This window comes from Melanostigma gelatinosum, assembly GCF_949748355.1.
Source record: "Melanostigma gelatinosum genome assembly, chromosome: 21".
Taxonomy (NCBI): domain Eukaryota; kingdom Metazoa; phylum Chordata; class Actinopteri; order Perciformes; family Zoarcidae; genus Melanostigma; species Melanostigma gelatinosum.
This window is the reverse complement of record NC_136654.1, coordinates 5,777,026-5,847,310: the sequence shown is the minus strand read 5'-3', so window position 1 is coordinate 5,847,310 and position 70,285 is coordinate 5,777,026. Positions and strand designations below refer to the sequence as shown.

The 70,285-nt window shown below is 44.3% G+C and overlaps 5 protein-coding genes across 7 annotated transcripts; 3 read left to right on the top strand and 2 right to left on the bottom strand.

Annotated features, from left to right (window-relative positions):
• Positions 1–25,135: 25,135 nt before the first annotated feature.
• Positions 25,136–26,108, top strand: LOC306795473 (uncharacterized protein; the record flags this gene model as incomplete). Its single annotated transcript, XM_079293997.1, has 5 exons — positions 25,136–25,237; positions 25,350–25,446; positions 25,581–25,610; positions 25,794–25,847; positions 26,012–26,108. The coding sequence occupies 5 exons, from the start codon at positions 25,136–25,138 to the stop codon at positions 26,101–26,103; spliced, it is 375 nt and encodes a 124-aa protein (XP_079150123.1). The 3' UTR covers positions 26,104–26,108.
• Positions 25,879–32,058, bottom strand: kat7b (K(lysine) acetyltransferase 7b). The gene is made up of 14 exons (XM_079293713.1): positions 31,896–32,058; positions 30,731–30,881; positions 30,386–30,634; positions 30,171–30,253; positions 29,755–29,832; positions 29,501–29,599; positions 29,277–29,387; positions 28,720–28,911; positions 28,389–28,478; positions 28,113–28,253; positions 27,893–27,986; positions 27,464–27,610; positions 27,189–27,295; positions 25,879–26,920 (listed from the first exon to the last, which is right to left on the bottom strand). Exons 1-14 carry the CDS (start codon positions 31,911–31,913, stop codon positions 26,819–26,821), a joined length of 1,662 nt encoding a protein of 553 aa, XP_079149839.1. The 5' UTR covers positions 31,914–32,058; the 3' UTR covers positions 25,879–26,818.
• A 556-nt stretch (positions 32,059–32,614) lies between these two features.
• Positions 32,615–40,226, top strand: ptges3l (prostaglandin E synthase 3 like). Its single transcript, XM_079293918.1, has 7 exons — positions 32,615–32,859; positions 32,964–33,077; positions 33,244–33,310; positions 33,442–33,540; positions 39,573–39,662; positions 39,816–39,875; positions 39,986–40,226. The coding sequence occupies exons 1-7, from the start codon at positions 32,825–32,827 to the stop codon at positions 39,992–39,994; spliced, it is 474 nt and encodes a 157-aa protein (XP_079150044.1). The 5' UTR covers positions 32,615–32,824; the 3' UTR covers positions 39,995–40,226.
• Positions 40,227–40,832: 606 nt separating this feature from the next.
• On the top strand, positions 40,833–43,834 carry aarsd1 (alanyl-tRNA synthetase domain containing 1). The gene is made up of 12 exons (XM_079293402.1): positions 40,833–40,952; positions 41,424–41,552; positions 41,719–41,878; positions 41,975–42,032; positions 42,121–42,277; positions 42,436–42,552; positions 42,643–42,773; positions 42,868–42,934; positions 43,047–43,138; positions 43,207–43,261; positions 43,342–43,436; positions 43,520–43,834. Exons 1-12 carry the CDS (start codon positions 40,914–40,916, stop codon positions 43,656–43,658), a joined length of 1,239 nt encoding a protein of 412 aa, XP_079149528.1. The 5' UTR covers positions 40,833–40,913; the 3' UTR covers positions 43,659–43,834.
• A 141-nt stretch (positions 43,835–43,975) lies between these two features.
• LOC306795072 (myoferlin-like) lies at positions 43,976–68,976 on the bottom strand. 3 transcript variants are annotated; one of them, XM_079293411.1, is made up of 54 exons: positions 68,829–68,976; positions 68,004–68,059; positions 67,547–67,638; positions 62,021–62,129; positions 61,835–61,916; positions 61,608–61,738; positions 61,141–61,269; positions 60,933–60,995; positions 60,797–60,847; positions 60,676–60,706; positions 59,761–59,864; positions 59,504–59,630; positions 59,225–59,328; positions 59,033–59,101; positions 58,877–58,920; positions 58,259–58,341; positions 58,034–58,072; positions 57,591–57,715; positions 57,356–57,469; positions 57,036–57,213; positions 56,796–56,920; positions 56,492–56,601; positions 56,086–56,278; positions 55,839–55,994; positions 55,537–55,668; positions 55,215–55,378; positions 54,643–54,757; positions 54,231–54,333; positions 53,928–54,070; positions 53,544–53,714; positions 53,206–53,290; positions 53,042–53,119; positions 52,689–52,870; positions 52,204–52,362; positions 51,938–52,039; positions 51,668–51,829; positions 51,253–51,418; positions 51,091–51,164; positions 50,892–50,948; positions 49,044–49,142; positions 48,787–48,915; positions 48,502–48,657; positions 48,308–48,399; positions 48,029–48,199; positions 47,788–47,936; positions 46,990–47,126; positions 46,811–46,899; positions 46,629–46,724; positions 46,313–46,454; positions 46,073–46,172; positions 45,774–45,967; positions 45,146–45,255; positions 44,831–44,978; positions 43,976–44,666 (listed from the first exon to the last, which is right to left on the bottom strand). In XM_079293411.1, the coding sequence occupies exons 1-54, from the start codon at positions 68,914–68,916 to the stop codon at positions 44,631–44,633; spliced, it is 6,144 nt and encodes a 2,047-aa protein (XP_079149537.1). In that variant the 5' UTR covers positions 68,917–68,976; the 3' UTR covers positions 43,976–44,630. The 3 variants fall into 3 exon arrangements, 2 of the variants coding, with proteins under 2 accessions (XP_079149537.1, XP_079149538.1); XM_079293412.1 differs by lacking the exon at positions 58,034–58,072; XR_013772963.1 differs by lacking the exons at positions 43,976–44,666; positions 44,831–44,978; positions 46,629–46,724; positions 46,811–46,899; positions 46,990–47,126.
• Positions 68,977–70,285: the final 1,309 nt, after the last annotated feature.

Genomic DNA, 70,285 nt, shown 5'->3' with positions numbered 1-70,285 from the left:
GCAAGCCTGAGTGGTGTGCCTGTGGGGGATACATGTGCGGCGGCCTCATGGGCATCGCCGAGCACATTCACCAAACACTACAGAGTTAACGTTGCCGGCCCTCACCCACTGGGGAGGGTTCTTGGCCAATTTTCTCTGCCGGAGCTATAAGGGGTAGTTACTGTGCTTCCTCGTGACTCTTTTGGTATAAGTCATCCAGTGTTAAGCACTGCCTCTGGCGGTCAGTAAGGATGAAATAGAACGAAAGTTACGGACGTAACTACGGTTCTATGAATCCTGGATGACCGCCAGAGTTCTTGGTCACTCGGAATCCCGTGAACTCGCGAGAAGATTCCATAGGACTGAGCTCAGGATGACACCGGAACTTATAGATGACGGTGGTCATCCGAGGTCACACGTGACTTTGTTGATATAAATATTCGACCTGCGCATGCGCGAGACGGGATACATCCAGTGTTAAGCACTGCCTCTGGCGGTCATCCAGGATTCATAGAACCGTAGTTACGTCCGTAACTTTCGATTTAAAAACAATTAAAGAAACAGTGTAAGAAATAAAATGATTTACAATATAATAACAATGCTATATTTAAAATAAAAGTGGGAATTCCCTGAATAATGCTCATTTGTATTCTATGTTAAATAATCCATTGCACCGGTTCCTAAACTATGGCACACGTACCACTGGTGGTATGCAAGCTCCCTCAGCTGGCAACGCTGCACCCCTCCCTGACCCGGGGAATTTTCTGAACTTACCAGCCTGTTCTAGCGGTTCCATTATTTGCTTTTACCCATCTAGTCATCATGTACACTTATGATTATTTATTAGCAATCTCATTGTGTAAATAGTTCGTGAAAAAAACAACAGTCAACCCTACGATAACGTCTCAATATCAATATCGAGGTATTTGGTCAAAAACATTGAGATTTTTGCCATTTCGACCAGCTCTCACTACTTTAACTGATGAAATGTAATTTCAAATACGCTTTGCCTTTCCCGTAGTATTTTTGTTTCGATATCAGCCAGTCACGTTGGCGAACGTAGCGCGTGCATACGTCCACGAGTAGCTACGAGCGAAACTGTGACGAAAAGATAGCGAGCAGAGGTTAAGTGAGGGGTTCAGAAACACTGAAACTGTGGCTTCTTACGGGAACTATTTGGGAAGAAAAGTGCAGACCAGGAGGAGAGTATTTAGAGCAACCCCGTTGAAACTGAAGGAGATGACGGTAAACCAAGTGCTAGTGGCTACTCGCAGCGCTAGTGAAGTCTCCACAGCGGCTGCTAGCATCAGAGGGGGAGCAGGACAGAGTACGTGAGGAATGGCTCTGACTGATAGTCAACAATAGATTATCTGAAAGGAAATAAACACCTGCGCGATCTGTCCGTAATTTAACGTCGGTGCTACTGATGGTACGTGAAGAATCCCTGATCTATTGTAATGGCTGCTTGGACAACAACATTGAAACAAAGTTACACTCTTGAAAGGGCGGAAACTGATCCAACAAACATATTTCCTCAAAATCATTCGCCAGACGTGCGGGTATGACTACAGTCGGCTCATATTACAGTTCGTGTTCACAGGCTCGGCCAGCGGCGTCTCACCTTATCCGCGACACCAAATTCTCCCATTTATTCTCAGTTATGCTTACCACATTGTGTACATCACAATGCCCCCTAAGACTACCAACCACATATGCAAACAAACCCACAATGCCTTCTACACACCTTAATGCACTGTTGTCTCCACTCACAAGCCATGTTATCCTTTAATCTGGGTGGAAAATGCAGGTTTTGTGATTGATATGATACATTTGATGCTCGTATTTGTTTTTGCCACCATGGTGACTAAATCCCCGGCGTAGGAGGAAACAAAAGCAAGTCTGGAAACAAGAACAAGGAGATTCAGGTGATCAGGTTGGCATTATTAAAAAAAAAAAAAAAAAAAAAAGGGGACGAGAGTGCTATCATCATGTAGCTGACACATATAGCACCCGCTGTGCCAAACTACTGAATGTATGCCAGCTCATTGAGAATACTGGCGGTATATCAATCAGCACCGGCTCCGCTTGTTTGTTTTCCATTTGCAGCAACCTCAACGCCTGTTGTTGAGAACGTCCACCCCCCTGGAGATGTGTTGCATTTCAAAGCCAGGCTTGACATGTTGACAGGCATGAGGAAGCCTGAAGCAACATCAAGTTCAGTGATCATGAAAATGAAACTAAAAGTCTATATCCTCATCAAGAGAACTGACCCCTTTGGTTTGCCGACTGAGTAAACTCTACCGTCTTGCGACAGCAGTCTTTCTGGTGTAGCTGCTGCATCGTGTGCTAATTGTAAACAAGGTCGTCCTGTATTTCCTGTTGCCTGCACGGCATGCCACCTTCCTCAAGCCACCGTGCCGCAAAGCTCGAGAGGAGAACAGAAGGGATGGAGCCTGTGAGGCTGATATGTGCTTCTTTGAAAATGTGCGCTCACACGTGCGCTCCGGGGAGTGGGCTGGATGTCGGCTTGTGGAGGGACGGTGGTTCAGCCACCGCCCTGACTGACTTCCAGGCTCCCTGGCAGAAACCGCAAACTCCCCCCCCCCCCTTCCGTCTCTGCTCACCCCTGCAGAGGCCGACGCCAGATTCAACACAGCAATCCACGAAACAAACACAAACTCCCACTGTCGTCCTCTACGTGGCTCGCAGCGGTTGTGCAAGACTCTTGGTAGAAAATCCTTGTTTATATCGCAACCATAATACAGTAGATCTACAAAGAAAAAGGCTCCGGCCCACGCCAGCACCACTCAAAACATTACTGGCCACCTTCTAAACACTGAAACTGAGCCTCATCGCAACGTAAAGGTTTGGGGCTGTGGAGGTTTTGGCTCAGCCTGGAATAATTCTGTTCATCCTTTTGAATGCATAAAATATATATTCACATCTTTACTGGCGACTGTGCACTTTTTTGTTTTTTGTCTTATGCGCTTGACTGTACGAGTATTTAGGCATGAGTCGTGTTGCTGTATGAATGTGTGGTATTCGAGTCCATACGTCAGATTGTAAGAGGCTCAGGAGGGCTGGTCCCCTCATGTCCCCCTCCATAAACCTCCAGCACGCCTCCCAGTCTAAGCACTGCCACTCTGTAATTGTGGAGAAACCACAGCACACAGCCCCATATATATAAATACGCTATTCTCCCAGCCTTGTCAAAATAAAGGTTGCGCGGGGAGAAAGAAAAAGGGCTTTTTTTGGTGGCCCTCTCCCCCACTTCGGAGCTATTTTTGTGCAAACTAGCTCTTTTACCTTTGGGTGAAGCTGCAGAGATTTGAGGATGATACATGAAGACCAATTTGAGGAGGTCCCTTCCTTTAAAAAGCAAAGTTGAACATCGAGGGAGCTAAAAAATAAGGCCCCTCTATTTTACAGTTGCGAAAGTTCCACAGCCGAACAAGAAAGGTTACTACATGACAATATGTTGACACTATCACTAACATATTGGACACGGCACGTTTATTGCAACACACAGGTGAGCTGACATGGGTCGGGTTGAAGAAGCCCTAAATCCTTTGAGGCGGGGGTGAAGGAAGAGACACAGGGATCTGTGAAGAATTGCCAGAGCTATGTACACACAGCAGTCTGTTGACACGCAGCATGCTTTGATCTGTTTCCAGTGCAAGGAGACTTCCTCATCGTTTCTGCAGCCCACTCACCTGTCTGTGTCTACAGCGGGCCTCATCTCCTCCGAACAAACACAAAAAAATGCTTTTAAAAATGCTTTAGTCGTCTGCTGAGAGTATAGCCTCTCGCCAGGCATAAGACTAAACCTCTTCACCGAACTCCCCCTGAGAATGATGCAACTCCTCATCTCAACAACAGGGAACATGACTCATAGATACGGAGATGCTTGTTTGTTCACTCGCAATGACTTCAGCTGTGAGTTATTCATTTATCAGGAAGTTTTCTCAAGACTGTTTCCTGGAGAGAGCCATGTGGGGTTTTCTTTTTGGTAGTTGAGGAAGTATTTGAAGGTCAGCTCAACGTGCAAACGTGTGGAATTTGCCTACAGGGCAACCCATAATTAACCAGCAAGCCGCACTGTAGCGCACAGTGATGTTTTGATGCTTTTAATGGTTTTATGTGAAGCACTTTGAATTACCTTGTTGTTGAAATGTGCTATACAAATAAACTTGCCTTGCCTTACAGGTCAGCATACAATTCGACACACAGTATATGAAGCATAAAGTTTTAAAAATAATTGGGTAATTCATGAATATTCATAGATTTTCTTTCAAGGACTGTCCTATTTTTTTTAAAGTAGTATCAATTTACATACTTCTTTTCAGGAAGCTTTCAATGAAATTTTACTGTAATTGCAATTCAATCAAAACATCTAATGTGTTAGTGTCACATCAGGGTTAAGCAGCAAATAGCATGTCAAGAGCTACTCATACAAGTGGGCCAAAGAAATCTGTCAATCCCTTGGCAGCAACATCATCAAGGACTTAGTTGTCCTCCTCGCTCTCGGCTCGGATATCCTGACTCTTGCGTCGAGATAGTTGATGCTGCCTTGTTTGAGCTCGGATGAACCATCCATGCAGCCCGGACGTAAAACGTACATGTTCTAATGAACGTGCACACAGATTGTATATCTTTCACACGTTTCCTTCCCTTGCTCTCAGTCTTGCACACATGAACACACACGGGCAGGCAGCCATGGGAGGAGGGAATGCGAGGAATGCTCCAAACCCCGGGCTGGTGTTCTGACTCGTCCCAGACTTCATGCCGTCACCGCCGGGGTCTGTGGCCAGACCTCCCTGTGCCAGACCCACTGGCTCCAACACCCGCCCAGGCCAGCCGAGCTGCAGCTCGCGACCCATAATTAACCAGCAAGCCGCACTGTAGCGCACATCCCCTCCCCCCCTCCACCCTCCACTGCAGGGGCCCCGAGGAAAGTCGAAGAAAGAATATTTAACTTATTACTGTGCAGCTTGTAGATGAGGATGCTCTGGAAGAGGAAGTATCGATGATGTATATAGTGTGTATTAACAGCATTATATGTCAACACTTTCAACCATTTGCGTTCAAGTGTCATGAATTCCCTGGGTGCAATTTAACATGTGATGTTTAGCACATAATTATAGCCAGCAAGTAACTCTTGGCAAAGATCAAAGTCGCAAAGCTAAATGGTTTCATGAAGAGTTTACGAACTTGAAGCATGAGAAAATAAGAACACAGTAGCTTTCGATGGAGACCCAAGTAAGTGTGTGTATCTTAGTGTGTATTAGAAGTAATGCCAGGGTGCCTGTAATTCGCCCAGACTGGCATAATTAAGGTTGAGACGTCTGGAGGTACACTTGAGGAGTAAAGCAGTGATCATCTTCATTCTTCTGAAGGCTGCTCTCTTGTTCAGGCAGGAAAGGCCTTTATTCAGGGAGAGGTTTCTTTAGAACAGCCAGAGGGTCTTATTCAGGAATCTTATACCAGCCTAGTTTGGTATGCATGAGCGTTGGCGCACAACAGTGACCCAAGGTGAATGATGTATTGCTTGAGCTTCTTTTGAATGCCCAGCCAAACTCAAAACAAGCTCCATCCAGTGCTTCTTCTTCCCTGTCAGAGGAGAGTCCTTCCCGCTGATGTGGGGTCATGGCTCGTAAATTGAACAGGGCTTCCTCGAGGAATACCTCATCCTTTGAAAGAGAAACAGGAAAATTACATGGTGGACAGCCCACTTGGTTTTTCATCCCCTTTCGTGCACTGTAATTTGCTTCTGGAGCGGGTCGGCCTAAAATAACCTTAACCTAATATTCACAACATAGGGAGACTTTGAGAAATGCTGGAGGTCTCCCCTTGGGTGGCAGTGGACCGTCCTCAGCCTGTAGGCGTTTAAGAGATTGTTCCCTTGCCTACCTTTCTTAGATACATCAAGAGAACGTAGGCGAGGTGCTCGTTAGAGCTCCTGTGGATGAAACGCACCCTATACCACAGCTTGTGATATGGCTATAAACATGTTCATCTGCTGATTTTTCTCAATTCTCAAACATTGAGTCACGTTTTTATTGACTATAGGCGTGATGTGGTTAATCACTGAAATACTGTGAATATACAAAAAGATCCTCGTGGCTTGGCGAATGGACCCGCAGCCCTGTTTCAGCAATATTCCACACGTCTAGAAGGCTCAGCCAGAAAACCACTAAACCCAATAGAAGGGGCATCAGAAGAGAAATGCCCATGATCTCACTTGAACCAAAGTTTCCTACAGACAGGTTTCTCATTAATCTGAGGCTCCGCTCTGCTCCGTGTCCTCGTCACATTGCCATGATCAGCAACCATGACGCCTCAGATGTTTGTATAGGCAAGGTTAGAAGAGGATCTGTAGATACAATATCCATAAATCTGCCAGTGATTTATGGAACATGCGTTGGCAGTGTTATGTTCCAATTGCGCGGTACAATATGAATGACTATTGTAATTGTTGAACCACCTGACAACTGAGTCAATGCAGGCGAGAGAAGTACCGTTTACTTTTGGTGCCAATTATTTTGTTGGCTGCGGCTCACAGTCAAAGTGGATGGTGTACGATAATAGGATGTAATGGCTTTTAATTAAGCACTAACATGCATTTGTATGCCAGAACACACAACACAATGCCTGCAGACATAAATATAAAGCCGGCATTGCCTCATAAATGCACTTGCATTCGCACACACACACACACACACAGAAACCTACTCCGCAGCCCTCATCCCCCAACACTCACACACACACACCACAGGCACCACACACACACACACACACTGGTTCTCATATGGAATATCGTGGGTGGCGCTGGACCGGTAGAGGGCTCTGTAAATAGCTCGGGAGCAACCCCTCCATTTGAGCGACCCAAATTTCCTTTTCTGAGGTCGGCTGCCTGGACTGGAAGTGCTGTGCAGCAAGCCTCCAGTCGCCACGGGACACCACAACGGCCACGCCGACAGCACTTCACAGGGACCATGGCATGGTAGGGGTGACCAGATGGCCCTCCACACACATCACGTTGGCACACCGAGCCCTCACACACACACACACACACACACACACACACGCACACACCTCGTGCATGCATATACCGCATGCAGCAGTGCATTTAGCCATGCATTCATGCACCTACATATTGTACACTCCTAATGTGTTCTTATGCTTACAAGGAGATAAATACAGATCACACGAGCCGTGCAGCTACATTCCGTCACAGACGGCGTGTAGCATGGAGACAGTGGGTGGGAAGACGGGAGGATGTGTGTGGCACGTTTGTGTATTTGGTTTGTATCTGTGTGTGTAGGAGGCGACCAGTTTGCTTTACTGTTTGACTTTAAGTATTTGAGACATTGGTTTGTATTATATATATATATATATATATAAATATGTGTGTTGGTGTGTTTGTCGGGGGGTAAAACTCCACGGCCGAGAGATGGAAAAACATGGAAATGGAAGAGGTCCTTACCGCCACAAATCAGTTCAATTCCACGGCGAGGCGTTTACACTGCAGGTATACGGTACGATAGTTAAGTCGCTACGAAGCCATTTACAGTTGCGGAACTGATTTCAGGGTTCGGATCACTGACACAAAAACTAAAGCTGCTTCCAACTGTTCCAAAATGTTTTGATTTTGACTAAGGATGCTCTTGATTGAGATTTTTGGGGCCAATCACAGACAGCCCAAGGCAGCATGGGGCGATCCGGTCAGTGGTCACAGGGTCTATTTGAAGCTAATTCTGAATTAACTTGCATTGAAACTAAATATTTAATTGAAACATTCTCATTTTTGAAGACCGCTCAATTTTTTCTTCATCCACTAAAACTCAGCTGAACGTAATTGTTTTCCAGCAACGCCATGGAAAACAGCTTCTTAGCAAACAAAGAGGAGTTTAGGAGTTTGCTCAAAAGCCCATCAGCAGCAGTAAGTATAATGTTTTTTCCCCACGATTCTCACAGCTGTTTTGTGGATTTGAACCAAGGAAGTTCCAACCCCACTTGATAGATATCAGATTAAACTGTAGTTAAACAAGGTAACTGTCTTTGGTTGACAAATTTAGGCAAACATATTTACAGACATGGAAGTTTACCACGTACATTTCAAAGAAGTGCAGAATTTTTGAATATGCTGTACATGCACTTAACCTAGATGGTGTTTCCAGGTAATTTGAAGCCATAGCTAGGTTGCAGCGGTGCCAATAAACAGGTTCCGTTCTCGGAGGTTATTACACCATATCATGCACTATACCTGTGCCAGAAAACACAAAGCATTTACTAGAAAACTCAAAAGAACCGTGAGAAACTGTAAAACACGAGGGTTTGGGCAGCAAAGGTAGCAAAAACAGTGACCATGTTTCTCCTTCAAAGATCGTTTGTTTGGACTGGAGAGACTGAACGTTGCCATTCACATTGTCCATTTTTACCCGAGACAATGTTTTATAGGCCCTTCAGAGAGGACCTTTTGCTTCCTTTTCCTGTGGTTTGGCGCGGGCTGAGCTGTCGGCAGAGGGGAACAGCCAAACCCAAATGTAGATGCTCAACTTGGCAGGCTCTCCACGGAGTGTCCTGACCAGACAAAAGCAGGGAGAGAAATACAGCCATTTATTTATATTCGCTGTGGTTTTGCGTGTTGCGTCCTAGACTTCCAGACCCCGGGTGGATATTCCGTCTGAAGACGAAGACAGATGGATGGCTTTCCGTTGACATACTTAAAAGGAACCTTCAAGGATTAATGTCGGATCCATATGTGTTAATCGAGTGTGAGGTTTTGATGTGTGGTCCACCCCACCCCCCCAAATACCCTTTTTTTTAAACAAAATGCTGTACATCTATCCTTCAGAACAGGTTATGGTTGAAGAGACTATCCTCCTGATGGTTCGTAATGACAGCAGCAGGGAAAGTATGAAATTTGAGCATCGTCAGAATCACAAGCTCAGACTCATTTTCTATGGGGGATGACCTCACCACTGTCAGCCAAGGTATGGAACCAATTTAGGGGAGCTCCCCTGAATTGCTTGCGTGTTCAGATTTGTCAAACTCCGCTATATCTGGGCCCTGCTCCGCTTCAGCTTCATGTAGTGTTAACTACTGGGGGGGACTGTGTGTATATGAGAGGGGTAAGGGTTGGGGTTTATAACAAAAACTGAAAATTCTTCCAACAGAAACTGTGCTCGAGCCTCTCTGACTCACACCTAAGTACTGTTTCTATGTAGGAGAGCCCATAAATGAGTCAACCAAAGCTATTTCTATGTAGGCTTAGAAGTTAGGAGGGGAGAGGGCTATATATATGTTCACACACAAGCACACACATACACACAGTGGCTGTGGCTAGCTAGACCTCTCTGGTCAGGAGCCGGTGCCAAGAGCAAGCCGAACAGTGGAACACTGGGAGTCTTGTGCCTGATTTTGGAGCCTCTGGCTCTCTCCCGACCTTGCTTCAAAATACACTGCGGCTTCGAGGAACAGCACTCTCAGCAGTAGGGAGGGCAGGCATGGAAAATTTAGACGCAACAAGAAAGAGGGGGGAGGGGCGAAATTGATGTGCCCATCCACATTTGCGGCCGTGAGCGTTTTCCCTCAATGCCTTTAACACACGTACTGTAAAAGGGAAGAGCGTCGCAGATCTGAAAGTGAAAGAAAAAAACCTGCACTGTAACAGCAGTTTGTGACTCTCTTTTCAAACAACGCTGGGATTATATGTTGCAATGTCATGACAAGTTACACGACCAGATGTTTGAAAATGTCACGTATCAAATTCAATGTATTTTTGTACAGAACGTTTCACTTTAAAACCGACAACTTGTTCAGCAAAGCCATGGATTATCAAAACACAAAAGCAGATAATCACAAGACTTTCCAGTCAGATACGATTTACAACGTTGCCTATTTGTTACGGCGTTTGTATTCCTCACTTGTTGCTGTTTAAGCCTGCTGATCCAGCAGACCGGCTGCTCTGACATCTCACCTGACACCAGAGGATAATAACACCGTGTCCTGCTAATAGCGTGTGTTATTGCTGCAGCACCCTGTAATCACACATGCGGCAGTCGCAGCTTCCAGTGAGCTCACCTGGAGCCAGAAGAGGGAACTTACTCTTCTGTTTTCATTTTCAGGCTACTTGCTTGTGACTGATCTTGTGTCGTCTTTGTTGATCTGAAAGCAGACAAATGAGACTCAACCAACCCACACACTAATTTAGGATTGCATAAAAGTGGCTTGGTCTCTCTCTTTTGGGTACTGTAGCGTCCAAATCTTTAGCAGTAAGTAAACCTTTAGTTGACGCGTGTTTCTTGTCTTTTGCACATATCTCACACCGACGCCGCTCGTAGATGAAAAGCAATACGTGTTTTATTGATCCATTTTCTTCGTACAAGTCAGTCAATCAACTTCCTTTCTCCTAAAAGTATGCTGATTACTTTGACCTACTATATGTATCCACAGGTTATCCACGTAGATCGTTCCCTTTAACACGTTTTATAACACGATCCCCAACACGGTCCCAAACACGGTCGGAAAACTGTGCGGCTCCATACTGCCTCAGATATTACTCACGACCGTCAGTAACTGTCACAGTGTCCTTAAAGGGCCAGTTATCTGTCACTTACGTGTATTTCTTTCTATAACAAATTATAACGACATCCTTGTAACATTCAAGGTAGAAACAGATGTGATTACAGTTAAACATGTAAATACAAATGAATATTTAACATCACATTCAATTTGGCTCCTACACACCGGCCCCTAATTGTTCTCAAGATTTAACATTTGAAACAATTATCTAACTTAAAGTAAGAGAGCCATGTACTGTAGAGGAACATTCTCACAAAATAACGATATAAGAGCCGGAGGCAGATAGACTCCTCACTGTTGCTCAGTCTTTAGCACTGTTCGTCTTCCAAAAGCAGACACAGCTTTGTAATGGGCCTGTGTAAAACACTAGTCTTCGTCTTTATGCAGACCTGACGAACAAGTCCTTTGTGGTCTGGAAGTGCCTTAATGACCTTCCCCATGACCCAAGAGTTTCTTGGAGCAGAGTCATCCACTAAAAGAACGATGTCTCCCAGAGTGAAGTTTCTCGATGCCTTTGACCATCTTTGCCGTTCCTGGAGCTGTGGCAAGTACTCTCTGGTCCAACGTTTCCAAAATATATCGGCCATATATTGGACGTGTTTCCATCTCCGCCGAGTGTAGAGGTCATCATGGTCGAATAGTCCAGGTGGTAAAGCTGGTTTAGCCTTCATCAGTAAGAGATGATTTGGTGTCAAGGCTTCTAAATCGTTCACATCATTAGATGCTCTTGTGATTGGTCGGCTGTTGATTATTGCCTCCACTTCACAAAGTACAGTCTGAAGACTTTCCTCATCCAGAACTTGTTCCTTAATTGTAGAATTTAGAGCCTTTCTCACTGATCTGATGAGCCTTTCCCAAACTCCCCCATGGTGAGAGCCTGTCGGAGGGTTAAAGGTCCATTTGATTCCACGTTGATGAAGATAACCTTGAACCTTTGAGTGATTAATTTCATCAATAGCTGTTCTCAGCTCACGTTCCGTCCCAACGAAGTTTGTCCCGTTATCTGAGCGGATCTCCATCACTTGTCCTCTCCTGGCAATGAATCGACGTATAGCGTTGATACATGAATTGGTATCCAAGGAAGAAGCAACTTCAAGGTGCACTGCCCGGATGACTAGGCAAGTAAAGATTACTCCATATCTCTTAACCAAGCTTCTTCCTCGTTGTACCTCGAATGGTCCAAAATAGTCAACACCAACTCTGGAAAAGGGTGGATCATCAGGAAACACTCTATCCTGAGGAAGGTCTGCCATTTGTTGCTGTCCTGTGGACCCATGCAGCCGGCGACAGGTGACACATTTTGAGATGATTTTCCTAATAGCTGTGATGGCACTGGGAATCCAATACTTTTGGCGCACTTTAGAAAGCATGTGGTTCCTTCCAGCGTGCCCAATATCCTCGTGAATCTTGCGAAGGAGTATGTTGGTAACATGGTGGTCTTTGGGCAAGATGGCGGGTTGCTTACATTCTTCTGGCAAAGCAGCTCGACTGAGTCTTCCTCCAACACGCAAGACTCCATCCTGAAGCACGGGGTTTAGCTTAAGCAAATGACTGCTCTGTTTTACATTTTGCCCTTTGCTCAGAGATGAAATCTCCTCAGAAAATGTTGCCATTTGACAGAGTCTGACGATTTCCAGCTCAGACCTTGCAAGATCCTCAACTGAGCAGGAAGATCCTTTTAATCCTGCTTTGAATTTCTTCATGGCTGTGTTCACTTGTTGAACCTGTTGACTCTTATCCAAGTCGGATTGACGGAAGGCTGCATAAAGCTGTTTTCTCTTCTGTGAGAAAGTCAACAGTAAGGTTTTGAACTTCAGGAGCCACGCCACTGTGTATCTTAGCTTTGTCCATGAGGAGAAATGGTTCATCAGTTGGCTGATTGTGTTTCTGTCCTCATCCACGTTCACAAGGTTTGCTTTTACTTTCTTTATCTCGGGATCATTTGACGTAATCCTGCAGCCTTCGGGGTTTTTAGGCCACTCTTCTGTTGGTCCTTTGAGGAAGGCTGGACCAGAGATCCATGTGTCGTTTTTCATGAAAGCCTCCACGCTTTGTCCTCTTGATGCACAATCTGCTATATTCGTGGCAGTGTTCACGTATCTCCATTGATCTGTGGTTGAACCTTTCAAGATAGCAAAGATCCGATTAGCCACAAACGTACGGAATCTAGTGGTTTCATTTTGAAGATATCCGACCACAGCAGTGCTATCGGTCCAAAATACAGAATCTGATAGCTCCAACTGTAGCTCTTTTCTCAGCAGCGTGTCCATTTTCACAGCAACTGTTGCTGCCGTCAGCTCCATCCGTGGAATGGTAGGTTGCTTTAAAGGCGCCACTCTGGCCTTCCCCATCATGAATGTGCAGTGAACTTGATTTCTCTCGTTCCGCAACAGTAAGTAGCTAGCCGTGCCGTAAGCTTCCTCACTTGCATCCGCAAAGTGGTGCAACTGTGCGTAAGTAGGATTTCCAAATCCTGGTGGCTTGATGCACCGGTTGACTTTGAAGTCCTTTAGATTGGGAAGTTTTGTCAAACCTTTTCTGGTAAGTCGTCATCCCAGCTCATTTTCATCCGACTCAGTTCCTGGAGGATTTTCTTTGCTGGCAACACCACTGGTGCGAGAACTCCTAAGGGGTCATAGATTGAACTAACAACTGAAAGGAGGCCTCTTCTGGTAAAAGGATAGTCTTTGACAGTAATCTTAAACTGAAAGGTATCTGACTCAACACACCAGTGTGCTCCTAGGGCTCTCTCAATTGGGAGTTTGTCTTGTTCGAGATCCAAGTTCTTCACCTCTTTGGCCAACTCACCACCTGGAATTTGGCTTAGGACTTTACGGCTGTTGCTGACCCATTTTGTGAGACGGAAACCTCCCTTGGAACAGATTGCTCTTAGATCCTGACACAGCACAACTGCCTTCTCTTCTGTCGCCACAGACTTGAGACAATCATCCACATAAAAGTTATGAAGCACTGTGTCGGCCACTTCTGGATCAAATTCTTCCCTATGGTCCTCAGCACACTTCCTCAGGGCAAAACTGGCGCAGCTAGGTGAAGAAGTAGCGCCAAATATGTGCACCACCATTTTGTGTTCCACCAAACCTTTCGTGAGGTCTCCCCCAGGCCACCACAGGAACCTAAGAAGGTCAGAATCCTCTTCTGTCACCTTGACTTGGTGGAACATCGACTCCACATCTGCCATAAGTGCCACCGGTTCTTGTCTGAATCGTATTATGACACCTACAAGACTGCTGGTTAAGTCTGGTCCCTGTAGAAGTTGTTCGTTCAATGACATGCCTTGGTATGATGCACCACAGTCGAACACCACCCTTAACTTCTGCTTCACAGGATGGTATACACCGTGATGGGGTAGATACCAGACTTTATCCACATTGCCTTGAAGCTCATCGTCTGATAGTTGCTCAGCATAACCTTTTTCCATGAGGTCAGTCATGAAGGCAGTGTACTCTAGTTGATAGCTTGGATTTCTGTTGAACTTCCTCCGTAGGTTAAGTGCTCTTTGCTCAGCTACTTTACGGTTGTTTGGCATGTTGACCATCCGGTTCTTTAGTGGTAGACACAAGCTGTAATGCCCATCCAGAAGCTTTGCTGATCTGGTGACCATGTCCATGAAGCAATGATCATCTCTGGACATTTCGACCTGTTCATCTTTTTCCCTCTCAGGGAAATCCACCTTAAATTGCTGCTGCCACAGGTCATCAAGTCTTGTTACTGAGATGCGGTTTGATGAAACCTTGCATTGTTTTCCCTGCTGGTGAGCACTACGTCCTCTTAATGGTCCATTTACAGTCCATCCTAGCCTAGTTCTTGTGGCGTAGGGTCCGTTGTTGACACTGTTCACAACCTGCCATGGCTCCATGGCCTTGTGCGCATTAGCTCCGATGAGCAATCCGACATCTGCATTGATTACAGGAATGCTCACGTCTTTAAGGTGAGACCATCCTTTCAAATCCTCTTGACGTGGAATGTTCTCTTTGTTTACAGGAATGTTTTTTCTACTGAAGGCATTTGGGAGCTCAATGAAGTTGTCCTCAGACAGATCACTGACTTCTATGCCGGACACCTCGTAAGTGTCAACAGGTCTTTCATCGCCCATCGTTCTCAGTAAGATGCTTGTTCTCCTTCCACTGACTTTAAGTTGGTTCATTAACTTTTCTGTGCAGAAGCAGTCCGTGCTTCCTGGATCAAGGAAAGCATACGTTTCCACTGTTTTGTTTCCTTTTGTTGTTTTGACTCGGACAGGAACTATTGAGAGTATGCACTCTTCTTCGCCGGCCCCAGTGACTCCACATAGCTTATTTCCAGCACATACCATTGCACTAGTGACTGGAAGACCACCACTTCTCTCTGTATTGTCGGTAGCTTTGCTTTCCTGTTCAGTTGCATCGTCTCGTCTTTTCATATGCAGGAGTGTGGGATGTGTTAAAGAACACACCTGGCAGCAAAGCCTTTCACTGCAGCTCCTGCTCATATGTCCATGCCTTAAACAGCTGAAACACAGTCCTTTGCGACGCAAATATTCAATTTTTTCTTTGTGTGGCTTCCCTCTCATCGTTTTACATGAGTCTATGCTGTGTTGTCCTTTACAAAACATGCATGAGTTTGTTGCCACAATGTCGGTGGGACCCCTTTGCATGCTTGGTTCAAAGTCTTTAACCTTGTGGTCTATGTGCATTGCGCTTGTAGTGAATGTTTTCTTGCTTCTCCAATCATGTGTCTTTGCCTCTGCATGCACCTTTGTAGCTGACATAGCTGATTGGCTATCCCTTATATCGCCAAATATTGGATGCGTAGCGATTTTGGCTTGTCTACGGATAAAGTCATCAAGGTCTTTAAAGTTGACTTTCCTGTCCTGCCGTTCCTGAATGTCACATGCGATTCCCCTCCATCTTTCTCTCAACTTGTAAGGTAGCTTTGTGACAACGGCTTTCATGTTGGCAGCATTGTTCATTTCTTCCAGGTAGCTAATGTTCATCATGGCATTGCAACATCCAGTAAGGAAAAGTGAGTAGGCGTTTAAAGACTCACCGTCCTCAGGTTTGATGGGAGCCCAATTTAAGGCTTTATCAATGTAGGCCACGGCAAGTTTGTGCTCATTTCCGAACTGTTCCTTGAGAAGCTGCTTGGCTTTGTTGTATCCTCTCTCAGGATCCATGTGGAGGCAGCTTCTAATTAGCTCTCGGGGCTGACCGCTAGTAAACTGCTCCATATAGTAGAGCCTATCCCTGGCATTATCAGTACGGTCCTCTACTCCATGCTCGAAGGCCCTTATGAACAGATGGTAATCGAGCAGGTCTCCTTTAAAGGTGGGAATGTCCAACGGCGGCAAAGTTGATCCTCTTTGCTGCTTCATCATTAGCTCCGAGATGTTGGCTTGCTGCTGCATAACACTGCACAATGTCGCCACAACATTGCCACTGATTTCAGCGTTCCTGGGTGGCTGCACTGAACGACCATAATCGCTTGGCTGTGGGTTAGGAAGATGAACTGGACCAGTTTCCACATGGCTGCGATGCTCGTGCCCTTCTCTTGATGCTAAGTTTTCTCTGACATCGTTTATTCCTGGCGTTGAATGGACTATCGACATGCGTCCAATGCCAAAATCTTCCAACACTTTAAGCTTAGCATCTGAAGTTGCTAAAGCAATGTTCAACTCCAACTCCTCTCTTTTTGCCTTTAATTCAGCTTCCTGTCTTTCCAATTCTTGTTTTCGTTTTAATGTGGCGACCTTAGCCAGCAATGTAGCTCTTTCCACCTCTGCTTTAAGGCGAATAGATGATGCTGTGGATGACACAGAACTCCCACTTTCTGATCCATGTTTCTTACTCTTTCTACTCGTGGTAGACAGTATCGTGGATATGCTATCCGAGGGCTTGATTTCATCATCACATAGCTTTGCTTGCTCAGCACGTTCATCAAACAACTCTATCCATCTTTCAGTTTTAGCAATGAAAACGTTGGCCTCATGTGCTTTAGGTTCAAACCAACAAAGCTGATCATTCATGTATTCCTCCTCAGTAAGGAACTGTTTCAGAGCATAGTTCCTCTCTTCAAAGTCTCTGAGTAACCCTTCATAGTCAACTCTCAGTTTTCGTTTTATAGTGCTAACATCAGGATCCTCCTCCCGTAGTCGCTCTATTTCCCTGGTTTTGCTCGTTAGCTGAGCTAGCTTACTCCGTCTTTGCTGTATTAGCTTATTCCTTCTTTCATCTACAGCCTTCTCTGTCATCATCACTTGCCTTTTCCCTATGACAAACTCTTCTTCTTCCATAATAGCGTTTCAATCGGGTTCCTTTTGCGTCGCAGTAATACTGTTAATGCACCTTATCCACGTGAACTTGATTGACAGCTCCTAGAGTTACGCTACCAGCATAACACTCCACCATCACCAGCACCAAGCAAGCTAGCTTATTCGCACATGCTTACCGGAGTCCATCCAAAACTGTAGCCTGGCACCTCGCGTCGTAATTTCCTCGTCATCGATAATCCTTTCCTTTCCGTGAGGAGCAAGTTTTCCGACTTATGTAGCGTCCAAATCTTTAGCAGTAAGTAAACCTTTAGTTGACGCGTGTTTCTTGTCTTTTGCACATATCTCACACCGACGCCGCTCGTAGATGAAAAGCAATACGTGTTTTATTGATCCATTTTCTTCGTACAAGTCAGTCAATCAACTTCCTTTCTCCTAAAAGTATGCTGATTACTTTGACCTACTATATGTATCCACAGGTTATCCACGTAGATCGTTCCCTTTAACACGTTTTATAACACGATCCCCAACACGGTCCCAAACACGGTCGGAAAACTGTGCGGCTCCATACTGCCTCAGATATTACTCACGACCGTCAGTAACTGTCACAGTGTCCTTAAAGGGCCAGTTATCTGTCACTTACGTGTATTTCTTTCTATAACAAATTATAACGACATCCTTGTAACATTCAAGGTAGAAACAGATGTGATTACAGTTAAACATGTAAATACAAATGAATATTTAACATCACATTCAATTTGGCTCCTACAGGTACTGCACAATACATCTTCTGTCTCTACTTTGAAAAATACCCACCTGAAAAGTCCCCGTCTGCGTTTTACAGGACGCTTTGCAATGTGTGACTAATGTGTGATTGCTTTGAAAGTGCACAGGTGAGAGGCGGCCACATAAGAACAAGCAGGTACGGTTGAAGTACCATCAGAGGCCCATATCAAAGCCAGTGGAGACTTTTTTCTATACCCCAGTGGAGGCTTCTCTCCTCCTTTCATCATTATATTTGCTTGACTGGGAGAAATCACCGCGTTTTTCTCTGTGGGCCAAACTGAACAGACACTACACCACCCCGTGCGTTCAACAGAGCATAACTGAGAAGATGTTTGATTGTTCCTGTGTGGGCCCCATCCTGTCTGCCTCAGTGCTAATCCCTCTGCTCCGATACACAAATTAGTGCACAAACCCAGCGGTCCTCCAGGGGAAATATAAACAGTTTGATACCTGAAAGACCAGCCCGCATTTCCAGGTATTTGATTAGGCTGCATTTCTCCCCTGAGTGTTCGTAGGAGACATTTACTAGTTATTTTAGAGGCACGAGGCCAGCGTTTGATATTGTATATATTGTGTAAGTATATATATATTTAGAAGTACATGAATGGAAAAGTACTGCTGCCGTCCTTTCGCAGATGAGAGGATGACTTATGCCTGAGGATCTCTTATCAAACACGTTTTGTCTGCAACCCACTCACAGTTTACACGCCAACACACCTCACCACACCTCAGTACGCTGTGAGTTATGATGCGCGGCACGCCTGTGGGTGAGGGAGGCATAATAACCGACAGGAGGATAGTGGGGATAGTGGGTGGTGAACACAGAAGTTCAAAATTCACACAACAGAAACTGGGCTCGGGAGAGGAGAGAGAAGAAGCACGAGTGCAGGGGTGGAAGGTGGGATGGGGAAGAGGAAAAAGGGGGTGGTGGATACATGAGGAGTGAGTGACTGAGTGAGTGAAGAGATGAAGGAGGGTAGGAGAGGATGAAGGAGGTGGGGGGGGGGGTTGCTTCCTGTCGCCATTCCTGCCTGCCCACATAGACAGCCCGAGAAAGAGAATATCTGGGCGGACTGCAGGCCACATGACATTCTCTCCGGGTCCCTTGCTTTTCCTCCGCGCCGAGTGATGTGCCCCCTCCCTCCCTTCTCGTTGCCTCCCCCTTTCCCTCCCTTCCTCTGCCCTTCAAAGCTTCGACATGTCATCTCCCACCACAAAAACAGAGGTGGGAAGACTCGCTGGCGCTACCGCTGCCTCAGGGTGTCTGGCACTAAAGCTGCCTGCAAATACAGCGGGGAGAGGAGGAGTGGAGCGAGAGAGACAGAGAGAGAAAGACAGAAGGAGGGAGTGAAGGAGGAAGAAGGATATGGGAGACAGAAAACTCCAAAGAGAGACACAGGGAGAAGTAGCGAGCAGGACGGTGTGCTTTAAACAGGGCTTGTAAAGCCCATGGCGGCATCAAAGTGCGTCTGTAGAGAGGAGCTGTTATTAAGGTGGAGATGAGTCCGGTCTATTTTTTTAAAGCGACACTGCTGCGACCGCACTGTCTGCCTCTAATGCGTCTCTGTCTCACACACAGCAGCAGCTGACTGAAGTCAATGGAGAGGGAACGATGGGTTTGAACAGTTTCACATGCAGAGCCGGGACACAGTTCTAGCTGTGTGGCCTGTCTCACCATCAGAACCACAAAAACACAATAATACCCTTAAAGGTTGAGCAAATGGGATGAATTGGACCGAGCTTAATGTAAAATGTATGTAAACCACAAGCCCATAATTGAACATATCTTCTGTGATTCAAATGTAATTTTCTCCAGGATACTGTAGTATTTTCTGTGACTTTAAATACACACCATGGACAGCCGTTCCTGGTGAATAAACGATTCCAGGCCAACTGTTTGCAGCTCGGATACCACGGAAATTTGCAGATTGATATAAGGAGCAATTATGCACTTGGCTTTTGAGCCTCTGAGGCTTTGGGAATGAATTGGCGATTGGCTCCTCGACAAAGTAAGCACATCTGACCGAAACAAGCCCTCGCCATAGGCCGAGAGTGTCGAAGAAGCCACAAGACTGCAGCAAACAAGAACATCACCAAACGGGGCCAATCGTGGGCCTCTGGGGACCCGTGGGCTCTGGCCAATAAGAACCATCAGGTGAGCACGTTAATGAGTCTGGGAAAAGACAACAAACAATCATACTGCGATAGAGGGACCCAACATATTGTCAAACTATTCCTTTCAGCCAAATGATGTCAAGTCACTTCCAGAAAACAAAGTAATAGAATAAATAAACTGTGAACACAGGCTAAATGTTTTCCATTCCGTAAATATCTCAAGGTTACACAAGGCCACACTGTCGAGGGAGTTCCTTACCAGCTAAACAATTCCCGAAGTGATTAAACGACGATAGCGTGCACTGCAAACAACACCTGTAATGCAATTTGTGATGCTACCAATATGAAACTGTGTAATTAAATTAGAGAACACAATGTTCAAAGCCAAACCATCAATTAAATCATTCCTATTGAGAATGACACCAGACCAGGAACTAAACTAGTATTTTAATGACTCTCCTCAGTCGTTACATAACAAGTTCCAGCGATAAAACATCACACAACCTGCCGACGTCTGAGTGTGCAGGGCCTTATTATCTAACAGTGATTACATTCGCTCTTACAGTGCGCCGATACTCTCGAGCACGCTCAGTGTGCCATCGAGTAAGGCCAAGCAGGGCATTTTTGGATATGGTGCTGCTGTGGTGTTTGGTGCAGAGATGCAAAAACAAATGGTACAGCCCATGCTTCTTTTGGTTCACGACTGGTGGAGCCAATCCCATGACACCAGCCTGTCTCACACTGTCAGACACATGATCACCACAGTACCAGCCTGAAGGCCCTCAATCTGAGCACGCAAAGGCAGACAGGAATATTTCATTCTCAGAGAGCTTTGGAAAGCCAAAATGTGTGCCTCTCTAGAGAAACCACACTAAAGTGCCACAGGGCACCAAACGGGAAAAACGACTCGGGGAAACAAGCACTCAGGCAACAGTGACAAACTCCTATGATAATTAATACTTTCATGTACATAGGTTGTACCGCCTACCATTGTATGGATGGAGTCGATACAATACGGCGTCTGATCTATTCTGTTTGATACATGAAAACAATTTGTCACTCAAATAAGACATGGTTGTTGGAGAGAAATGCGTTTATTTTTTTTTATTTACTTTTTTCTTAAAGATTTACCTTTGAATGTTAAGAAATAGGATCTAAAATAATTCACAGAACGTCTCAGTGATGGTGTTGCGATGCCAATTATTTAACTTTTTCTCCCCGTGCTGAAAGTGTTTGTAAGGTTCTCTACATCGTGGTCTGAGCAGATGTCGACACAAAAAGTCCCAAAAATGTACGCAAAGCTGGCGTGATACAACAACAAGGTTTTCATCTTTTATTAATTCAACACAGTAAGAACGTCACCAGTTCACTGTGTGCCACAACAAATATCCAGATTTCTATGTGGTGGTAAAAACACTATAGAAGCTGACACTTGAATGTTTCGAGTTTAAAAACTCACAAAAAGGAACAGAAATAATCCATAAAAATCAAAGACAAATCATAATAAATAATAAATAAATCACATTGCCCCCTGACCAAGGCAGAACTTGCACAGTCTTTATTTTTGGGGACATGTCAGCCAGGTACACACACTGAAGGGTGCACTGCAGATTGTTTGCTTTGATTTGATCTGTTAGACAACACTGCCACCTGCTGACCGAGATGCATCCTGTCACACATATATATAGACGACAGCAGATACACCTACAAATCATAAAAACCTAAATATAACAAATGGATCAGTGCACTGGTGACAGGTAATTCATGAAAACCTTTAGCGAGGACATTTGCTGAAGGAATGTAGCATCGTTTATAGCTTTAGAGAAAAAATACGTACAAATATGTACATATTTATAGATTCTGTATTTTTAAATGAGGGACTAGGAAACTAATCGAATTATTTTAGCTTTCAACAAGGTAGCCTAACACCTGACACGAATAATAATTCAAAGATGAGTATGTTTATGTGACTTTTCTTGACTTAGCAGCTCCAGTAAAGCCCACTTTAGTCTCCATGAATGGACTCATTTGTCGGTGTTAAGATGGGTCTAGATTGTGTGGAGATAGCAGGTCCAGCAGGTCCACCAGTCGGCTTTAAAGCCACTCTGTCCGGCTAAAAGGTGACGATGTCAAGCCTCTGGTCTAAACTCACCACGGTGCAGCGTCTGCTGGCTTTGACTCATCTGACAACACTGCACCTGTCAACAGGAGATTATCAGCTCGAACGACGAGCCGTCCTCGACTGCCACTCTGTGTCCTTTATCTGTACTGTATCTTCTCATGAGCGAGGAATAAATGAATCCAGTTCCAATTTAAGACTGATGAATGTAACACTTCTATAAGAAAAGCAGCGAGTCTTGTGAGCGTTCTGTCATTGTTATCATTGCCTTGCAGTTGCTGCTTTGTCTGTCAAAGCACTTTGTAAACTCTTTGGTGCAATATATAAATATTGTTATTGTAAATGGACAACATGGTGGCATTTACCAACCGCAACATGAAAGCAGTTGTTTACATGACTAATGGTTGCTATTACTTCAGACCACAAAGAAGCTATGCACAAATAATGCAACTGTCAACGTACATGTTCCCTGCCTGCATAATTAGTGAGACACCAATTTGAAGTGAGTTTCTTGCCAACAAAACCACTCAGTCGTGACTAAATGATGATAGCATCAGCACTTAACCTGTAATGTCAGTTTGTATTGGTGCAAATATGACTCAATAGAAAGGTCATGGCACCTCTACAACAGGCTGCATTTCAACTGGTGGAAACAGTAGGCTACTAGAACTGCAGGTCGGTAAAATGACTGTTTAATTTGAGTTTTTTGTCTTACATTTTTATAAAAGGAAGGGGGAAGGGTGTATGTTACTGTTAAATTCAAGAACATATTTAGGCCACAAAAACAATTGCATTGAATGTCAAGGTTCAGCAACAAGAGCCCTTCTGTCAAAACAAACACTCAATTCCATTCGCTGCCTCTGCATACAACTGATGAGCACAACAATACTAAATAAACAGTCGCCTTCCTCTGTATGGACTTATTATAATTAACCAGAAAAGAGACGCAACTCAGGCAATTAAACGGAAATGACACCGCGGCGGATGCAATAAGCATTGCTACATAGTCCTAACTTAATGAGCTTGCCCCTTCATTTAGAATGAACAGCTTTAAAGCACACACAAGCAACACCGTGTTGCTAGGTGGTTGTGAGCGTGCTCATATCAATGAATTCACAGTGTGTTGCACTCACCTGTCTGAGCGTCCTCGCGCGTGTCTCGAGCACACCGGAAGTCCCATCTTTCCCAGTCCAGCCAGTCCGCCTCTCTGGCCCACTGTGCTCCTCAGAGTTGCTGGTAAAAGTTCCTCGATGACGCAGAAGTCACCACTGAATGCAGCTGTTAGTGATTCAACATGCGTCGATTTCACTTAGCGTGCTCACGGGATGGTGCATTAATTAAGGCAGATGCAACTTCTTCTTTATTTTTAAACTATGCCGTGTTACAATAATGATACGGATGTGATCTTTACTTTGATTGCATTGTTGTTTCTTTTCTTTCAACCGTTCACTAACTGCTAGGCCCGACATGGGTGTGTGACTGCTGTTCTACAAAACACCCTCAGGCTTCAGTCTCCCTCAGTATTCATTATTTTAAAGCTTCTTTTTCCAGCCCTGTCGTCCTTAAATAACCAAATCTGTCATGATATAATATATCCTCCTGCGGCCTCAGACAAAGCAGCAGTTTCTCACTGCTGCTCTGCTGATAATCTCCTTTCTTCTATTCCATCTCCCCAATAAACAACCATAGCAATACATTACAGTGACACATGATGTTGTCTCTTTGGACAAGTCTATCACATTAAAAATGAAGCACAGTTGATGTCTTCAACCACGCATGCTCTAAACATGCATATACTTCAACTTTGTCAGTTACAGCTCTTACAGAAACCAGGTTGGCGGATTACATGATATCCCATGATGCAATCGTAAGAAGGTGACCCACAGCATCAATTAGGGCTCTCTGAAGAAGGCCCATGATTCAACTTGATGTGCATCACTTGAAATGTCACATGAGCTTTATAAATCAACAAAAAAAGTCACATATTTGAGGGTGAAATGTATCCGAGGTTTACACCAGTGAGCAGTGCAAACCCTGAAATGGCCGCTCGTGGTTTTACCGTGTTCTGTTAGTACGGGACCTCTTTGTGACTGAGCCATTTCATATGCAAATGATGTAGATCTGATTCATTTTGATTCATTTTGAACACTCCACATTAGCTATGTGCACAAGAGGGGCTGTTCAGGTGTAATTGCCTTTCAGGCCTAATTGTCCCGGGCTTTTCTTGCTTTCAGAAGCGCGTGGATCAAAGCATTTGATGTATGTGTCAGCTTTGTTTCAAGTGGGTGTCCTTACAGCACACAGATGTCAAGTAATTGCCTCTCCAGAAATTTCTAGAGCCAGTGATAGAAATAAAAAAAGCTCACCTTTCATTAGAATAGAGAATTGAAATGGCTACGTAAGTAGAGATCATGAACAGATTTAAGAACAGTGTCATCGTCTCAGGAGATGGCAAAATAAATGACTCTACTTGTACAACACATTTCACGAAATTGCACTCAAAATGTCAACTGTCTATTTGCTGGTGTTTATAAATAATTAGCACTTTTTTCTTGCTCTGCTTAATTAACCTCTGACCATCAGTGTTACGTAGAGCCTTTGGCATTTTAGTCTTACGTTTTAAAAAATCAAAGGGTCAGAGGTCACGTCTGTGTTATCCTGCTTCATAAATCCCAAACCAGCTGCCAAGTCAATTGGCCAACTAATAAAGCACTCCCTTCAAAGCAGATGGTAATATTTGCAAAGCATCGGCCAAAGAGCCGACGCGCCTGCATGTCCTCCTCCTCGGTGACATCAAAGAGGCATGTGCACATCACAAGGATATTTTTAGACCAATGGCAATCCAGATGTCTCATAAAAATGGAAATGAAAGGTGACCATCTCAAATGTAAATATTTAAGCTTTAATATTGTTGAACATGTTCGGGGTTTTTTTTCTGAGAATTTAACACTGCTTGTAAATCGTTGGATAACATTCGTTCCAACTACGAGAGAAGAAATACAGAATATTAAATTTAAAAATCTTCTTTGATTCATAAGATGTTGAATGTGTAATGGCTGCAAAATACTTAACACTTCAGATGAAAAGTGACCGAATGTAATGCAACAAATCTGGAAGTTTCCAAATGCAATGGGAGCAAGGGCATAATCGTGTTTGCAGGGGGAGGGGTCGAGCAGCATGGGGAGTAAAGGTATAAATGCACCCTGGATTCAGCTTTTTCAGATAAAAAAGAAACAACTCGACTGAAGAGATACGGAACAGAAGCACATCCTCCTGACCAAGAAATGGATAACTGGAAGATCCAGCTTGTTGTTGTGACTTTCTGTGCTTTGGTGCAAACCGATCAGGCACTGGAAGAGGAGAGAGGGTTACCTCAAGACTGGCAGGTGAGCATCCGTGATATTTAGATGACAATGTAGGAAAGAATATAAACCAAAATATGTATTTTCTGGATTTTTACAACAATAAGAAATCAAAAGTGTGTGTTTTTTCTGGCAGGATGAGTCAATGGAGGCAAGTCTGACCCATCCGATGGCCAATTTGATGAAAAGATCTAAAGCCCTTCGCTTCTATGGACTCATGGGGAAACGCTCAGGTGGCCTAACTCCACATCATAAACATATCTAAAATGTTTTTCATCACATTGAATATGTCTGGGGTAATGAATAGGAAAGGACTGGGACATGACTATAAATACATGTGTAACGGGTTCATTTGTATCTCTCACAGGTATAAAGGCGGCTTTTAAAGTCAACAGACGTAAGTAGCGTGATGTTGCTTTCACACTGTAGTATAATGTAATCTTCTCAACTGTCTATAAAAAAAACATCACTGACTGTTAATACCTTTAAAAAAAACCATTAAATCTAAATAATGTATTTTATGGCCACGTCATTCTAAACTCTTACTTTGTAAATGTGTGCATCTCCGTCACATTTATAGGAAACAAAGGAGAGATGTTTGTGGGTCTGATGGGCAGAAGCGTTTCCAGAGGTGGCAAGCAAAAATACCAGACATATCTAACTCATTTCAAAATATCAAAGCAGCTTTATTGATATCAAACATAGCAAATTGCTAATACACATGTAACAGCTAAGTACAAGGCAAAGACAGGCCCATTGAAAGGTTAAGTTATTAAATGTTTTTTTTTTTTTTTACAGAATCTTTAACCAGAGAAATTCCATCTGCAACAACCACTGCGATCGATGTTTCGGAGAAACCACACAAGCAAGGTATGATTGTATCAGTATAAAAACCTGAGGTTGTTTTATTTCTATGTGCATTCTTACAGTGGTATTGTCTTTATTTTTTTATATTCTCAGCAAATTAAAAATATCTATCATTTATTTTCCCATCATTTGGCAGGGTCAGAGGAATGGGTCCTGTATTGATGGAGCTGGGGAAAAAAAGGAAAGAAGTTCACATCATTATGATCTATACAATTTTACACCAACCAAAGAAAACACTACCATACATCATACTCCTGAAAACACACACTCCGCTTACAGTTTCAATTCATGCTAACAATTATTGTATTTAGCTTAAACAAAAACTACCGTCTGAAAAATGCACATTTCTTGAATGAAATAAAAAGATAACAGCAGGTGAATGCTGCTAAATGCAGGTATGTCTTCTTTTTTCTCGTTGCGTGAGCAAAGCAAACATTCATGTTATCCACCACACTGGGCCGTGTATCGTTTAACATTCAAAGCTTATTGGATGAAGGCAGGTTTTAAAAACAAACGGGACAAAGAGATTCTCTACTGTAAATTGTTTGACAATGTTTAAGTCAAGAATCATCGGACTTGGAACGTGTGGAGCTTAAAATCTAAATGAAAGTAAAATATCAAAGTAAAAAAGAAGAAAAGAAAAGAACACTGGTCTTTGTTGACAGTTTGTAGGTCGAGGCTACTTGTGGCTGGTGAGGCTGGAGTTGAGTTCATTCAGTAGCCTGAGGATCGTGCTGCTCATGTCCCTTTGGGAGGGGTCCATTTCAGTGAGCTCGGGTCGATGGTTTTGTTGCTATGGCCTCGCTTGATCTCCTTCGCTTTCCACTCGTCTATCAGGTCCTGAGAGGGAGAAGAGAGGAAGAAATGGGCGGTCAAACACGGTGATTACATTCAAGTGAAGCTGCATTACTGTCATCTTTCAACAGGAAAAAAACGCATCAGTATAAAAATATGTACGTGATAATTATTACAGCATTATCTTAACACGGTCCAATGTTTAACATTATGTGAGTTCGTCAGCATGATCAATTAATTTAGAAAAGAAAAAAAAGTTGATAAACTTAAAACAGTAAAAAGAACTAAACAGGCCAACGGTCAGACATCTTACCTGTCTCTTCAGCACCAAGTGCTTTCCCTTCCAATACTTCAGCATCTGAAGGGACTGCAGGGTGCTCACTATGTCCACCGGATTGACAGCAGTCTCCTGGCTGATCTCTGCGCACCAACAGATATTGCACCAGTAAATACGTTTTGTACATGCATGTGTGTTCGTTGTTCAGGACAATCTGTTAATGTGTTGATAAACTTTTTAAGATTGCATCATTTCATCTTAATGGTGGTAGAGCGAGGCCAGAGGGCCAACCTGCTGGAGTCCTGACTCACCTTTGATGGAGATCTCTTTGCCCTGGAAATTGCACATGTATCTGAGTAACACCTCCTTCCAGTAGCTACGGTAACTGATGAGGCCCAGGTCAGACAGGGGCCTCTCGGGTGAGCCCACCCTCTCCTCGACTTTGGACAGCAGGTAGCCTAAACAAAGCAGGAGCAGTTAAAAACAACACTCTGTACATTTTAAAAAAAATATATGTTTTCGTATGGTCTACCGGGAAATGTTGTAATAACGCTGATTTCATCCCAAATTAAAACAGATCATTTAAGAAAGAATAAAAATCTTGCTTTGGGGTTTTAGTATTTCAGTGTTAACATATTTCACCTTCTTGAAAATAGAAATAACTCACTTGAGTTAACTCACAAATGACAAAATGAGAGCAGAATGAGAGTGAATCTATACATCAGTGAATATAGACATACTGAAGTCAATGAGCATCTTGCCAAAGCCCTGCCTCATGTACTGCGGCATCGTCAGGATGCAGGATACGTTGTAGTTGAGGAAGGAATTCTTCTCCTGGAAGTGATTTAAAAAAAAAGATTCCAGTCACTTCTGTATACAAAACTATAGTTCACGCAATATATATTTTCTTATATGCTGTAGACACAGCAGAAATCTCAATTCGGTTTTTTTCCCATTTACCTTGGAAAAGTATCCCACTAAATGGCAGCCGGTGTTGTCGGCCTCGGTCATGACGTAGAAGAGAAACGGCTCAACGTCGTAGTACAGCGTTTTGTGGTCCAAGAAGAGCTTGGCGAGTAAACACAGGTTCTGGCAGTAGATCTAATGGGATAAAATCACACTCGTTAGTAAGAGGCCACCGTCTGTGACGCTTGCTTCACAGATTTATGTGTAAAAGACTTCCAGATATCGACAAAACCAGAAGGGGTAAAGATGTTTAAGTCAGAGTCTCCCTACCTTATTCTTTTTGCCATCAACTTCAAACACAGATATACCCCCCTTTCTGTACACCTCGTCTCCAGGAGGATGCTTCCACACACACTTGGCCTGAAAAGACACATAATAAAACACACATCAGCGTTATTTCCTCAGATCTCAGGGAGAATAAACAGATAAATAAAGGCCATGATGCAGTGTTAATAGGCACGATATGTAATATAATTATATATACAAATATCTGGGGAATCTATTTTAACAGAAAAATCTAAAATACTGTTGAAAAATCTGTAATCGGCATGAACATTGCTGGTGTATCAAGGACACGATGAGTTCAGTCGTCGACTCTCACCATGTGTCGCCTGAGAATGGTCTGGCTCTTCATGTACTTGAGGCAGAACTCGCAGACGTAGAGGCGACCCAGGCGCGCGTACTCCTCAGGATACGGCGAGTGGTACCAGGTGTCCAGCTCGTAGCGGCCGAACAGGATGGTCTTGATCATGTTGCTGCCCTCGGTGATCTGACCCTGGATGCGCAGCTTCTCCTGCAGGAGGGACGTACACATTGTTACTGCTGGTCTTAGCATCAACCCGTATAAGGCTATTCTTCACCCACCCCTCACTGCCTCTCTATTAAACCGTCAGAGCTACCACGGAGCCTGCGCCACTAACTGCACGCTCCGAAATAAATATTAGCTCACTTATGGGAAAAGAAAAAAGCTATTTCAGAAAGAAGCAGACATAAGGGTCAACAATATGTATTTGAAGGATATATCCAGGATGTGAAACTGATTCAGGAATGAAAACAGGTTGAAAAGATACATTTCAACATAATATAATTACAATATTACAAATAGTTTTATGACATAACATCATCCGGACACTGACGGAGGTATAAAGCAGCCATTACCAGATCTTCAGATGCCCGGGCCTGGGCTTTTCTGAAGAGCTCCAGGTCGTATTCACTGGTGATGTTCTCCAGCAGAGGCTCTCTGGTGTTGCTGTGTGTCTGCCGATGCTCCTGTGGACCAGACGGACAGAGGTATGGACATCTGATGATATACCATCCAATATAAAAAACGGAGTGGCGGTTGTAATAAGGAATATGGCAAGTTGGGAGTGCCAGCAATGTACCATGTGCTTTTCTTTCTGCTCCTTCTGAAGGCCAGAGTTTCGCCCCTTCCTCATCTCAGACACCTGCTCTTTGTATCTGCTCTGTTTCGATGTTGGCGTCTGAAAATCATGATAGAAATACAATTTCATGATAATATCAAACCTGCACAATAACTACATTTTTGGCGTGGATCCTACATAACCTTCATATGCTTTCTGTTTGACAGTAAACTGAATTAATGGGATGTCAATGAATCATTGCATGAAGGGAGTACCTGGTGGCGAGTTGCATGGCGCGAGTTGTTTTCTTCCTTCACCTCCTCCTCTGGTTTCTCACGGCTGACTGCTTTTACCTGTAATGAAGAGTAAGATGCAGCTCAAACTGTCAAATATCTTTTCATATGTAGCTACGCCTTATTCACATATTGTATGATACCGGTCTTCTTGTTTTGTTACTCTAAACTGTAAACATAAGGACTACCATAACAGTTCAATTTAAGGAAGGAAATATAAATAACAGAAAATGAATAAGGACAGATTTGTAAAGTAACCACGCGCGACAAATCTACAAAAGTTCTACTAATACCATCATATAATATCAAGACAATGAGATAATCAGTGTTGGCTATCCTCGTCATAGCTAATGACAGTAGACAAGCAAATGAAGTGACTTATAACACCATCGTCTCACCTTGCATTCATCAGCAGACAGATTGTGGTACAGAGGGCAGCCTGAGACAGCAAAATGACGTTCATGTTTTCCTGTGAGATGACCTTTGCAAATTGACAAAAGAAGGTAATTGATATGAATACAATGATATTATGATAGTACCTGATGTCACTGAATACACATCAAATTCATTTAAATCAATAATCGGGGACTCCATTGATTAACCTATGTTTTACCGAGCGAGTTGCATCCTGGCGTCGGGCATTTCATGTTGAAGTTATAGGTCTCGTGACAGCGGCGGCGCTTGGGTCGATGGGAGAGGTCCTTGTCAGAGTCTCTGTTGGCTTGATCTTTGGCCAGGCTCTCGTCATGGGAGGCGTTGGGGCTGGAGATGTCCAGCTCAGATTCAGAAGACGGGGCATTTCCCGTTGGCGTCAACGGTGGAGATTCGTCATGGTCAGCGGCTCGCTTCAAGTCCGGAGTATCTAAAGCAAAAAAAAAGGAGTCAAACCACCACTCAACAGCTGAGAGGAAGTACACTTTAAAAACTATATTGTTGTCATTATAGGATGTTTGCCAACCCTGAGAGCTTTGGCTAAGGCGAGTGGAGGCTCTGGTGAGGCGCTGCCTCTTGTGCATGTTCCCATCACTTTCTGAACTATTGGTCTGTTCTCGTTCAGCGGAGGAGTCCGAGTCTTCAGTTCCATCTGAACCGCTCCCGACCATGTGTCTCTGTCAGGGGGGGGGGGGGGGGGGGGGGGGGGGGGAATTAAATGAGAGGCATCCTATTCAAAATCTGTTATCATGGTGCTAAAATGTAGAAGCTGGTGGCCCCCCAAGTGTCAGTGACAGAGAGTAGACAATAGGGGTCACAAACAATGAGGTTAGCTTACTAGGAATTGTTGATTTTGTATTAATAAAACCAGCATCCCAAAAGCTGGGACTACGAGATGCTTATGAACCAAGTGCTTGTAACAGGTTTACCCGCTGTCATGATCTAGCGTACTCTGTTGTCAGGATTTGAGAGAAAGGCCACAGACAGCTGATGGCTCACTGTTAGCAGGTTGAACAGCTGTGATTAACGTTTGCGGCTAACGATCACCACAGTTAGCATTTTGGTACTTTGTAGCGCGCAGCTGGTCAAATAATGTGAACGTTGCTATCCATAGTAGTGTCAACACGACCGAGTATCTGTCCCAGTTAGCATTTGAGCAACGTAATATTGTTAGCTTCGAGTTAGCGCCCCCGTTTCCTCACACGGCTAATAGACAGTGGAACCAGACAGCGTTAACACAAAACTCGCATCTTAAGATACAGTGCTTGTTGGTGCTTTCCTTTCTGTGAATATCTAGATATTATTGACATAATGAGAGTTGTGGTAGTCTCATGGTAAGTTCGGCATATACATAACCCAGAAAGGCACCGTTTTATTTCAATAAAAGCCGTGGTAAAGTTTTACATTTAGAAGAGCTGCTCTTGACCGCACACCAAGGTGCAACGTAAATTATCTTACTTAACGTGAACTGAAATGTTGACAAACACAAAATATGACAACTGATACAGTAGAGCAACCGATGGACTGTTTCAATGATGCATGGTGGACTGAACCTATACAACAAACCCCATGTTTTAGCATGTTAAATTGTGTAATAATTGAATGGAATATGGTGGAGCGTGACGCTAACGTTAAGTTAGCTAACGTTAATGCTACCCTCTTGTGCGACCTAACGTTACATCTGTTCTTACCTGTCGTCTACGAGGCATGTTCAGCTGGATACGCGGTACCTCCTGCGGGTTTGAAATAAGGAATTGCAGAATTCCCGAAACCGAAGAAAAAAAACACGGAAAAAAACTATTTATTGATTTTTTTCAGGAAGAAGTTTATATGTACACAGCGTTGCCCCGGGTCTCTCGCGCCACATTCCCCTCACAGACAGGGTAGAGAACTGCATTTCCGGTGACAAATCTATGTAGTGTGCGCCTCCACGCCAGCAGGGGGCGACTAGAAGCTACGACATGCTACTAGATAATGACCCCATTGGAACGCCTAGCTGCTCAAGAGGCAGATATTTGGTGGAGACCAAAACAGAGCTAAAAGTAGAGGGCCTATTGGGTTTGCCTTCATTTGGTGGCCAGAAACACAATTCTAAATGAATGCCAATGTTTTGTATCTACTTGATGTGTGAAAAACGTAGACCGTAAATGAGAAGTAGACGTAGCGTCCCATGATTGTGGACTGCAATTATTGTTTTTACACCAGTGCTCTATCTCTGCACCTACATATTTAAACTGTCACACAATCTTTCACCCCCGCCTGTGACCCGGCAGCTATAGCTCCCTCAAATCATTTAATGTCACCCTGCTCTGTTTAGTGTCTCCCTGCCCCCACCTTCACCCTCTTAGCACCCAGGGTCGGGGGTGGCTGTAGTATTGGAGAACCCAGAGCATGCATTTGTTTTCTGAGAGTTCCACTGACAGGCTATAAAGGGCAGGGGAAGGGGCTGTGGCAGACAACTGTCCCAGCAGCTGATACCAACTGCTCTATATATAGCCTCCAGGCCCTGTTCACTGCATTAGAGCATGCAGCCCGAACAAACAAGCCACATGCTGTTTACTCTCTGGAAGTTAAAGGAATAGAAAAGTAGTTTCTGTCGTAGTACTGCGCTGTAATTACAATGAACAAGCCAAAAATTAACAGACCAGAGGAGAGGTAAGTGCTGCCAGTCTCTTTTTGAGTGCTTATGACTTTGCTTTGTTTCACTAATCCTAATGATGATATATTTGATTCATAACAGTTTCTCTGTGTCTCAACAGCCAGCCAGCACGTGCGTTGTGGTTTGACAGAAAGAAATATGTAACCATCAACTTCATGGTTCAGAGACCGAAAGATGTCCAGGTTGATATCCAGCCAGATAAAATGATTTTATGGTGAGTTCAGACATGTGTTCCCTTTTGTTTCTCTGTTTGTGAAATCTCTTTCTTGCTTGTTTGTTGAAAATCATGTGGCTAGTTGTCTTTACAATAAAGTGTTGTAAATTGTAAATGTTTAAACTAAATTGTTCTCTTGACAACCTTGTCCTGTCTTCACAAACAGCTGCAAAAATGACACGGATGACGTGATCTACAATGAGCTGCACTTCTACGACAAAGTTCTCATCAATGTAAGCATCCGCTTTTTTGGCACGATGAGACCGATGGAATAAAACTGATTCTATACGTTGTATGCTGAGATATACAGTCAGTTTGATGTTTAATATAAATGTGTTGATTTTTCCTGATAACACTTTAAAAGGACTCCAGAGAAAGAGTCTATGACCGCACCATCAATCTCTTGCTAAGGAAGGGGAAACCTGATTATGCATGGCCTCATCTCCAGAAGGATCTGGCTAAGGTAAGTGTGTGTGTGTGTGTGTGTGTGTGTGTGTGTGTGTGTGTGTGTGTGTGTGTGTGTGTGTGTGTGTGTGTGTGTGTGTGGGTGTGTGCGTGTGTGTTTAAATTGGTCAGCCGCATTTAAGTCTTAACATTCTCACGTCCTTAAGAAATGTCTGAAGTTTTCTTGTGAATTTTGTGTGTAACTTTTAAGAGCGTGGATTCTATAGAAATGGGGAAATATTTCAGAAACTATTGTGACAGCCCCCGGGGTGGCAAGGGGGTTTCACGACAACACGGACCAATAAACACAACCAGTCGGTAGATAAATGGTGCAAGTGAGGTTTTTACTGAAGATAGAGAGTGGATAGAGGTAGGATAGACACTCAACAATACACTGTCCGCTTTCCAGAGGGATGGTCGGGGTTCACTTCCACGGTTCGGTGCACAACGGGTATTCCTCATACGGTCCAGGGCGCGGGCAGGAGCAGGGTAGTCGTACAGGCAGGGGTCGGGAGCCGGGCGGGTAGTCAGACGTTCCAGGGTGATCAAGGGGTAAGCCAGTTGTCTCCAATGCGTTTGCTGTGTCTCCGTCTCTTTCCACTCCTACTCTCTCCTAGTTTCCTGTGTCCGGGGCCCTTTTATAGTCCCCTCCTCCTCCTCCGATAGGGTGTGGTCGCTCCCTCGGCTCTCCTCCTCAGGTGTTGCTTGTTTGGGCTGATGGTGGTTTGGCGCTCTTTTCCACTCCCTGACATGGGGCTCCGCCTCCATGTCCGGCAATATCGTCCCTCTACCACTTCTCCTCTGAGGTTGCCCCTCCGGCTGCCACATACCCCCCCCCTTAAATCCGACCTGGGGGGAGGACTGCTCCAGGAACCTAGGGCGTCCCGTCTAGACAGGGCGTCCGCGTTTCCATGAGCGGCCCCGGATCTGTGGACAACAGAGAAAGCATATGGTTGAAGGGATAAAAACCAGCGTGTGACCCGGGCGTTATTGTCTTTTGAACGGGACATCCATACCAGGGGGGCGTGGTCCGTGACCAGGGTAAAGTGTCGTCCCAGCAGATAATATTTCAACTCCCCCAGAGCCCATTTGATGGCCAAACACTCCTTCTCGACCGTGGCGTATCTCGTTTCTCTCGGTAATAATTTTCTGCTTACGTATGTGATCGGGTGCTCCTCTCCATCCCTCAGCTGGGACAGGACGGCACCCACCCCGGTCTCGGAGGCATCTGTCTGTACCACCAATGGTTGCGTAAAGTCCGGGGTCACCAGCACTGGTTCAGAACAGAGTACTTCCTTCAGCTTCTCGAAGGCGTCCTCGGTCTCTGCCGTCCATACGATCCGATCTGGCAGCCGGTTTTTTGTTAGGTCCGTCAGGGGTGCTGCAAGAGCAGAGAACTGGGGAACAAACCGTCGATAGTAGCTAGCTAGCCCAATGAATGCTCGTACCTGTTTCTTTGTGCGGGGGCGGGGCCATTCCCGGATCGCCTCGACTTTCCCTACCTGGGGCTTGACGCAGCCGCGGCCGATGGTGTACCCCAGGTAGTCAGCTTCCCGGAGGCCGAGGCGACATTTCTTGGGGTTGGCTGTCAGCCCCGCCCCTCGCAGAGCTTTCAGGACGGCTTCCAGTCTTTGGAGGTGAGCCCCCCATTCCTCCCCGTGCACGACGATGTCGTCCAGATAGGCTGCCGCGTATTCTCGATGGGGACGTAGTACCTGGTCCATCAGTCTCTGGTACGTGGGGGGGGCTCCGTGGAGACCGAACGGCAGCCTCTTATAGTGGTACAGTCCCATGGGCGTAGTGAAGGCCGTTTTTTCCCTGTCTTCGGGGGCTACTGCCACTTGCCAGTAGCCTTTAGTCAAGTCGAGGGTGGTGATGTATCTGGCCCTCCCGATGCGCTCTATCATCTCGTCCACCCGGGGCATCGGGTAGGCATCGAATTTTGAGATGGCGTTGAGCTGCCTAAAGTCATTGCAGAACCTGACCGAGCCATCGGGTTTCGGAACCAACACTATAGGGCTGCACCACTCGCTCGTCGAGGGTTCGATGATGTCGGCCTCCAGCATACTCTGTACCTCCCTCTCTATCGCCCCCCGGCGGGCTTCGGGGATGCGGTACGGCCTTAGCTTCACCTTCTTCCCGGGCTCGGTGATTATCCGGTGTTGCACCAGTGTGGTGTATCCGGGGTCCGGGGAGAACACGTCCCGGAACCGATCCACCATTTCCCGGACGTCCTGCTTCTGCCGGGGGGTCAACTCTTCTCCCACGGGTACCTCGACTGGCTCCGTTTTTCCTGGGAGGGTAGAGAGAGAGAAACAGAGCATGGCATCCCTACGCACCCATTTCTTGAGCAGGTTCACATGATAAACCTTCGTCGGGTGCCTCCGACCTGGTTGCCGGACTCGGTAGTTTACCGGCCCCACTTTCTCCATTACTTCATACGGCCCCCTCCATCGGGCTAGAAACTTACATTCCGCCGTGGGTACCAGGACCAACACCCGATCCCCTGGGTTAAACACTCGGGGTTGGGTTCCCCGGTTGTACACGCGGGCTTGGGCCGCCTGTGCCTCGGCCATGTGTTCTCGGACGATGGGCCAGAGGGATGCCATCCTCACCCTCATCTCCTCGACGTGGTCCACCATGGTGCGGTAGGGGGAGGGTTGGTGTTCCCAGGCTTCTTTGGCCAGGTCGAGTAGCCCCCGGGGTCGTCGACCGTACAGGAGCTCGAAGGGCGAGAATCCGGTAGATGCCTGGGGCACCTCTCTGATGGAGAACATCAGGAAGGGTAGCAGTTGGTCCCAATTCTTCCCGTCCTGGTCCATGGTTTTTTTCAACATTTTCTTCAGTGTCTGGTTGAATCGTTCTACTAGTCCGTCCGTTTGGGGGTGATACACCGACGTCCTCAGTTGGGTCACCTTCAGCATGCCACACAGATCCTTCATGATCCTAGACATGAACGGGGTTCCTTGGTCGGTGAGAATCTCCTCCGGTATTCCGACCCTGGAAAACAACATCACCAGCTCCCTTGCAATGCCCTTGGTGGCCATAGAGCGTAGGGGAATGGCTTCGGGATACCGGGTGGCGTAATCCACTATCACCAGGATGTACCTGTGTCCCCGGTTGGTCTTGGGTAGGGGCCCCACTAGGTCCATCCCGATCCTGCTGAAGGGGACGGTGATGATCGGCAGGGGCACCAGCGGGTTTCTGTGATGGGGTTGTGGGGCCACTTGTTGACATTCGGGGCAGCTCCGGCAGTAATCCTCCACGGCTTTTTTTATTCCGGGCCAGTGGAACCTGGCCCTCACCCTTTCCAGGGTTTTCTCCACTCCTAGATGGGCACCTAAGATATGGGAGTGGGCTAACTGGAGGACAGAGGGTATGAAAGGACGTGGTACCAGTAACAACCTGAGGGGGGCCCCGTCCTTTATTACTACCTGGTAGAGGAGCCCGTTATAAATGGAGAAATGTGTGGGAGGGAGGTCTCTTACCCCGTCCAGTGGTCGTCCGTCTACGGCGGCCACCTGCCGAAGGGCGTGGGCTAGGTTGGGGTCCTCCAACTGGGCCGTCCCAAACCTCCCTGTGAGGGGCCCGGGTAAGATGGGCTCCTCCGGGTCCTGGGGGAACAGCCCGGCCAGCTCCTCTTCTTCGAGGGAGGGGGTATCTGCCTCCTCGGGGATGGGTGGCGCCTCTCCTTCGGGCTCACTGGGGCTGGAGGGTCCGTCGTTCTCGACGGCTGTGGCATATACGTCCTCGGGGTTGGGTTGGGTGGCCTCCACCAACGCCCGGGCCACGGCACTGGCGACTCCTTCCGATAGGGGATCGGTGGAGATCTCCTCCCCCAGCCCACAGATGGCTTTCTTCTTGGACTTTCGGTGAGGGGTCGTACCTGGTTTCACCACCAGGCTGCGCCACAGCTCCTGGAACACGGGCAGGTCTCGGCCGACCAGCACCTCTACGGGGAGTCCTTCCACTACTCCTGCAGTGCCGACGTATCTACCCCTCGTCGTGTATATTTCGAGGGCGGTGGTGGGGTATTCGCGGGTCTCCCCATGGATGCACGTGACCGCTCGGGTGCCGGTTAGGAGCGGGTACTGAGCAAACGTAGGTCTCACCAAGGTAATCGCGCTCCCGGAATCCACCATCGCGGAGGCGTCGCGGCCGTTTACTTTGACCGGGGTGAGGGGCATGAGGTCCTCGTGAGTGGCCCAGCATCCGGTAATCAGTCCGCATGGGCGACTCCCCTCACTGGCCGTGGTCATGGGTGCGTCCTGGCGGTGAGGACATTCCCATGCGATGTGCCCGATCTCGCCGCAGTGGTAGCACCTCCTCTCTTCCGGTCCACCCGCCGGCCGCCGTCGGGGAAAGCCTGGGGGAAAGGAGGGAGACACATAGGTAGTTTCCTCCGTTCTCATCTTTTCTTTGCGGGTGGACCCCTCCACTTTCGGGTTTCTTCCCCCACGCACTAACGCTTGTGCTGCGTGGTAACCCTCCATGATCTCTACCAGTTCCTCGAGGTTGCGGGGGTTTCTCTGGCCGGCCAATTTTTTCGCCTCATACGGGAGGGATCTGAGGAATTTGTCCATGACGACACGATCGGTGGGCGACACCTCGGTGGGCTCTGCGTGCAGCCAGGCCGTCGTAATCCTCTTGATCTCATGCATCTGGGCTCGCGGAGAAAGGGAGGTGTCATATGTCCATTCATGAAATCGTTGTGCCTTTAGTACCAGCGTGACCCCGCATCGCTGTAACGCTTCCGCTTTCAACACCCGGAAGTCAACTTTTCCAGCGCGCTCTAAGTCCTGATACGTTACTTGCGTTTCGTTGATCAAAAAGGGGGCTATCAACTCAGCCCAGTGCTCTTCTGGCCATTTTTCCCGGAGTGCCGTTGTCTGGAATATCTGAAAAAATATTTCCACATCGTCAGCTGCCGTCTGCTTGAGAAGGAAGCGCGCTGGGTTGGCTTTCTCCACGGTACGTTGCTCCTGTTGTGTCTGTAACATGCCCTTGATGTCGCTTTGCATCGCCTCCGCGCGTTCGGTTTGTACCGCCATATACTGCTCCATGTGTACTTGCTGTTGGTATTGTTGTTGCTGCTGTGCTTGGAGGATTTGCATTTGTACTTGCATGGCTTGTTCGTGGCGTTTTTGGGTTTCCTGGTTGCTAGCGATTAGCCCCGCTAGCAGCTCTTGAAATGGCACCGGGGTGGCCATGCTTACTGGGTTGGTCGGTCTATCGGTCAGTGTTGCCAGAACCGGACTGTGCCCACATTCTCCACCAAATTGTGACAGCCCCCGGGGTGGCAAGGGGGTTTCACGACAACACGGACCAATAAACACAACCAGTCGGTAGATAAATGGTGCAAGTGAGGTTTTTACTGAAGATAGAGAGTGGATAGAGGTAGGATAGACACTCAACAATACACTGTCCGCTTTCCAGAGGGATGGTCGGGGTTCACTTCCACGGTTCGGTGCACAACGGGTATTCCTCATACGGTCCAGGGCGCGGGCAGGAGCAGGGTAGTCGTACAGGCAGGGGTCGGGAGCCGGGCGGGTAGTCAGACGTTCCAGGGTGATCAAGGGGTAAGCCAGTTGTCTCCAATGCGTTTGCTGTGTCTCCGTCTCTTTCCACTCCTACTCTCTCCTAGTTTCCTGTGTCCGGGGCCCTTTTATAGTCCCCTCCTCCTCCTCCGATAGGGTGTGGTCGCTCCCTCGGCTCTCCTCCTCAGGTGTTGCTTGTTTGGGCTGATGGTGGTTTGGCGCTCTTTTCCACTCCCTGACATGGGGCTCCGCCTCCATGTCCGGCAATATCGTCCCTCTACCACTTCTCCTCTGAGGTTGCCCCTCCGGCTGCCACACTATTTATTCGATTTCTCACCACACTATTTGCAAATCAAGTGATGCCACGGCAGGTGCCGACCCCTCTGTTGAAAAACTCCTGTGGCACACTGTGGCTGTAAGAAACATGGGTTTGACTGCTGATATTTAAATGACACTTGAATTAAAAGTATAATAAGGATAGAAATAAAAAATGTGTTTCTCCTTCTCTTTGCAGCCCATCTGGATTGCTGTAGACTTTGATAACTGGAGGGACTGGGAGAATGAAGAAAACGATGGAAAAGAGGAGTACGATAGATACATGGATGTGAGTACATGAAATGTCTCCAGTTATAAAATCAACTCAATTACGATAATGTTCAAGATTTTAGGAAACCGTGCATGTAATTATGTACTTTGCAATATTTACATTCTTTCTCTGAGTGTATGTGTGAATAAACACTTGGGTTTTCTCTTATAGATGATCAAAGAAATGTCTGTCACTAAAGGACAAATACCAGATATGGGGGATCTTAGTGATGTAAGTGCAGATGGTAGTTTGAGAGGTTACTATAAAAATTGAATGTGGATTATTTCCATTTGATCATCTAAATTGTGACATCGACCACTTTCTTCCTTCTTCTTTTGCAGTCTGACTGAGACTCACAGTGGCCTCTCTCCGCTGTTGGAGGCCACTACAACTCTATATGATACTGACGACAGTACTATGTTTGCTAAAGTTTGTAATATTTGCAGATGATTTGAAATGTTGTCAAAATACTGTTGTTATATGTGATATTTTCTGTGGAATTACTTATTGGCATGTTATTTTCCACTGTCGCTGATGTATCATTGTCAATTTGTATAAATAAATAAAAAGGTTTAGCAACCAGGGTTTGAAAGTCATTATGATATGTTGCACATGGGGTCACACATTTTATGTTAATATGATTTTACCAGTAAATTACAGGCTTTATACTGGATTATGGGGATGGGCATGGATGAACATGGTTGTTTGTTTCACTAACTCCAGAAGATGACAGTAAATCAGCAAAAAATACGCCAGCTTCATTCATTATTTCATTTTTGGTACAGCAGTATATACACCGGGAACATAGACATGGACAGAAAAGAAAAAGTATAAAGTGCCTTTTCCAAAAAAAATTGAAAAAGCAGCAAGATTTGTTTTTCATACACACTGTGTGTTTTATGTATTGTTTTATTTCATTCCATCAACATGCTTATATGTCAGCAGAAGATTAGTCTTCTATGAAACCATTGGTGAGATGTAATGATGTGCAGGTTTTAGCTTATGCTTTAGCTACAAACCTATATCATATCTGTCTAGTGCATTTTATTATTAACTTATTATGTATGTACAATGACAACATGACCCACATGTCCTTACTGTTTCACCGGCAAAACTAAATTTTAATTACAATTTTAAAAACTAAGCTACTACGCTTAGGTTTGCGAAGCCAGCCAAGTTTGGACTACGTTGCTTGCCGTAGTAATCAGCGTCAGTTTGACTTGCTTAATTCATGTCTCAGGTAGACTTTCTCCTCAAATATATCCCAGAATGGCGTTTCAGTGTCAACGAGACTGCTATATGAAAGAGGTATGAAGCAGTATCAGCGCTGCACTTTTTAATACCTTGCGAAAACACCAAATGTACCATTCGGTCTCTGCTGAAATGATTAGCATAGCATGGCTGCTAACTACAGTGGGAGCGCGAGCTAGTTATCCACTAACTCGCGTTGCTATTACATTTGTTTTAGGGCATTGCACGTTTGGTATCTGTTGAAATGTATAATGTAACGTGAAAACGTCAGAGCAGCCCAATGTGTATTTGAAGCTAGACACTCGCATACATTAAACCCACTGTCAAAATGTAACGTTAGGATTTTCACATTTAATGTTTTACGTAATACTTTTCACAGTATCTCGCGGTTAAATGGACGCATTTGCTTTAACTCCTTTCTTGTTGAAAGACCTCACTAAAGGTTTATATGAGACTACAAATCCCACACCAGTCGGACAGTTGACAGCCCTGTACGCTGTTTACATGTCCTCATTGTTTTCCTTTCAGTTTGTTACCTCTGTGGTGTCCTGCTGCCCAGCTGAGCTCAAACATGAAGTCAGTGGAAAGAAAGAAACTCTGAAGGGCTTCAATGTAAAGCTCCAAGACACCATCTTGTTCCCCGAAGGAGGCGGCCAAGTAAGCTGTTTTTTTGTAAATCATAAGAATTCACTGCATGTGTAGATGCATCTTCTCGTGACTCATTTGGGAGTTGTTTGTGACAGAAGTATTGGGAAGTAGTCAAAAAGCCGCACTACATGATGTTACTCTCGTACTTTTCAAGCTTTGTGTTGTCCTCCTTCAGCCAGATGACCACGGGCTGATTGGAGATGTCCCAGTGTTGAGGGTGACGAGGCAGGGAGCCGACGCCGTACACTTTGTGGGCTCACCTCTGGAGGTGGGCCAGGAGGTGCAGGTGAAGGTGGACTGGGAGAGGAGGTTTGACCACATGCAGCAACACTCAGGTGAGCGTCTCAGCGAAACAGGTCAGGGACTGTTGTATCATACGTCGTTATAACACACTAGCTCTAAGCTGCAATTGTTGTCTTCCTGTTCCTCAGGTCAACATTTGATCACAGCGTTGGCAGATAAGTTTTTTGGATACAAGACCACATCCTGGTACATTACCACTGCACTGCGCCATTTCCCTGTAAGCATAAAAACTCGTAGGTTTACCTCTCTTCTCTGGTTTTCTTTTGTTTCTCAGGGAACTGGGGCGTCAGAGAAGCACCATTGAACTGGACACTCCCTCTGTGAAGCCGGTCCAGCTCCAGGCTCTGCAGGAAGCCGTAAACGAAAAGATCAGAGTCCACGTCCCTGTCACCGTCCAGCTCCTCTCTATAGACGATACTGATGTGGAAAAGGTGCATTTACTGATATTACTGGTGCTAAAGTACAGGACTCTTACTGTGCGATCAATTCAAGTTCTAGATATTGTTTCGACATATCTTCTTTTGAATGTACATCTATTATAAGGAGATTTTACGTCTTCAGTTAGTCACATGAGTTGTGTGTGTACCAGGTGAGGAGTCGAGGGCTGCCAGACGACCATGCAGGGCCGATACGGATCATTGATATCGAGGGCGTCGAGGCAGACATGTGCTGTGGGACCCATGTGTCTAACCTCAGTCACTTACAGGTTCAACTACACACAGTTACTTGTGCCTTATACAATACTTAACATGTATTCATGTCATATTTGTAACATTTCTCTTGATCTGAATTTTAGGTTATAATGCTATTGGGAACTGAGAAAGGAAAGAAAAACAAAACCAACCTGATCTTCCTGACAGGAAACAGGGTTTTGAAGTATGCTGAGAAAAGCTACAGCACAGAGCGATCGATGGTGTCTCTCCTGAAGTAAGTGCGAGTCATCAGAATATCACCGATGTGAGTTCAACTCATTCTTTGAGTTGTAAGTGGGGGGAAAAAAATCCTCAACTTTGTTCAACAGAACTGGACCCGATGAGCACGTTGAGGCTGTTGACAAGTTGCAGAAGTCTGTTAAACTACTACGAAAAGTGAGAACATTTCATCAGTGATTTCTTTCTTTAGACGACGAGCACCGTGTCACGTGTTTGCTGCTGCAGAACAAACTGCACATAGACTAACTATCAAACATGTCTTGGGCAGACTAACCTGAGCCTGCTACGAGACATGGCTGTTCTCATCACTCAGAACTTTAAGAACGACCCCCAGAGAGGCAACTTCTTCAGCTTGCACAAGTAAGAGACTCTTCTTCAAAGTACATCAATATAAGGATTTCAGAAAAAAAGTGTCTTTCTTTCAACAGGAAAGAGGGCGACAATGACTTCATGAATATCATTGCCGCTGAACTAAACACTGAGGCAAGTGTAAAACCTGGCTGCTTACTTCTTGGTATTAGCTGTTAAATGTTTTTGTGAAGCCTCATTCTGTCTGTTCTTAGGAAACTTTGGTTTTCCTCACTGTTGGAGAGGAGAAGGGACCGGGTTTGTTTCTGCTGTCCGGACCCAGTGGACAAGTGGCTGAGATGGGACCGCGGTAAGAGAGACACACCACCACATATTTATTTAGCCTCTGCATTCATGTAGGTTGGTACGATATGAAGTCTCTGTGCTCCCCAGGGTGTTGGAGATGCTCCAAGGGAAGGGGGCAGGGAAAAACGGACGTTTCCAAGGAAAAGCCAACAGCCTGGCTCGAAGAGGGGAGGTGGAGGCTTTCCTGCAGCAGCACTGCAAACAACACACCTCGGAGGAAGAATAAACTCTGCAATGGTTCAATATTTCTTGAGAGAGATGATACATTTAGAAGGCAAACAGGATCGCTTACCTGGTTGTGAAAGGTATTATTTGTGATAATGTATATAACTGGGATTCCTGTACATGTGCTGTACCTATCGGATTGTGCAGTTTTTATTAATTTAAAACTCATCTGTTAAACCTTGTTTTATGTCTTCATTGCCATTTGTTTTTTTCCCCTACGGGTTCAATTTAGATGCAGACAATTTAAAAAAAATGAAGCCTGCTGCTCATATTGTTCACAGCTGTTATAGACAATGGACACAAACATTGAATCGTTTTTAAATATTTTTAATTCCAAAGACTTGTGGAAATGTAACATACAAATGTCAGATACACTAAACATGACTGTTGGTAGTGGAAGACTTATTTGTTTTTGGCACGATTATTTTTGAATGACCAGAAAACTAGAAACCCTTGAACATGTTAATGCAGCAGTCCTGTAATAAATACTACCTCGGTGAAACGTTTATAATAATCAATCACCTAATTTACTTTCAGAATGCCAAAATAGAAACATTACATTAATGTGCAATCCAATACAACAGAACTACTAAATGCAGCCTCAAAAATCCCCCAAGAGCTGAATTTCTTGCACATACACCATCACAAACACGATAAGGGTTGACAGGACGGTTGTAATTAAAACCGTCTAGTTCCTCATCCCTCAGTGTTTGTGATAAAAAGCAGTGGTTTGGAAACAAATCACAAATGTATTGCTCACGAGTCGGTCACAGTTTAGCGGTGTAGAGAAAGTGCTCATGGTAAAATATGACAATATAGTGCACTTGTGCAAGCACCCCTTCCCATTTAGACCTTTATAAAATACTATAGGCAGTAAAAAACGCAAAAAGATGGAGATTGTTTGGCAGTAGTTGTGCCCAGTTAGTGTGATCATCCTCCAGACATTCCTTTCCAGTTCCACTGCTCCGGGTTATTAAAATGGTTTCACGATCTTCATCGCGATGTAGCTCTGGAAAAGGCAAACGAGAACAATGTAATTATTGCTTCACTTCATCATCACCTGCCACATAATGAACATTTGTGCGTATTTGGAACCACTGCATGCACTTTTGAGTTATACCAGCCAAGCTCAAGCCAAAGGAAGTCAGAATAGTATCTCTCGTCGGTCCTTACCGGTAAAGAGTACAACATGATGGCGAGGAAGAGCCCCACTATGACGAGGCAGACGATTCCGATGAAGAGGCACCTGAACCTTCTCCACACAATGAACTTCATGGTCTTACATGGGTTGGTGAACCAAAAGAAGGATGTTTCTGGACGACTGATGGTTGTGGAAAATGAAAGACAGGGTGTATTTGTTTATATTACTCTCAAAACTACATTTTTCTTATTTTAACGAGCAGGTAGGACACATTAATGGGATACATTTTGTAAAGGTTCAATCTACAGATTATTAAATACGGTTTGTTTCACAGGCTGGGTTCTTACTTGGGAGGGTCCAGTTTTGGGTTCATGTTGGGATCGTCCCGGCCTTTTCCTGCAGGTCTCTCATCTGCGTCTGCTTCACCTACAATCTCCAGTGTCATCTCCACTTTTCCCTGTAAGCACAAGACGAGCCGACACGGTGAGCAACATACTGGATGACAACGTAATGACCATAAGGATCTCTGACACTTATATTAAAATGAAGCAGAATCTATTCATCAGACTTATGCAGGTAACTATAAACTTTTCAGTACTTTTTTTAGGAGTAGGAGAATATGAAATTGTTAAAACTGAAGCGGGGTAATATCCTTATTTCAGAAAAGACAATAGCAGTGTTTTTCTCATTTTAGATTAAATGAATGTTAACATGTGGAAACCCATCTGACGAATCAGAACAAAGCTGAGGCGCAGGAGAATGATGTCACTCCTTTTGTTGGTTTACCTAAAACAGTTTTCTGTCAAGTGTTCTTTACTTCATTCCTGCTCAGAGTCTACGGCTGTGTTTTAAGTGTTTAACTCATGCCGAGTTGGCTTCCTGTCCAATTAATTTGCTCAAGTCAATTTACCTAAAAAGAAAAAAGATAAAACATGCATCCATCCATCTTTGGATGTACTTCCTATTCATACTTACGCCCAGGACCTTCATTCCATCCTGTTCAATGGAACATGGCCACCAGCCTCTGACTGACTGCTGAGCAAACAGAGACTTGTCTTGCACTGGTTTGTCTGGAGTTCCTATTTCCACATTGTCCATCATCTCCAGAGAGCACTTCTCTGGGGTCTTCGCAGGAGCAACCAGGTTACGCAGATCCAGCTCCAGAGTGCCTGGGACCACAGAGTATTATACCGTGAATGTAGGTAAATGAAGGAAGGTAAATCAGACACTTCATTTAGAGTTAAACAAAGAAAGCTTTTTTTGAAGCGTCTCACCGAGGTAATCGTCCAGTGAAAATTTGTCGTTATCCCATATCTGGACAATAAACTTGGGGGGAATCCTGAACTCTGTTTTGTCAAGACTCCAGAATTGCTCCTGTTGAATAAAGAACACGGAGAAACATGTTTTAGATTTGCCATTTCACCAACGCAGGCTTTATTTTCAAATTTGTACGCGAGTAAAATGGTCCTTATTTTATTTGAAACCAATTGTTTGATAATCCAGTCAAGCCTCACCTTCTTGGAAACCAGGCAGAGTTGTTCAGCTGGCAGGTACTCAAAGTCAAAGACGAACCGCCAGTTAAAGTTGCCGTCTCCGTCCAGAGACCTGTAGTGGACGTCGGTCTTCTGCTTGTTCTCCTCCATGCCTGGCATCCAGCTGGCAAAGGGAACATGTGTGAGCATTCATTGTCATGTACAAGTTTGCTTTTAAAGAATCAAATCAATCAGTTAAAAGAGGATTTTAGAAAGGGTTGCTGATGGGGAAAAAGCATTAAAGGGCCAGCCAAAAACACACACACACACGTTCATTTGAATGATTTATCAGCAATACCCTTTGACATAGATGTCACTCATTTCTTCTCCTGTGACGCTGGTCTCATCTAAAGTCACGTCTGTGGTGTTCCAGACGACAGCACGCAGGAAATAACTGACAATTCAAAAACAGCAGGCATTAACTCAGTGACCTCTAACGCGAGCGTTGATGACTCGCACCAAGAGCGGCACAGCACTCACTGCTTAGGCTTGCGTGGCGCGATGTCAAAAGGAGGTCCAGGGACTCCGATGCTTTTGGGGAAAACATCCACCCACATCTGAAGCCGTCCCTAAATGAACACATTATAAAAGGTTTTACTAAATGGCTGCGTCAGGGTGGCTGTGGACAGATACGACATGTTTGAGCCGTGACATCTAACCTGAGAGATAGTGGGCTGGTAGGAGCTGTAAAGGTTCCTGGTCTCCACGTGTTCAGGGACAAGTCTGTGTTTTCTGAGAACGTGCAGGCAGATGCGTTCTCGGGCCGGACCAAGGTGGTCATGAATTTCCCTGTTCTCTGCTCGTGAAAACAAGTTACAGCTTAATTAGGCTTATGTTATACCATAATGAGTCAAATTAGATGTGGGAAAAGAATCAGTCAAGAATTGTAACGTTTGATACTATCTTCAGCAAAGCCAGCGGCATGGCTTGAAGGACGGCAACGTGGGTCAGTCGGTCCACCACTTTGATCCAGACAGTACAAAACTCCACGTTCAGTTATTTCAGACATTCATGGTCTCCAGAGGATGAATCCTAACAACCTTGGCGATCCCATGATTTTTCCTTTAGCACAACCATGATGCTTTTAGTGAATATCTCGCCAGCTTTGGATACATTTCCAAGAAATTTGGTAGAGACAATCACGTACCCACCATCAGATAACATTTTTTAAATACATACTTTAAAGCTTGGCGATATATTAGCTTGCAGAATCTTTCTAAAATGAAGTTATTACCATTATTGGCACGAGATAAACAGTGATGGTGGTTGGATAACTGAGCATGCCCTGGTATTAGGACGAAGCTGCCTATTAAGCCAGTTGGGCCAACAATTACGGGTAATAAAGTAACAGCAAACGACTAAAGACAATTTGTCGGACAGTTATAAATAAAATCACCGTTACTGATGCTGGATGAATCACACACACACACTAATACATCTTAAACTATTGACATTACCAAACTCAGCCAGTGTGTATGTTTTGCCATTGAAGGAGAGGGATGTGCCGTTGTCTTCGGTCTTGGGTTTGGACAGGCCTTTTAGACGAGCCAGGTTGTCCAGGATCTGAGATGGCGTCAGCTGGTCCCGCCACTTGTTGATACCAGAACTGAGACAAAAACAGGAATGTAAGTAAGGATTATGACGGAGGTTGTTTTTTCGGAACATTTCCTAGATTTCCCCCGTAAGGCGTTTCCTTACATGCAGTAGGTTTGTGGCAGGCCACAGTGGGAGTTGTATCGGGACAGGAAGCGGTTCTCCAGGTCTATCACGGTCTGGCCGACCTTGTCGTCGCGGGTCAGGAGATCATAATCATAGACACAGATTTTCAGGTCCTTGTCCTGGGGCAGGAAACACGTCATCTCAAACATCCTACACAAGTGTTTGAGAAGGTTCACGGTATTTACTCTTTAAAGAAAATATGGTCTGTAACATTAACATATTCTTTATTGCTTAAATTAGTCCATTCTTAGCGTTTACCTTCCAAACACAGGGCCCGTGGTGTTGGGTAAGTAATGGTCTCGGTCATCAATCGTGTTCTTACCCAGCGTTATCTTTACGTATGGATCACACTGAGCAGGAGAGAGAACACAAGTTCAAGCAAAAGGTGAGGACTGCTCCAAGTGTGTTGAAACATGCTGCTTTTATTCCTGGTATTACAAATTCATTCTCACTCTGCCATTATTGTCTTTGGGCTGCAGGTCTATGGCCCGGACCACATAAATCCTGACCAGACACTCCTGAGGTCCACTCTCTGGCAGCTCTCTGAACTGACGGGGAGGGGGAGCGACACCTGGGTCGTCTGACAAAGGGTACACCTTGAATGAACCCTGCATGTACAAGAGCACACACACACACACAATTCAGATTGTAAGTCTGACCTTGTCCTGAGCTGAGGAGATTCAGCTCATTTCACAGCTTTATTTTGGATAGATTCTGGTGCCCTGTTGTCAAACTACCTTGAACTCTCCAACCACATTGGGGTCCTCGTCCCCACTTTCATTCTTGCCCCGTTGCAGTTTGAAGGTGGTGCAGAAATCAGTCAGCCCTTTGAACTCTGGGACATCCTCAAGTTCGCATTCATACACCTGTGGACACGCATACGCATTCAGGTCATCTCCAACACTTAGTGGGGATCACAGACAAGACATACAACAAACAAGTGAAGAAACACTATAATGTCTGTCGTGTGCATGAAGAAACTAAGCCAACTTACTTTGAGGGTGTCGTATCCTTTTTCGAGGTAAGGGCGGCACTTTTGAAGGTCTCCAGTTGAAGCGTAGAATTTACTCCACCAATCAACTGTCTCTTTTTCCTGAATATTGAATTGCTCATTGATAGATATAGATATAGATATATATATACACATATACACACATACATATATACACACATTAGGGGTGTAACGGTTCGGTACAGTAGAAAACTATAAATGCCAGAGAAATGTACTTTATTTTAAAATATATTTATTCATTACAACTAACATCATAAAGTTATTCTTTGACTTTGAACAATGATGGAACTATACCTGAGTGACTCATCTTCTGGGGAGTCTTCTTAGCAACACATAAGCATAAAAAACAAAAACTGCTCCTTAATGTTATGTAGTATTGTGCCTTACATCTTGTAAAAGATATTTTTAATCTCAATGGGACTACCTGGTTAAATAAAGGTTTTTTAAAAAAAGAAAAAAATATTTTTTTGATTATTTTTTTTATTCAAACGTATTCGGTTCGTCATGCGTACCGAACCGTGAGCCTCGTACCGAATGGTTCAATACGAATACGCGTATCGTTACACCCCTAATACACATATATACGCATTTGGTATAATAATCTCAAATCTTATTCACTTTACTCTCACCTTCTCGTCAAGCTTTGGGGGACAAAGATGCAATGCGACACAAAACAGAAGTCAAAATACATACACATACATACATACAATACACAAATTGATAAGAAAGTCAAACAGTGAAGGAAAGATTGATAAGGAGATGGCGATTGCAATTTCACGATTGACAGCAAGCTGGAAAACAAGGGCGTAACAAAGGGGCTGTGCCGAATTTGCCACTGCTTTAAGGCTCCGGGCCTCTAGAGGGCTCACTAACACCACCCGTCCCTTGACTTACAACATGGCACCAGGACTTTAATTAATATCCATGCCTGCCATGAGTGGGACCTGCCTTTGAGTTAAGTAATAATGTTCTCGGCTTATTTGCCAGGAGTTCAACGTAAAGATTCATACTTTAATATTACATTATGTTTGTATTCTAAATACAGCCAGCAGCTGCTTAAATTAGCTTAGCATTAAGACTGGAAACGGGAGTGCACGGCATCATCTCTAAAGCTCACTTATCAACAAGTTGCATCTCGTTTGATAAATTCATATTACAACCCAAGCGTAAAAAAATCTAAATTGATTTAACACATTAAACTAGTGAGCTTTAAAAAAAAAAAAAAACTATAAACAATTTCCTGTCTTTATGCTAAGCTAATAAGCTGCTGGCGGTAGGCTCATGTTTAGCGTACCAACATCAGAGATTTCTCAATCTTCTCTTTTAACTCTTGGCAGGAAATTAAATAAGCACATTTCTCAAAATGTCTAACTTTTGCATGAAGTCAAATATTGGAAACTGCTCTTCTATAAACATCTACTTCCATGCAAAATAGATGCCTGGAAGCCTAATCTGCTTCAGGGCCCATTTACATGTTGCACCCTTGCTGTGGAAAAAAAGTGACCAAATGTGCTCATTAAAATAGTGGCAAATTAAGGCCAATCGTGGTTATTGTGACGTTGCTGTGCGGCCTTTGTCGAGCCTGCCGTAGCGCTGTGGATTAAGTGATCTCAGCCTTCCAGTGTCATTGGTGCCCAGCCGTGTGGATTAAAAAGCTACAATATTACATTAGTCATTTAGCAGACGCTTTCATCCAAAGCGACTTACAATAAGTGAATTCAACATTGGTTGTCGAGAGAACAAGTCACCAGAAGTTATAAGTGCATCTCCTTTCTTCAACCAAGCATCGAAGAGCATAAACCAAAAACCATAATAAGTAACCATACATACAAAGTGGGAGGTAGGGGAGGCCATTTTGTTGAGAGCAGCTGACATGGTGTACATGAACTGTAAACCACAGTAATCAAGCTTGTCAAATTTGACTAGAGTGCCAAATTGTGCACTTCTTAGTGACACGAGGAAAAAATAATTATTGGTAACTACTTCCGGACAGCATGAGGAAAACATGTTATCGTTGGCTGGAGTTTACCTGAGCTTCTAGCAGTGGTATCGTCTCCTCCATGTTAATAGAGAGATGTTTGGAAGGAGAAGCCATCATAGCCACTGTAAAACGTGAGAGGACAACATCAGAACAAGGCTTTCTGTCTCAATTGAATAAGACTCATTTGTATTACTTTGTATGACTCCTTACTTTTGGAAGACATGGCCGCCTCTGCAGTGATGATATATGGGTCACATTTGAACTGCTCCAGAGTGGTGATGGTGCATTGACCCACCACAGGCTTCCTGCCAAATGGACGGTGGTCAATCACCTTCAGAACAATGGGAGGTGTGTACATCTCCTCCTTTGGAAGGAGCTGCATGGATGGTGTGTAGAGCAGGTGTGAAGGAAAGAAATGTGAGTTTACAGTATTGTTTAAAAGCGCCAGTCCTCCTTTGAGGTTGTTTTTTTCCCCAGATTCTAGTGCAGGAGATGTAAACATAGTTAATCATAATGTTCCTATTGGTTTTGGTAGACATTATGTCTCCTCTACAACAGCTTTAAACTCCCAGACAAGCGTTTGCTTTGGTTCCTCACACCCCTGCTTGTGTTACCCTGCTATTACCACTTTGATGAAGAGGACAGAGCTGGGGAAGTTGGGGCCCTTCTTCATGTTCTTGATGACAGCCGACTCCACCCTCTCCCCCCCACACTCCACCACCAGGCTGGGTGAAGACACCGAGGCCAGCTGGAACGGCTTCATGTTCCTCAGGCCCCATGCAAGAATCTGAACACACACACACACACACACACACACACACACACACACACAGGTGATGGTAGAGGCATTATGTATATCAGCTCAGAGGGACAGTGTCTAAAAGTTGTGCGTTACCTCCACAGCAGTGAGCTGCACCACAGGCCGGATGCCATGAGGAACCATGTAGAGATTTTCTGATCTCTTTGGGGGAAACAGGGGAAGATCCGACTCGCCCGACTACAAAGACAGAGACATGAGAGTATGGATTATGCTGATTATTTTTGTTTTTACCAGTACCTTTTCATTAATTCACTCTAAAATATAACAGTACAAGCCTCAATAACATGGCAGCGTTTTAAATACTGTAAAGAAGCCATTTCTCTTTTACTTTCAGGACAAACCTCGTCGTTAAGGATGAGTTCTGCCGCCAGCAGTACCTCCCCCGCCTTTTGACCTTTCTGGATGATGGGGTACCACAGCAGTTTGGGTGTCTGATCCATGCCTGGATTCAACTTCACCAGTGGTGCGCAAACACTGCGGCCCAGCATCTCATCCTTCCCCTGTGCAGAACACCATAAACATTACAGTTTCAGTGTAGGAAAGGTGGACATTACTATACGAAAGAAGAAAACATGAAAGAAAGACATCTAGTGATTTGTGAAGGCAGTTCCCACCATAAAAGTCTAATTTGAATATCAAGACCAGTAGAGGTCCAATAGACATTTTTCTGCTTGAGATATTTTAGCTCAAATTATTTCATTCATGGTTCCCAAAGTTTTTCCCGACAGCAATTATATGCAAGAATCCACAGTTGAATGTACTATCGGTCACATCATTAAGTACTGACACCTCGCATATTTAGTTGTACAAATGCTTCTCTATGTACCACTTGGTCATTGTCGTAGAACTCCACAACAACATCAGGGGGGCGCTGAACAACAGTCTTGGGGTCTCCAAAGATCTCCACAGCACTAAAGATCAGAGTTTGGTCCCAGGTTGGGTTCAGTGTTGCCTTCAGCTTCTCTGTTGTCTTACTAACATACAGGAAGGAGACGTGTGCATACGGATCTGCAAAGGAGAAAACATACACGGTTTAATGGTCATCTTTTCACATCCACCATTAACAGACATTTCTGCAATGAGACTCATCTCATATCTAAAATCTATCAGGAGTCTTAATGCCAATATTAGAAACTAATCATTTAAAATCATATTATTGACCGTTGAGTAGAATCTTACCAGAAAAGCTATCGTCGTCCATAGATGCCAAGTTCTGTGCCCGATAGACGTAGACGCGCAGATGGTACATATGTGACGCTATGTAGACAAAAAAATGATTTATTTATGTATATTTATTGGTACGTGCATGCGCATTCATAAGTGTCACTATATGCATCACTCACTGTCAAAGGCGCAGGACACAGTGGGCGTGTTGCCACCAAACAGCTTGGTGGCCTTTGATCCTTTCTCCTCGTCAGTATCAATACCCTACAGATTAAACCAAAGTGGACGTCTCAGAACCCGTTCATGCGCCACACACTGCCAAATAAAAAGCGCCACCATGGCACTGTAGATGTGTTTAACACATAAGTAAATATTTGGTGACTCAACGAGCTCAGATCCGGCTCATGCTTTAATACCAACTCATATGTGGCCGGATAGTTCTGTGTTGCATTGTAACTGTTTGAGCCACTAACTATCTTTATGAAACCAGATCCTGACCCAAACAAGCTTTACTCACCAGTGCCCCCTCCAGTTTGAAGATGGCGGATGCTCCGAGCCGGTCCTCTGGTGCCATCTTTCGCCTGTAGCGCCGGCGACGAAAAATATCTGATAAACGCTCTTTCTTGTGGAACTTCCAGCCAATCAGAGGCGCGAATTCCCAGCCCTCAGGGTCCCCTTGGTCCTCCCTCTGTGACCAAAGATAAACAAGTAGCTAAAACGTTTTTGTTTAAAAAAAAAAAAGAAGAAAATCTGAGATTATATGCTGTGAAATAAAGAGACACCTAGATAATCTTTAGCACATAATCACAATTTGTAAAATGAGCTTCCGATACTAAAAAACAAAAGTATCGACATGAAATGCAAGTTATGTCACAGCGATGCCCCATGACCCTATTCTGACCTCCACAGCGGCTCCGTCGGGGAGTGCAGCTCTCTTGCGAGGTCGATAAAGCCGTCTCCTGCGGTGGACGTGGTACACCTTCTCCGCAGAGACCCAGGACCGCGGCATGTCCCGTGGGGGAATAGTGACTCCATACTCCCAACCTGGGAGGTGCAGACACAGACGCACAAACTATTTTACTTTGTTCCATTGCTGTTTGGACACAAGAGCATATGGTTTTCACCATGCAAGTTTTATTTACTATTATTATGACTTGAAGAACACTGCTCTTTAGATTTCAGCTGGTGATGCAAGTGCCTGCACCTTCATCATCCACAGCTCTGTTGTCATCCACCGTCCACGCCTCCTCCCACATCCAACCTGGAGGACACTCAAACTCTCCAGTGTTGCGGTTCTTCTCTCCATTCTGTGAAACACAAAACCTCAGTTTTCATTTTTGACATTTAGTGTTTTCATGCGTTTTGGCCTTCTCATAGAAGAATAGGTCAACAAGATTACTCTCCCATCATCGGCATCTGGAGGAAAACTCGTGTAAATAATAATGGAACTGCCACCAAAGTCGATGAGTAACTAAGAGAAAGAGTGTCGGTCCGGGTAGTAGTCATGCATGGTTTTTGTGTTGTGCGTCACAGAGATCAGGACAAAAATGATCTCTGCTTGTCTGATATTCAAAGCCACCCTGCACATTATTTGCATGTCAGCGTACGGTTCTCACCACATCAGTAAACGGCTCGGCGGCGTCCTTCCACTCTCCACCAGGGAAGCGGGTCTCATTTTGATACACCTCGTCCATGAATTCAGTGTGTCCTGCGTCTGCCTCTGTTGAGTTACTGAAACACACAGTCAAACATATGTACCACCTGTGTGAGAAACATTAAAACCAATGCCAGAAATACAGCAGTTGGTGCTTGAAAGCTACTCGCAGAAATGTACCGATGACGTTGGCATGTAAAACCAAACAATTACACATGTACATTTGAGTCTAGGTTCAAGGGCAGAGGGTTTGGAGATAGATTTAAGAAAGTAACTGCACATAACTTCCAGCTCACTGGCACAGTCTGGTACTTTGTCATTAAATCATGGTCTCAAGCACGAGAGGAACGTAAACAGTGGAGAGCAGACATCCCCCACTTCCTCTTTTAAGTCCACAGAATGCGTGTTCACTGGAAAGAACGTACATTCAACCTCCATTACATTAAGACAAACACCTTGTGCTTCGTGTTGGTCGAATGTTTTGAATACTAGGAGGAGGAAAGATGCCGTATTGTCATCTACAATTATACTCACGCTCTCTCTGGGTCAACGAACCACTCAGCTTCCCATTCCCATCCCGTTGGAGGCATAAAGTACTGTTTCTTCAGCTTCAGTTTGCCCGTTACATCTGAGAAGTTGTAGCGCCCCACTAGTCCTGTGGTCCCCCAATTCCCAAACACCTGGGCCTGGTTCTCGTACTGAAAAGCAAAGGATGACATGTTCAGTTTTGGATGCCGACTTGACTGCTGGTTCTCTCTGGTATTCAAATGTATGTTCTGGCTTTGCAAATACAGAAAATTACACAATTGTTCTATTGTGAGAGACGCTATGAACATTATATTTTGGAGCAATGTACCAGCTCAGCAAACACGCTGAAGGTTCCCTCAGTGTAAGAGTTGAACTTATTCTGATGCGCAGACAGACCCAGCCACATGTTGACTCTAATCTGAACGGGCACCTTCAGGCCTTTGTTCTTGTCCATGGGGTACTGAGAGGGAACAAAACAAAGAAAATGACATGAGCATTATGATTTCAGAGAAATGAATTCTAGTGTAGTACCTTTTAGTCTAACAGCACCAAACTGCTGACACTAAAAGCTGTTCAGACTACATCTAATACTGATTACTTCATCAATGTTTTTTGACTTTATGCGTGTACCTGTAAAAATACAGTCTGTAGCTTGCCACAGTCCTGACCACAGGCCTGCTCGCTGTATGTGGAGTGGAGGACTTGGTGAGCGGGAATGCGACTGTAGGCCACCCTCTTCTCACCCCGTAACATCCAGATGATCACATCAGGCATGCTGTTCTGGGGCTGGACAAAACCGCGAGAACAAATGCAGAATTATGGATGGGCGAAACATTATTTTAGGTGCTCCTTTGTCCAGTCTCGCTGTGGTACATACCTCCTCAGCCAGCAGTTTAAGTTTGGTCGCCCAGGACTCCAAGTCAGGCAGAGTGTCACGGATCTCAGTGGCCTCCTCTCTCATGCGTCCGGCTCCGTCCTTGATGCGGGTCAAAGCGCTGTCTCGCATCTTCTTGATTTTAATGTCCAGAGACGTCAGGTTGGAGCGGCCCTCCAGCTCCGGTGTTGGGCAGCTGGAGGAGAGCAGAGACAAAAATGAGTTGACAAAACCTGAGATGACACTAAATAATTAACAAACGTTCTTTAACTTCCATGATTTGTTTTTTGGTGAAACTGAACACACTTTCCTTCCGTTTTGTCCGACTCTCTTGGGCTCAACAGTCTTTTTATTACATTGAAAAGGTGCGCAGACAACACCAGAAATGAACATCACATCCTCCATTTACCTTTCTATGTCTTCAACCAGCTGAGTGAGCAACTTCAGCCACACATCTACGAGTTCGTTGTCAGAGACTTTAGCCAAGATGGCGATTTTAAATAACTCCAGGTTGGATTGCTGCAACAAACACAAAATAAGGGTGAGGATTACGCTCCCATCTTAGACCTCGGACTCTCGGCTCTCGGCTCTCACATTGAGACATGTACACACACGTACCAAACATCAGTACAGTATGCTTTAATGGCTGCAAACCTATCAGTAAATCATAAACTCAACGCTTTTGTGGATTACGGAGGATAACGCAGTATTACCAGGCGGTGACTAATGTAGAGGATGATGTTGACGGAGTCCAGGCGGTGGGCGATGTCCTCCCAGCATGAGAGAAGCACAACCACTGGCTTAGTGTTCACCCAGGGCAGGTAATAGTAGTGGTTACCTGGGGGAAAAAATGACACCAATTTAAAATCCTCTTGACAAGAAAGCAGGTTTTAATGCCTCTTTACTGCGTGAACAGGTTGAGTATAACATCACACAGTAGCTTCCTCACTCACCATCAAATACAGCGTAGCTATACTGAGTGGTGGAGGACAGTGGTTTGCAGGTGGCGTCCAATGTGTTGCCGTAGTTACCGATGCTGACCTCAAACTGGATTGGCTCTCCTGGTTCCTGTAACATGGAGGCGCTGTGGAAGACCGCACACAGGCTGTACTTCCTCCTCCTCTGGTACTTCTAATGTAGGGGAAGGAAACAGAAATAGAACATATTTTAACCAATTACAATTTACCATCAGAGAGGGACAAGTGAAACCACACTGCTGGTAAACGGAACCACACTTGTCAGGTATCACTCGGCGGACAAATGGGCACAATACCTGCACCACCAGGATGTCGTCGCTGTGGATATCGTCTACTGTTTTGTCTGCTTCTCCCTCCAGCTTAGTGGCCAGCTCGACCAGGACCCTGCCCCTGTACGCCACGCCTTCTCCCTGCAAAGACATCGATGTGAAGTGTTGAAAAACCAATGAAGGGGATGTAGGACAGGGATAAAAGTGGAGACGAAACATTCAAAATGTGGATAAAATTCTGGAAAAATCAATTATTCATTACTTTGCCATAATTTAGATCCTGATAGGGGTCTGGCAGGCCGCTGAACTCTCTGGGGCTGCCATACAGGTTGACATAGCAGGGCCCAAAGACGGGCAGGAAACCCACTTCAGACTGCCCTGTGTTAGCTGTGGAGAGATGGTGATGGACTTAATCTTTTTATGATCAGATTCAAGCTAAGCTAAGCGTTAATGTTAGTATGCCAGTGTTGTGGTATTTGAAGCGGGAGTGATAAACAGGTTTGGGGTTGAAACAGTGAATGCTGGGTAAGCAAGTAGCAGGCACTACAACAACAAAATGGTTAAACACTTAAATACTAATACTGATCTCAAAACAGAGCACAGCTTCATCGGCAATGTGCACGAATTATTCAGCAACTTTGCGTGTTCAACATGCTTGACGCGTTACATCTCATGCAACACAGAGCAAAAGAAGCACAATTGAACCTTCATATGACGGCATTTCCCCATTTCCCGGATGTTCCTCTATTCCAGGAGAAAAAGGACAATTCATTTCGAAGGTGTCACAAAGTAACAATGGTTTTTAAAATGTAAAACATTATTTTTCACTGAGGGGTTTTCACAAATGATCCAGACATATTGGGCACTTTATTTCCAGCAAAAATCTTCTTTTTTTTTTTAAATAATGTTTTATTCAAAAGAAAATCCTACCTTCTATCTCTCCACCAGAGGAGGCTATCTTGGACAGGTTCAGGTATGTAGTGCCAATAGCATCATTTCCTGTCAAACGATCCCTGCAACCACACATGACACCGTTAGAGTCTCGCTGCATACACACATAGCACTTCACAAAAACAAAGTCTCTTTCTTGCCGTTCCTGTCTACATGTTTTCAACAATGTATTTATTGGGTCAGAGATCCGAGCTCGTTTTCAACATGTCCCGAGGCCGACGCATTTGTTCTAATCTTTCCTCTTCCCTTCAGCCTTCCTGGACCCGACTTATCGGACAGTTTGTTGGCTCAGACACGCACAATAATGAATTTAGCTGAGAGACGGTGCCAACAGGATCCCAGAGCATGTTACTGAGGAGAAGGGAGGGGCCTGCACAGCCTGAGTCATAGGCTGCTACATTAGTCTCATGTGGTTGGTGGTGGGGCATGGACACACACACACACACACACACACACACACACACACACACACACACACACAGTAGAAATATCATGGTACACTTTCTCAACTCCAAATAACAAAAGACCACCGCCTCTTCTTGAACGCAAAACGACGGTCAATCTCTGAAATACAAATTCTAATCTTGTTTGACTTACCAATCAAAGACTGTCAGCTTGACACGCTCACACATGGAGGGGAACTACAGAAATCACAAGACGCCGGTTATTAAAAAGACCGATATGCATTCATAGTGTCCATTACTTTGGGTCTTTTGTGATGCTGGATCAGAACACCACTTTTGGTCCTCTCACCTTTACTTTGAGGTGCAGCACTTGGTTCCACTCTGGGTTTGCACTTTGCTCAATGACCTGAGTGCACAGCTGGAGAGAAACACAATCAATCAGCTTTTTTTCTGTTCCACAACAACGTTATATCCAGTATGCTTACACTCAACGCTGCAGCTAAAAAAAAAAAAGAAAAAAAGAGACAAAACGATCAGAAACCTTTTTGCCAGCGAAGCCAGCCTCTAAGAAGGGATCCACCAGGTTCTTCTTGTTTTCATCCCCCCCAAAAATTTCTTTCATGGACTGGATGAATGAGTCATCCACTGTAATGCAAAAACATTGGAATAATTAAATCAATCAAGTTTTTGGTAGCCAGAAAATGGAAATAATTCAGTTTTTAGCAAGCTCAACTTGTGAATCTGTATTTTATATGTGCTGTGTGGATTAAATGACCATTTCATTATAAAAATATGAAATAATTAGGACAGGTTGTCTTACTCTGGGGAACGTCTTCAGCCCTGAACACCTTCAGTGACAGGGTGGCCCATCGCAGAGTCACACCAGCTGGCAGAAGCAGATTACTCTCAATGTCATCCTGATCGTCACACGAGTCGCTCTTCTCCACCTGCATGGTGTGAGGCAGAAAGAACAGGTCACGAGAGAGGGCCACGGGCATAACCTCCACATTTACATGCAGAAAGAGGAAGCGACCAGCGCTAGTGAAAGTCATTTGAGTGCCGCAGACAGAGTCATACCGGCGGCTCGTCTCCGGCCCCCACTACGAAGAGGCTGACTTTGAGGTAACCTTTAGACCCGGAGCCGGAATTCAGCAGGAGCCACTTCCTCATGACACAGTGGGCTGCATCAGGACACACATTCATACAGTCAGCGCCATCGGGTAGAATGTATGGGTACATTACAATTGACCTTGAAGTTACACTTTGTCTGAGTTTACACATAGTATTCCCTCTAAAAGTCATTACGATAATGTGACATTCTAAATACATATTAAAGATTAAAACCAAGTTTTAAAAATCTGTGCAAGACAAACAAAAACAATTGATAAAAACCAAGAAATGGCTAAAAGAAACTTTTGCATTCTCTTGCAATTTTTCGAAGCTAACTATTGGATAATGTAGTGTTTCTTGTCATGTCATTTTATTTCACCTTACAGTAACTAATTGAAGGCAGCAACACTAACATATCAGCACCCTTTAAGTTGATATAGGGAACTGATAATGTACACATCCAGCTGATACAGTGCAACAACATTCATTTGGAGTCCTATTTCTGGCCAAAAGGCAAATTAAAGTCTAATATTCACTCTTTTTTTTTTAGCCCCCAACTTCTGAGAAAAATCGAATTCTCAGGTTTAAAAACCAAATCGACGACCTGGAAGATGTTATAACGCTCTGTTGGGTTGAGGGGAACAGCAGAGTCGGTTCATTGTGATCCAATTCTCTGAGGGTTCATCACTATGAGCAACACCATTCATATACGAGTACTCATGTGACCTGTTGCTAATGTATCAGATTACAGAAACACCCAGTCTGAACATCCTCAACATTATACAAACCAACTAAAAATAACATCCGGAGCTCCACAAGACAAACAGGGTCCTCAGAGCAAATGCAAATGACACACAAATCTGTGGTTTGTGCCGAGCTCACCTGGTTCTTCATAAACATAACCAACATCCAGCTGTGTGAGAGAAGAAAACAAGATCAGCCAGACTCATTAAACGGCATTAACCTTTTAACAAATATGTGAAGACAAAATGAGACCAGGTACCTTGAATTCTCCCATGACACTGTCAGCCCTCAGAGAATAGGAATTATACACCTGCAGAGGAGAGCATTCACAGTTTATATGTATTTGTACATATCGACAGAGCATTGGGTCTCATAATCCGCATGCGTGTACTGACCCGGAAGCTGATGTGCTTATCAAACAGATCCGATGGGAGCATGTGGACGTTGTAGAAGAATATCTACAAAAAGAAATGTCAATGAACATTTACCATTTACCGCCACCCAGCACAATTTAACCCATGCATATATATATATATATATATACACATATTTAAAGTGTGAAACTGTCTATTGTCTCTCTGTGTAAGAGTGACGTGAGAGTACCTCATCAAAGAAGGGGTTGTTTCCCCTCTTGATCCTCGTCCTGTGGGTCTCTCCACACACAGAAACCTTCACCACTGGTTTGACGTTGTTGCCAGACAACTGACGGGCCTCGATGACTCGGACACGGACCTGAAGAAGGCGTAGTATCACAGTAGAAGCGTGGATGAATTCATTGAGCTCGTGACAGTATGAAAGCAGCCGATTCTGTCCGAATGCACCTCAGTGTATTAAATACACTGTAGACATAGATATACATAACCTGAGTAAACCTAATGTAGCAAGGAAATGACTGTTGTGTCATCCTGAAAGTGACTGAGAATTTATATATATGCATTTTCCTGTAATTAATGCCAAAAATAAAGCTTTTTGCTGGCTTTTCAAACATCCACACCATTCGGTTCTTGATCTGCGTATTAAGAATCTAGCCAATGGTCTTTGTTGATGATCGCTCTGAAACACAAACTGACCTGGAAGTCCTGAGGTTTATTGACGAGTCGGCGACTCTGTGCCCGGGACATCTTCTGGCGAAGGTTCACGGACTGACCAGGGGACGAGCCACTTTGGCCCCCATCTGGTAAAGTCTCGTCCCCACCACCACCTAATCAGCAGAAAAACAAGATGATCAAATACCTGCCATGCATTACATGCTACCAATCTTCACTGCATTGCATCACTCAGGATTACACAAACATACCAGCATCTGTGGCATCTCCTGCCTGAGGGTTTGGTGCAGCATTGGCTGGATGATCGTAGCCAATCATCAGGTCAATTGTAGCCTGGAATGAAATGATTGGCCGGTCTATTATTTCATTATTACTTTAACAAGGAAGGTCGCCTTCCTGTTGCTTGTATTTCTTAATTCATGCAGAAAGAATCTTACTCCAGTCTTCTGTCCACTTTCAGTGACCAAAGCAACGTTTTTGGATGGCAGTGAACTCGTTTGACCTGAAGCAAGGTCTCGAAGAACGATTTTGGCTGACCCTAGGAATCTGTTGGCAAACAAAGCAGGGAAACACTAAAGGCACGAATAGATTTTAATTCACCGTCGATACCGTGTGTAAGTTGGGAGAATATGCTTGGTAACGATTCTGCACTGATTTCCTGTTTTATTCGAGGAAAAACACAGGCTGCCATTCTAGTCAGCCAACATATCAGCAATGAAGATACAGACCACACAGAAATGAAATGCTGTACGTGCGCTCAGTGATGTCACGTTCACAAAAGGGGCATATAGCAGGTCGCCGCCCAGAGCCAACAAGCCCTGCCTGCTGAGACAAACAAACGCACCCGATGAGCCGGCGCACAGTCAACACCGCAACGAAGCCACCGCTCAGATCATCTGTGACTGGAGGACTCAAACAAACCAACTATTCAATGACACGGTCATTCAAGCACCAGCGAGAAACAGAGCAACGATTCTGGAGACGTTCAGACCAGCCCACTCATCGTTTTTTGACAATTTGGGAAACAAAAATGAACCCATTTCATTCCAAGTCATTTGCCTCCGAGTCAAACGGTTTCCTTATGGATTGTTAATTACAACATTTACTCCATGAAAGAATTCTTACTTTTTTTTTGTTCAGCAATTCTTATTAGTTTCTAATTATCAACGTTTGAATGATTAAGTAGAAAAAAAATGATCTAATGAATCAACAGTTGTCAAAAGAAGGCATCGAGATAAAGGATTCAGATTAAAGTTGAATTAGAATTGCTTTGACAGCGGTGTGGCTTTAAGCTTAGAGAAGCCAAAGACGTCATTAAATGAAAATAAATGGGCAAAAGTGTGCGTCGGTGTTGGATCTGACTACAATTAGAGCCGTCACAATATCAGATGTTGACTACACAGTTCTCGTGGCCAAAATAATTCACGATAACGTTGTAGAAATTTTTTTTAAAACAATCATTTTAATCAGTCAAATTCATCTTTAACTCTGTTTAGCATGCGTTTTGCCTTTTTTTATTGGCAAATAGATTATACTCAAAATTCAAGTGTAGGAAGGTGAAGAGTGATTTGAGAGGCGTTGGATTATATGCACATTATCAAACGTGTATTATTAACACTGTCAATATTTAATTTCTTAATTCTCACTATTGTAAATATCGTGACACCCCTTCTACTAATACTAGACTGTAGCCTTTCCATGTCGTGTCAGTTGAAGAACTGGAAGCAGTTTGTTATTGCGTGTGGTTGTTTGTCTTGGTGTGCAGCCAAAGAGGACACATCTTAATGAGCTGCTTGTTCAGACAATTATGAGTAAATACGAAAGGCCCAACACACCATGAGCTCTTTTATAAATATACTTTTTGTTTCTATTATTTTGTCCGTGGAATTTATATCAGTGAGGGTCGGCTAAATAACAAAAACACCTCATTGTTGAACACAACAACATACAAAAGCTCCACCAACTGAGTCTTCTACATCGCTACACACAGTAGAGTCCACACCTGTGAGCGTCAGAACTCAAAGCTTTCAATTAAACATTAAACTCAAAGGGTGTTTTTTCCCCCCCCCGTTGCAAACAACTTTTACTTGACCTGGATAGAAAATGTCATGGGACAAAAATGCTGTAAAAGAGCACCACCATGCTGAGAGGAGCCAACAGAATCCACATTCAGTAACAACATTGACTTTCTATCAGGAAAGCATTTCTTGAAACATAACGGATCAAACGCTTCAAGGACAAAGCACATGCTAGAAGCAGACATCCAAGCATTAGCAGTTTATAAGATGTGTGCTGCACGCCACTGAAACAGAGCAAAGTAAGATATGAACGATATACAGTTACTGATATCAGGTTACCAACACTTTCACAGCTGGACAGAGTTTGGTTTTGGAGGAGAGAGGGAGGGTGGACAGTTATTGTTTTTCAGGAAGGAATGACACGGGTATTCTCCGTGGAGTCAGTGCTCATATGTAGTTTTCCAATGGTTTTTTATAATGTGTACAAATGTTTAACTAATAATTTGGAATTCAGTTATGATGTAACTCTCATCCACTCTGCTGTAAGTTTCCCCTTGGACACTTCTGCCAGCTGCTTCTGGCTCCAAATTCGAAAAGCTTAGGTGACCCAATTCAGACGTAGGGCTGTCCCATATATATATATTTTTTTTTCATTTTGCAACTTATCCATTTTCAGCTTGACTGCATTCTGATAAGAGCATTCCAATATGAAGAATCATACTGTGTGATTGTACATCTTCTACAAATGATGGGACGATTATTAACGCCCAGAACTGTATATCTTGTGAACCGAATATGGAGGTCATGCTCTTGACTGACATTTCCTTCATTGTTTTCCATGCAAACACACCGTGGAAAGACCAAAACAGACTTTGCGACTAATGCCAAGCCCTGTTGAGACACAGGGAGACCCCCCCCCCCCCCCAAACAATCACGAGTCGCCCACAGACAGAAATGATGTGTGTGGAGTTATTATTGGATGTCGGTACAGTGCTTCCCTTTGTCAGCCTTCTATAACCAGTGGCAAAACAGACAGCAGTTCACTTATTCACACCAGTTAACTCTGATCACTTATCCGTGAAGGGAACGCGTGACTTTTAACACGAGCAGCTCTACGAGACTGTCCTTGGCTGGGTTTCAGCTCAAGACGTGAACACCCTCCCCCTGTCATAACTCGCAGATCTGCTAGGATGGCTGATTGTGCTGACACAGCTCATCTCAGATCTGTGATAAGAGTGATTATTATATCCCCGATTATTACTGTTGCATCATATTTATCAAGCACCGCAAGGCTACAAAATCCTGAAATGTTTTTCATAAACCGGGTAAGTGAAATATTTGGACAGACCCATCGTCTGACCCAAGGTTTTATGAAGACGGGCGATGAAACAATACTCTGAGGTTCTGATGTGAAAACATTTTTCCAGCCACATCCGACTGAAGACTTTCACCCTGGTTTCTACCATCCCCACATTCTACCATTACAAGTGTATTTGTACAGAACAGGTTCATATTTAAATGGTAATGAAAAGATTTAAAAGTGGCCATTTCCTTATATCAGCGTTATCAAAAAACTAACCATGCAATGACTTCTAAAAGTCTGAAGCCCTGCTGTACAGCATATTCATCTGGTTAATGGATATTGTTTTCAATGGGGAAACGAGTAGGATAAAGGAAATGATCTTAAAAAGTATGTAAAGCAGGAGATTAAAGTTAAGTAAAACTCATTCATGGTTAAAAATGAACTGTCTAGAGACTTTTGGCTGTATTATTTTTAGCCATGTTAGCAGCGTGGCTTTAGGGATAGCAACGTTGGTCTGTCAATTAGTCCACCACGTGAGTCTAAACTGAAATATCTCAACAACTATGAGATGGATTGTCATGAAATCTTGTCAGGTCATTCATGGTCCCCAGAGAATGAATCCTGATGACTTTTGGTGATTCCCAACCTTTCATTTCGCGCAACCATGAGGTTTACATTTGTGGTTAAGCTTAAAAAAAAAGAAAAACTTAACAACTATTGGTTGGACTGCTGTTAAATGGGCTGAAAAGGTATGAATGGTCCAGAGAGGATACATTCTAATGATGAGAGTGATGCGCTGACTTAGTATGTGACCCACCCCTGCATAACTTTACATCTGAATAAGTTTACACACACACACACACAATATCTCAAGTATTGGAAGGATTACTGTGAAGATTAGAACAGATATTCATGGTCCCCAGAGGACGAATTGTTATTGTTATTGTGGTGATCCCCTGACTTTTAATCCAGTGCATTGATCATGTTCGTATTTCAATTGTCTCATATTTAAATTTGACCAAATTCCTGTAAAATGATGAACACGATCTTAAACTGTACTTGGTGTTTAGTACTAATTAAGTTAGCGCGCTAATACACTTACATTACCTGCTAAACGTTAGCACTTTAATATGCAGACGTTAGCATTAAGATGCTAACAGGGCTGCAGACTTGTTTTGACCAGTCGAAAATAATTTTAGCAGAACATGAACCGACTGGAAAATGGATTTACTTAATTAGTAGATTTAAATTAAAGCTCAACCATGAGTCATTGATTTTTATAAAACTCATAGGCAGAATTTGATTCTCAGATCTTATAATCCAGACTGTACTGACACACACACACACACACACACACACACACACACACACACACACACAGGGGGAACACAGTTCGACAAACTTCTTGTTACTTTTCTTAAATCTAATTAGTTAGGGAAGCAAGCATGTTTCCCCCTTTTGTTGCCATGACAACAGCAGGAAAACTATTTGTGAGAGAGAGAGAGAGAAGTCCATTTCTGCTCCCACAGTGTAGATCTTTAGAGAGTGTGTCAAACGGGCCAGCCCAGTGGAAAACATGACTCAATTTAACATGGACTCGTGTGCTGGAGAGGCACATTTGAAAAGCTCCACCCCTCTGTTATGTCCCATGCACTGGGGAAACGTTCACGAGATGAAAAATATACATACTGTCAGTTATGTCCGTCAGACATACATTATAAAGACAGATACACTTTAATGTGATTCGCTTTCCTATGGTAGATGATACTTTGATCGCAGTAATTAGTGATGTCAAAGAAACAATCTTTATAGTTGGTCTATATTGGTCCCAGATGTGACTCTGGCTTTATATGGAAACACGGAACTTGTTTGACAAAATGTAGAAGCATTTTGCATGAACGCAACTCTCCTCACACAGTATTGGAGAAGTTCACATGTGCTGTATGTACCGCAATTACATGACTACCATATAATTAGGCAAGTAAATGCCACATAAAAGTATTTCCTTTAACATTTTCCCCGTCCTCGGTGACATAAAGCTGAGAGCGGAGGAAGCGAGAGGGAGAAAGAGAGAAAGCTTTGTTTTCCTACGATAGATGGAGAGGGAGAGAGAGAGAGAGGGGGGGGGGGGGGGACAAAAGCAATTCATCCATCTGATGTTGCCCAATCAGGATCAGTCATCCCACACAGCCCAGCAAGTCTCAACATGGCACGGAGGGTGCGAGTGGGAGACAGCCAGCTACATAACTCACACACAAGGTTACTGTGAAAATATCTAACTTCCTTGATAATAATCCTTAAACCAGTGGGTGATGGAGCTTTGGCATGTTCAGACACTGTAGCCACGGTGCAGACTGATGCCCAAATGACAGCGCATGTTAGACTACCTGTGTTGTATCTGAAAAACTGCAATTAGAATAAAAGCTGACATCCATAAAACAGTAAAGACTGACTGTTGGCTAACCTGCAGTCGGACTATACAGACGCATTTCCTAGAACGGCTTCGTTCAGACCCAAAGAAGTTGGCGCACTGATTCAATAAGGCGAGGCTCACATCTTCTCTTTCATCACTGTGGTCCATGTGTTGCACAAAAGCCAAAGCTAACAAGAAGATCAGTCTCAGTGATTTGTGTTGCACTTACTTATTTCTCCCAATGGTTTGATAGTCTTTCACAATCACGTCTATGTAGGAGCTAGAGTCCAGCCCTGTGCCCTTCAGATCAAACTCAAGCACCTGCAAGACAAGATGAGGGATACACAGCCCATTAATGTGGTACTCCAAGTGCTGGTGTGTCCTGAAGCAGCCACATTGTATCTGAGGGCAGGACCTCTAATTGAGGAAATATTGATCGAGTTGCAAAATCAACTCGGCCAGTACGCCACAAAACACCAAAACAATCACGTCGATCGACCGAGATCGAGATAAAACTCAATTATTCCTGCTTTCCTTAGCAGCTGATCAAAACTAACTGATTATAAATCAAAGTAAAAGAGGGACGCAGAGTTATCTGCATGTTTTGAACGTGTGTGTGTGTGAGTGTGTGTGTGTGTGTGTGTGTGTGTGTGTGTGTGTGTGTGTGTGTGTGTGTGTGGCTGTACCTCATTCCACACAGGATTCAGCTCACTGTCAATCGATTTTGTTTTCTTCGTCTCACCTGAAAGTCAAATTCACACATTAAACAAAAAAAACATCAGCTTATCCTTAAAGAGCATGCTGTGGTACATGACTTCTCAAGATTAGGACACACATAGATCAACCAACCCAAGAAAATACATCTAAAATCATTTCACCCACTCGTTTAGTTGACAACGTTATTTCTGCGTCTAACTTGGTGGTTTTGCATGCTTTATGTAAAGAGCTGGTGTCAGCGGGCTTCAGTCTGTGTCTTTACCGCGAGGAAAGGCGAAAAACGGAGGATGCCACACCTGTGCGTGATGATTACAACTTGGGTACAAAAACACACAGCTGAGAGCAACTAGGGCTGATTGCAGGATTGTTTCCTGATAGGGGAGGCAGTCGCTGATACCATTTTGATTCAGTCGCTGGAGGCTGATTTCCCAACATTTCCCAACTTGTTTCTCTACAGCCTTCTTTGTTCTGTCTGAACTGAATACCTGTCCCAAACATCGTCCTTTCCCAGTTCTGTTTACATCTAAAAATGTCGTGATGTTTGGAAAGTGATGCAAAACAAGTGATGCAAAACGATAGAATTAAACTATATTTATTGCTGCCATATAAAATCACAGCAAAACAAGTAAGTTCATAAAGTGACTTCATATTCGATAAAGGTTCTACCAATTACTCGACCATAAACTTCCCAAAGACACACTTTACATACTTCTTTAAGAGCAAATGTTCGGCTACAAGTGATTTATTTTCCGAAGACCGAACGCGATTGAAACTTTAAGACTTTTGAGACTCACCTTTAAAAATGACAGAGGTAATTGGATCAGGGGTTCCGATTGTGTTGTCAGGCAGACCTCTAGCCGCCTCTACTATGACCCGCAACATGGCAACAACCAGGTTAAAAAAAAGACTCAATTAGTGAAGTTTTGGAATGAAACGAAAACAAAAAACGTTCACAGGATTCGGCATCCTCACTGAGGCAGACAGGGCAGGGCTGAGGAAGTATATGTCCCGGTCCCGTTGGTGAGCGCGAGGGGAAATATGGGCGGATCACGGGAGTGTAATTATTCTGAGTGGAAGTCAGTGATCTTCTGCTGCCACCGTTTGAGCTGAGCTACACACAAACTACACGAACTACATCACTGGCAGGAGAAGAGTTCCGTATTCCTTCATTAAATCCAGGATGAAAATATATTGCAGGAGCCCAAAGGATTATTTTGTTCAGAGGGCTTCATGGCGTCAGATGCTGCCGCTCTTCGGGTTTCACTCTGCAAGCTTCTGCACGTTTGAGCACTGATCAAATATCTGGCTGTGGCTCCATCTAGTGGCTGCAGCAGATAACCGCATATATTTCACTGAGGCCAGTCAAGGGGCCATCCCAGCCTAACTTTGCAAGGCTCTTTGTAAAAAAATTTAAAACAAATACACACACACACACACACACACACACACACACACACACACACACACACACACACACACACACACACACACACACACACAGAGCATTTCATGGGCGGGGACACAGTTCAACCAAAAGCAAAAATAGTTCTACCCACAGTATGTAATGCACTAGGTCCTGAAATATGACATTATATTATCCCGCATTACTTGTTTCTGTCTTTGCACTACTTTAAATCATCGGTGCTCCTTCTGCTGTACAATACATTTTGAAACTCGTGAAAATTGTGCCTTTTGTATGTGTTTTTTTTTTAAATCATTTTGGAAATGATTACATCTCAGCTTCCTATCATTGGAAGAAAAGCTAAATACTGGCACATCGACAGTGATGCTGACAAATGTGTCCCGGTGAAGTGATACAATATACTGTTAGATCCTGTTGGTTTTCACGGCTTGGATTACATATAAAGCCGTAAGGGATTGTTAAGTGGATCGGTCACTAGGATAACCATTCAGAACTCAGTTGTTAGACATACATAGATTTAACTTTTTACTATCACGAGGAACGTTTACTACGTAAGCAAAATGAATGCACTTGAGAAATTTACTTTAAATGCAGGTTAGATATTTATTGCAAAATATATTTAGCAAGGGCAACGCTTCAGCTCACATAAAATAACAATACTACTCATGATTTCATACTTTCAATTCTTTGATTATACTCATTTGTTTCGATGCCGAGTCCGCTCGGTTGGAGCTGGCTTTCAAGGGTGCGATGAAAAGTTATTTTTTGGAGTTGTCAGGGGCGACGGTCTGGCCAGACCCTCCTCGCTCCGGCCTGCTCGGCAAACGA

Coding starts and splice junctions, on each gene's coding strand:
- kat7b (XM_079293713.1), bottom strand. Junction 30,254..30,385: donor GCCAGGATGCAACTCGCTCG/GTAAAACATAGG, acceptor CAATTTGCAAAG/GTCATCTCACAGGAAAACAT. Junction 29,833..30,170: donor TGTCTGCTGATGAATGCAAG/GTGAGACGATGG, acceptor TCTTCATTACAG/GTAAAAGCAGTCAGCCGTGA.
- ptges3l (XM_079293918.1), top strand. CDS start 32,825: ATGAACAAGCCAAAAATTAACAGACCAGAGGAGAG. Junction 32,860..32,963: donor ATTAACAGACCAGAGGAGAG/GTAAGTGCTGCC, acceptor GTGTCTCAACAG/CCAGCCAGCACGTGCGTTGT. Junction 33,078..33,243: donor CCAGATAAAATGATTTTATG/GTGAGTTCAGAC, acceptor CTTCACAAACAG/CTGCAAAAATGACACGGATG.
- aarsd1 (XM_079293402.1), top strand. CDS start 40,914: ATGGCGTTTCAGTGTCAACGAGACTGCTATATGAAAGAG. Junction 41,879..41,974: donor CCACATGCAGCAACACTCAG/GTGAGCGTCTCA, acceptor CCTGTTCCTCAG/GTCAACATTTGATCACAGCG. Junction 43,262..43,341: donor CCGCTGAACTAAACACTGAG/GCAAGTGTAAAA, acceptor GTCTGTTCTTAG/GAAACTTTGGTTTTCCTCAC.
- LOC306795072 (XM_079293411.1), bottom strand. CDS start 68,916: ATGTTGCGGGTCATAGTAGAGGCGGCTAGAGGTCTGCCTGACAACACA. Junction 48,400..48,501: donor CCAAAGACAATAATGGCAGA/GTGAGAATGAAT, acceptor TCTCCTGCTCAG/TGTGATCCATACGTAAAGAT. Junction 44,667..44,830: donor TCATGTTGTACTCTTTACCG/GTAAGGACCGAC, acceptor TGCCTTTTCCAG/AGCTACATCGCGATGAAGAT.